The 72,089-nt window shown below is 38.8% G+C and overlaps 2 protein-coding genes across 5 annotated transcripts; both read left to right on the forward strand.

The window, feature by feature from the left end:
- Positions 1–10,002: 10,002 nt before the first annotated feature.
- On the forward strand, positions 10,003–10,717 carry LOC123037108. Its single transcript, XM_044456605.1, has 4 exons — positions 10,003–10,060; positions 10,182–10,350; positions 10,409–10,474; positions 10,527–10,717. The coding sequence occupies exons 1-4, from the start codon at positions 10,003–10,005 to the stop codon at positions 10,537–10,539; spliced, it is 306 nt and encodes a 101-aa protein (XP_044312540.1). The 3' UTR covers positions 10,540–10,717.
- Positions 10,718–17,207: 6,490 nt separating this feature from the next.
- LOC108040574 lies at positions 17,208–55,727 on the forward strand. 4 transcript variants are annotated; one of them, XM_044456573.1, is made up of 6 exons: positions 17,208–17,379; positions 17,501–17,669; positions 17,728–17,793; positions 17,846–18,042; positions 54,511–54,773; positions 54,842–54,872. In XM_044456573.1, the coding sequence occupies exons 1-4, from the start codon at positions 17,322–17,324 to the stop codon at positions 17,856–17,858; spliced, it is 306 nt and encodes a 101-aa protein (XP_044312508.1). In that variant the 5' UTR covers positions 17,208–17,321; the 3' UTR covers positions 17,859–18,042; positions 54,511–54,773; positions 54,842–54,872. The 4 variants fall into 4 exon arrangements, 2 of the variants coding, with proteins under 2 accessions (XP_044312508.1, XP_016973570.2); XR_001769429.2 differs by lacking the exons at positions 17,208–17,379; positions 17,501–17,669; positions 17,728–17,793; positions 17,846–18,042 and adding exons at positions 55,054–55,306; positions 55,362–55,727 and having other exon boundaries at positions 53,954–54,773; positions 54,842–54,987; XR_001769078.2 differs by lacking the exons at positions 54,511–54,773; positions 54,842–54,872 and having other exon boundaries at positions 17,208–17,420; positions 17,728–18,117.
- Positions 55,728–72,089: the final 16,362 nt, after the last annotated feature.

The raw sequence follows: 72,089 nt of genomic DNA on the forward strand, positions 1-72,089 counted from the left end.
AAGACAAGAAATATCACGTCGGGGTCACCATGAAAAATTAATACTATTTTGTATTAATTGAAACGCGACTTGATTGGAGAAGCGACGAATTTTTATTTGAGAATATTAGCGACGACGAAAAGGAGTGTGGTGATGATCAGATTCGATTTAACACTGGCTTTTAATTTCAATATAAAAATGCTTAAGCCTAACTTAACGAAGGGGGCGAGAGACGGGGCGAATTCGCGAGAGCGATTAGATCTTTATTGCGCTCCCGCTCCCGCCTTACACTATTCAACAAATTTTAAAGCACGCAAAGTGCGCGAACAGTTCGTAATGAATTTTATTTGTACTTGAACGATCGTTTTTTCATGTACAAATTTTTATTTCGCCGAAATAGATAGTTTTGTAAGAATTTTAGCGTCCAGAAACGTAATTTTTTATTAAGCGTTCCCGTATGCACAAAAAAAAAATTTTAAAAACGTTCGTTAAAGTACAGTACTTTAAACTAATGAAATATTTTTATTTTTTCGGTTTCGGTTGACCCGTTCGTCCTGAGGAATTATCACCGCAAGGCTCTTAAAAAAGGCGTTTAAGGAAAACAGCCACACCTTAAAAAATATTAAATATTTTTTCAAAAATTTTTGCATAAACATTGTCAACAATCTAAACTTTTAGGAAATAAAATCATTTATTTAATAAAAACAATAGTTAAATACATAACAAAAAATCCAAACTTTCCTATTTTTTTCGACAAAAAAGGTATATACCCCCTTTTAACTTAAAACCAGCGGACACCACTCGATTTTAAACGCTCGATCACCTCTATCCCTGAACTACAAGATCCTGCTCTACAACTTAACTCTTAGACCCATGTGGACATATGCCTCCCAGCGCGAGCAGCAGCAACATAAAGATCATACAGCACAATCAAAAATCTTGAGAACTATCATTGGGGTAGCTTGGTATGTTTACAACGATAAAATCCACAGAGACCTTGGCATCCTCGCAGTAAACGACGAAGAGTATTTTCAGTGAGATAAAGCTGGAGTTTCACAAGGAAGCGCACTTGGGCCTACCCCATTTAACCTTTGTACTGCTAACATCCCTACGAACGAGATACGAACAACGTCCAATCTCAGCAACAAGCCAACTGATCATCTAGCTTTATCAAACTAAACGAGCTGAAGTGTAAACACTTTACGTTTACTCTTAATAGACAATTATGGCCTCCGATTTCTTTGAACGGTACGCAGATCCCCCAAGCCAACGAAGTAAACGTACCTCGGCTTTCACCTCAACAGGCGATTAGCCTGGCACATCGAATGGCGTTGGTTTCCAGCAGAACCCGCCTCAGTTATCTATTTGCTCTAATTGTGGTATTTCTCGTGGTAGTTTTTAAGTTTCTTCTTAAATTGTTAATCTCAAATAAATAAACCTTCTCTTTTGGCAGTCAAAAGTTGCCGGTCATCATCCAGATACGAGTTAGCATGGTAAGGTTTAGGCGGTGGTACCGGTACAGTAACACCTTCCATGGAGAATGTAGCGATGGCCACATATGTGGTATTTCCAGAGCAGAAAATAATAACAATATTCCATATATTGCAAAAAGTTGACGTTCTTGATTTCTTTGAATACCAATAACATTCTTGATGTGTCTTATATTTTCAATGTGTCTCTAGGTTCAGGTCCACTTTGGTACTGTTAATGGTTACCTATTTTGCCATGGTTGTTGTTAATTTTACCCTCTCTTCCTTCTGTTCCACCATTTGATCGCTGTAAGTCACTCCATCTACTTTCACGGAACCATACATGTAGTCCACAGCAACAGATCCATAAATTGTCCGCAGGTGTTGTTAATCGTCGTATTCTTTGCGTTTAAAATAAATATGTGGCGGTCCTGCGAAATGTAGGGGATACGTTTTTCAATATTTTGAGTAGACATACTTCTTTGGTCTCTCAGATAAACATTTCTCAAAATCTATCATATTACAGTGCTTATTGAATAAACGTATTTTATTAGTGCATATCGCTACAAAATTACGAATAATAAATACAATTTTTTTATTTATGGGTACCGTCACGGCATTCAGTTGATTCAAACACCGGAAATCTTATACGAAATATTATTATATTAAATCATTAATCTTTGTCTGCATTGTTAAAAGCTCATTTATATGTTCGGTAGATATCATTTCAAGATTTTGGTCGGTTACGAATTTCTCAATTCCATTTACTCATATTTCTAATAAAATAAATTTCGGAATAATTTGAAAGTTTGCTAGTAAAAGTGACTGCTATGTTATTTAAATATTCAGCATGCGAATTTCGTTATCTTGAGTAAATTCTTTAAATACATTATTCATATAAATTTTTATGAATAAAAATCATCTTGCTCTCTATTTATGTGCTTTGTTATATTGTGAATCTGCTTAGAGTCTCTTGACAAAAGTTTCTTCTACTGCTTCCTCCGTAAGAAACATTGTGTCATTTCTATGCACGTTTATTTTGTTCTCTACACGTAAAACGTGTCCTGACACTCATAATCCTTAAGATTAATGATATGATTAAATACCATTGACCCTACAATGACTCTCGCTCTTAATAATTTCAACTTTGCGATTGCTTCTCCTCTTTCTAATCTTCGAAAATCCAAAGTCTGTCCGTGGGTCGAAAAGCACCTATAGTTTTATGTAATTAGTTATTGGACTTGTGTATTTTTGCTTCCTCTTTGTCCTACACGTAACGCCCATGTCTTGTTCGATTATCTGTGTTGTAAGCCTACGCGTTATTCCTTCTTTTTCCCTTTCTAAAAACTACGTCTCCTTCCTGCAACTCCCCCTCATTTGACCGTTCTATTTTATTTTGCCTTATCTAGCTGCTCTTTAACTTTTTTATAAATCTTCTCTCGATACCCAAAGCTTTTTCAAGTATTCTTGTTCCGCATCGAAGGTCATTTCTCTCTCAAAAATGTGCGTTCTTTCCGAGAGTACAAATGGTTTTAATTTAGTAGCTTCATGAATATAATCGTTATACTTAAGAAAGACCTCGTCCAAAATTTCCCCATGGTCACATTCCAATTGTTAAACCTTTCTAATCTTCATAACTATTCTGTAAATTTCTTTAAGTGTAGAATGTAATCTTTCTACCGTTGAGTTACTAGACGATTGCTGAAAAAGCGTCAACTCATTTCCATACTGTTTGCAAAAATCCTTAAATTAACTTGATGCTTACTCAGCCCCTTGGCCACAAATTATTTTCTTAGGTATACCATTGTGGCTTGAGATTTTTTCATTGATTTTACAATATTTATGCCATCCCTAGTTGGTATTGTGTACATCGGTCATAACGTGGTTTTTGTTAATTGTATTCAGTATGTAATGGGTTTAATGGGAGTCTCTGCCTTCTGAAATACTATTTTTGGTAGGCTACATTCATATCAAGCGTAAGATTAGCCCACAAAATAATCCAGCGGGCAACAAAAAAAACATAAATCTCGTCCAAAAAATCAATGAAGAACCAGAAAATCCAATAACAACAGATTTGGTCTCTTGGCGTAGGCTGGGGAAAACAAACCTGCGCAAGATACTTTATAGAAACCCAAGCCCCTCCTCAAAGCCTCCCTGCCTGCTCAACAAATTTTGTTCACTGATCAGGAATTCCAACTTCCATGTTGTTCCGCTCACTAAAAGGAATATTCATGAAACAAAGGTGCAAACAAAATATGAAGAACCCTTCAAAGCCTTGCCGAAATACCTAGACAAGGCAAGAAAAATTATTACACTTATTAACTGACGTTGCCAGCACAGAAATTAGAAATGCCCTGATAGAAAAGTTCTACCGTCAAGAATGTTATTAACATTCTCAAGCAAAACAAAAAGCACCCGATCTACAACCTGCAATATTTATTGCACCGTATAATAACAGTGGAGGAGCCGCATAAACGTAATGGTAATGGAGTATAAACACACGAGGACATACTGCACACTTCGGGCGGTCTGCGTAGCATGCCCACAATTCTGTACACTGCTCTGCCAACAAAGAACAGATTATGCAAAAATGTGGAAACTGCTGAAGAAATTATACGGAGAACTATATGGGCTGTGTTGTCTACAAAGAGCTAGAGAATCGCATGCGACAAGTGACAGCTGTGACATACTGTGACAAGTAACCGAATCCTTTCAATTACTGCTGTCTACTGCCCGCCTCGCTTTACCTAGTCGCAGGAGACTACAATGCCAAGCATAGGCAATGGGGATCACGTCTTGTGACTTCCAAAGGAAGTCAATTGTACAATGCAATTATCAACTTAAGAAACAAATTGGACTATGTTTCGCCCAGATGTCCCACATACTGGCCAGCAGACCCCCGATAGTTCCTTGATATTATTGATTTTGCGGTGAAAAACATATCCGCAATCTAATAAGTGCCAAAGCGCTTTCAGAACTATCCGCTCGCCTGTGCTAATAACACTTGCTCAAAGCCCTCAAATAATCGAATTGACGTCGCACAGAACTAACTGCCTTAAATAAAAAAATTAGACATACTCGATGTAGAATACACCGAATAATCTCGCCAACCAGTAAAAAGAATCCCCTACGGAGCGCTCACCCAAATTTGAGCGCTCCAATCGAAACGATTACCCCGATAAGAAGCTCTTTAGGATGCTGGGCCCGAAGCGACGGAGAAAGAGCTGAAACACTTGCTTCACATCTTCAAAGTATTTTCCAGACAAATCATGCTAAAAATTCTTTTGCCCTGCCACCAATTCAGCCCGAAACTACATCTTTCCCAACCTCGTTTCGCCCGATCGAAATCAAAAAAGTCATTACGGAACTAAAACCACAAAAGGCTCCCAGTGGTGACTTACCAACCCCAAAAATGCAAATCGAACTTCCAAACTGTGCTATGGACCTCCGTTTGTAAACTCTTCAATTGATTATTAATCTCGGCAACTTCCCAAAGTGTAACCAATCTATCATCATAATGATACCGAAGCCCAGAAAAGTCCACACAATTCCGTCATCGTGCAGACCAATAAGCCAAACCTACTGTCTTGTTTGTTTAAAATATTTGAAAAATTTCTTCTAACGCGGATTATACCATTTCTTGAAGCAAACAATGTTATCTTGGCACACCAGTTTGGCTTCCGAAGAAATCATTGAACCATCGTGCAAGTTAACAGAATAACATCAGAAATTGTTTGATTGACAGAATATTGTAGCGCTATATTCCACAAGCCTTCGACAGAGTCTGGTCTCATGCAAAAAATCAAAATGCATTTACCGATCTACACCCCTTGTGGATCCCCGAGTCTTATCTCTTCAATAAAGTATTTTCAGTGAGATGCAGAACAACAACATCGGACGAATACATGATTGAAGCTGGAGTTCTCAATGAAGCGCACTTGACCCTACCCTGTTTGTCCTATATACTACGAATATCCCTACGAACGAGATTCTAACAGACACAACGCCACATCAGAGCATGGTGGCTACCTCGGCATCCACCTCGACAGGCGATTAACCTGACGTAGATACACCGAATGCATGAAGCTACACTTAAACGACCTTGGCATCCTCGCAGTAAACGACGAAGGGTTTTTTAGGTGAGATGAAGCTGGAGTTTCACAAGAAAGCGCACTTGGCCCTACCCCATTTGTCCTATATACTGCTAACATCCCTACGAACGTGATACGAACAATGTCCAATCTGAGCAACAAGCCAACTGATCATCTAGCTTTATCAAACTAAATGAGCTGAATTGTAAACACTTTACGTTTACTCTTAATAAACAAGCATGCCCTCCGCTTTCTTTGAACGGTACCCAGATCCTCCAAGTCAACAAAGTAAACGTACCTCGGCGTCCACCTCAACAGGCGATTAGCCTGGCATAGACACATCGAATGGCTTTGGTTTCCAGCAGAACCCGCCTGAGTTATTTATTTGTTCTAATTGTGGTATTTCCCGTGGTAGTTTTTAAGTTTCTTGTTAATTTGTAAATCTCAAATAAAAAATCCTTCTCTTTTGGCAGTCAAAAGTTGCCGGTCATCATCCAGATACGAGTTAGCATGGCAAGGTTTAGGCGGTGGTACCAGTACAGTAACACCTTCCATGGAGAATGTAGCGATGGCCACATATGTGGTATTTCCAGAGCAGAAAATAATAACAATATTCCATATATGGCAAAAATTTTACGTTATTGATGTGTCTTATATTTTCGAAGTGAAGGGTCTCTAAGTTCAGGTCCACTTTGGTACTGTTAATGGTTACCTATTTTTCCATGGTTGTTGTTAATTTTACCCTCTCTTCCTTCTGTTCCACCATTTGATCGCTGTAAGTAACTCCATCTACTTTCACGGAACCATTCATGTAGTTCACCGCAACAGATCGCTAACTTTTAAACGGTATTGAAACAGACGGACAGACGGACATGGCTATATCGACTCCCCTATTGATCCCGATCATGAATATATATACTTTATGGGGTTGGAAACGTCTCCTTCACTGCGGTACAAACTTCTGACCAAATTTATAATACCCTCTGCAAGGATATAACAAATAAAATTTTGTGTAATTATATATACAACAAGAAAAGAAAGCTAACTTCAGGCAGAGTCAAAGTTGATATACTCTTACAGATTATTCTGTAAATTATATTCTCCAAAATTATTCATATGATGCATTCTTAATACTCATAAAAAACCCCAAGATTCCTAACATTAAAAACACCAAAGTTATGGCAATTCCAATCGTTTAGTTATATGGCAGCTGTATTATATAGTCGGCCGATCCTTATGAAATTTGGTAGGTCGGATTTATTAGTCAAAAATAAAACCCATAAAGATCCCAATTTCCTTACTTTACAAACACCAAAGTTTTGGCATTTCCGATCAATCAGTTATATGGCGGCTATAGGATGTAGTCGGCGAACCCGGCCGTTCCGACTTATATACTGCGTGCAAAGGAACGAAGGGTGTGTGCAAAGTTTCAATTCTATATCTTTAAAACTGAGAGACTAGTTCTGGTAAAAACAGACAGACAGACGGACAGCCGGACATGCTTATATCAACTAAGGACGGGAATATTATTAATGCATCCACCTTATAGTTCGGACATTGCCCCAAGCGATTACCATCTGTTTTTGGCCATGCAAAATTTTTTGATGGACAAAAATTGAGTTCAAGGGAGGATTGTGAAAATCGAATCGCCGAAATATCAAACAAGAAAAATAGGAGCTTTTAACATTTTTTTTCTAATGAATCTTTAAGATATAGACGTCCAGATCGGCAAGCCCGTATCAAGCCCTGATAAAGGTATGCATAAAAAAATACTATTTTGAAAGATTCATGTCATTATACTGCACGAAATATCCTGAAAAACATCAGATTTTAACCGATTTCCCCCTATTGTTCCTATGGGAGCTATAGGATATAGACGTCTGATCGGTACTTTTACCCTGATAAAGGTAAGCATAAAAAAAAAAGATTTGGAATGATTCATGTCAATAGCTTATATACTGCGCGAAAAATCCTGAAAAAATCAGTTTTTGACCACCCTATTGGTCATATGGGAGCTATAGGTTCGATCGGCACGCGCTTTTACCCTGATCAAGGTATGCATAAAAAAAAGATTTGGAAAGATTTATGTCAATAGCCCTTACACTGCGCGAAATATCTTCAATTTTTGCGAGGTATATCCGATTGTTCCTATGGGAGCTATAGGATATAAACGTCCGATGGGGAACACACAGGTTTTACGACATTCGGAAAATGGATTTAATATATTTATACTACTTTAGTGATGTATATTCTATGAGAATTATTGAAAATTTAACACTGTTTTGTATTAACCAAAAAAGAAACGCGAACTTGATTTGTAATAGTGATTTACTCATCGAAATAGTGACGACGAAAGGGAGTGCGGTGATAATCAGCTTCGATTTAACAGTGACCTTTTAATTTCTCATTACTTCTCTTAGACCTATGCCTAGCTATTGGCGATAGACGGGGCGAATTCCCAAGAGCAAATAAAAGCTTTATTGGAGCCTCCCGTTCTTGTTTTACAACTAGAAAATTTAAATTAACGCGCCAAATGCGCAAATACCGCCCCCCCTGAAGGAACAACATCCTTCAGCAAACACAGGCAAGGGGCCAGCCGATGGACAGCTCGCCGGTATACATCTTCCTGCGCCCGCACGTCCACCACCCGAACCTTCTCATTGGCGCCGGCGTGGACCGCTACCACTCGCCCGATCCTTCACTGCTGGCGTGGAAGGTTGTTCTCGTCGACGACAACCATTCTTCCCACGTCGATTTTTGGCTCCTCGTTGTGCCTCTTTGTCCTCTGCTGCAGGCTTAAGCATCTTGCATTCTGATAGGAAAGAAGGGGGTTAGAAGTTAGTTTTTTGAAATAGACAATACATCAAAAGATGTTTGATCAGGGGAAAGTCAAGAAACGAAAATTTGTTTCTTTAGTGGAACCACTGAAAGGGATTTTGGTGAAGCAGAAATTGTTTCTCCAAAACCAACTTGAGCCGGTTGTCCGGACTCAGAAGTCCTTTGTGGTGGTGAAGCTACATTTTGAGAGATAGGTGGATCCACTAATTGTGAAACCACTACGGAAAAATCGGAATTCTTAGAAGTCCCTGGTTACATGCATTCTGTGACGCATTGTTCGGATAATGAATCTTTTTTAGCTGCTGATCCTAGCAACATTTGAGGATTGGCTGCAGTCAGCGTCTGATCCGCCGGAATGCTCTGTTGTTCTTTTGCTTTCGGTTGCGGGGTGTTCCCCTTTTTCTGCTTCCCACCAGCTGCCCTTTTGCGCTTAGGGGACTCTTCTAATAGATTACGACTATTAAACTGCGAATCCAGCGCAGAGAGGAGATCATCAGCTCGGCGAAAACTATCTCTAGAAACTCTGAAAAAGCTAATCAGCCCCATCAGGCGGCCTTTAGTTTGGCGCATGAACGATTTCATTTCGTTCGCAACCTCAACACAAGCATCACAACAGAATTGCAATTTAGGCCCTTTTGAAAGGTCATCACTTGTCCGGCCAGTAAAACCGGCCATGGTGTGCACCATGTTTTCACACAAACAGCAAGTCATTTTAGATTGGTCAGCCCTGATTACGAGGCTGCATTTTTTGCAGAAGCTGACTAAATTATTGTTACTCATTTTACCTATTGAAACCACTGTACCAAGAAAACGAATTAAAATTTATAAGCGAGCAGTTATTAGTACCGCAAGAGCGCAGAAACTGCACGCTTAGAGCTTTCAAAACAAAGAGAGCGAGAGAGCGGGAGCGTAATTTAGTTACAGTGCATGCAAAAGAAACACTAAAAACAGCACTACGACTTACGACGATCAACGCACAAAAGAGAAACGACGGGGTTACAAGAAAAGAAAACACAGAACAAAATTACGAAATTAAAACAATCATTGATTATTATTATTATTTGCACAAAGATTCAAAGTTTACTCGCGAGGCGAACGAAATTTAAATGTGAATTTAAAGATCTGAATGAAAATGAAAATTGATTTAATACAACCCACCGATGCACACTGGTCTATCTAGTATGGCAGAGGCGGCCAAAAATACTTCCAGTTGGGATATTGAGCTGAAAATTTTTGTACTGCTATATAGACCCAATAAGATAAATAAAATAAAAAAAAAATTTTAAAAACCATAATTGACTTAAGCATATAGAAACAAATTGTGCTAACCAGTCAGAATTTAGTTGAATAACCTTTGCTTTTATTCTATGGCATTTATTCCACATTTCAGCAAATTTTTTGAATAAGTAGTCAAGTAGTTTCTTAGAAACATTTTCAATAATTTCGTAACCACCAGATTGAAATCGATGTTTTAGGTCGGGATATACTTTTGTTATGGAACTGCATATTGTTCTCCCTGGGACGGCCCCGGCTAGCTCCGGAATCCTCAGGGCGGAGTTCCCCCAATGTCCCTACAGCCCCAAAACATTAAATATCGATTACTATCGACGTCTCACACTACAAATATGTTCCAAGGCCGGAGCCACTGCCAGGCCAGACTACGACCGGTTCATCTCCCCGCTGGTAATTGCCTTAGGCCCACATCATCTTCATCTCCATTCTAAGTACATTTATTTATAAATATATACATAAGATTGCCAAATATAAACGTTAAGTATATCCTCTCCTCTTTATACCATTACAGGTCAGGGCAAAACCACTACCCGGCCTGGACTGCACCAGCTGCAAGGCCTTCTTAAAATCGGAAATTTGGCCCCGCAGAAAATTTTAAGCCAAGTAGCTGTCATTAATCAAACACCTCTTTTCTCTCCTAATTACCCTGCTGGAGCTCCAAGAGGACACAAGAGGGACAGGTAAATATAAATAAATAAATTGTATTGAGTTCTGCTAAGCCCGCTTTCGCAATTTCAGACCCCGAGTTAGCACAAGGCCAGACTCAAGCTCGCGGAATCACGAAGACGTGCAGAAACGGACGAGGCGAGTACACAAATTTACAAATACAAAAATTAATCTTAAAATCTAATCACAGGCGCGGCGAGTAAGCCGGCAGCGGGTCGCCGAAGGACGACTTGGGATCCTTAAAAAGGGCGGTCCGGTAACCGGTATTACGCCCTGCCTTGGCCACTGCAGACCGTGACGTCGGAGATGCTGCGTGGTATGGGAGTCGCGTCGTGTTCGAGACGTTGTGCTGCTCGGGTTCTACGTCCCCAAAAAAGAATTCACCGAGGTAATGTAGAATTCTTGTAGTTAAGGGCAACTGCCTGCGGCGGTGTAGGTTGGTGGTGATGGCTGTGGCTGTGGCTGCTGCCTGCGGCTGTCGCTGCTGCCTGCGGCTGTCGCTGCTGCCTGCGGCTGTCGCTGCTGCCTGCGGCTGTCGCTGCTGCCGGCGGCTGTTGCTGCTGCCGGTGGCTGTTGCTACTGAGCACTATCACGAGGGCTGCTGCCCTTCCTCCGAGAAAATTGTGAAAAAACCGAAGAAAATCACAGAAAACTGCCGGGGCCCTATGTACTAGGGTCCCCTGTGGACCTAAAATAAATAAATTTCCACTTAATTTTCTAACTTTTTCTTGGCCTATTCTAAGCTAAGAAATATCAAAATCCCGTCGACAAGGCTTCGATGTCTGGCAGCAACTAAACCCTATCCCTGACCTACGCAATGTCATGCTCATCACGCCATGTTCCCTTTTCCTCTCCCAAAAGTGGGTCATTGGACGAATCCAAGGCCATCCTAGCCATACCCAGAGCGAACCAGGCTAGTTTAAATAGCGCCACTTCAGTAGGCGTTGCCACCCACCAACTTTTATCGATAGGCCTTTGCCCTCGATTTCGATCTACTCCCGGCCGGTTCCAACTTGAAATGCAACACCACCCAAGGATTTAGAGAGACGCCATCGGATTTCAAGCCACTCGACGAAATCATTGGGAGCATTTGGATCCTTTCCTAGTGGAACCTGGACATTTACGCAGCTTGCAGTTCCATACGGTGCTCAACGCGGGGCCCACGCATGCCGGGAAGTACTGCCTTTGTTTTTCTTGCACTCCTTTACTTTGTGCTACCCTTTTTTTTCAGATTACATCCGGATATCTTTGGCGTGGTAAACTCCGAGGTGGCGTCCTTGCAGGTCTTCCAACTCGTAGGCATTGTTACCAACGGCTTTCACCACTCGAGCCCTAAGGAATTTCCTGGCGAACTTGGCATTAAACGACTTTCCAAAATCACTGAGGACGAAGTTACGGCGGTATACCTCCTGACCTGGCTTGGCCATGAAGTTCCGAGCCCGTTGGTCATATTGCTTGCGGCTTCGGTCATAGGCTGTCTCCAGCTTCTTTCGGACCTTTTCCTGGATAACTCGGAGTTTGTCCGCCGTCTTCATGCCCGCCATCTCGTGGTCACACAAGGACTTTAGCTTCCTCGCTAACCTATAGTTGGCGCCGTTCAGGAACATATGATGTCCGAACACTGTACATCACACACATCGATTTACTCGTTCTGCTGCGTTGCTCTGTGCGGAGTATACCGGAGTCTTTAGGTGTGAGATACCGAAACTCTCCATCGCATCCTGGAAGATCTTCGACGTGAACTGCCGACCATTGTCTGAGTGTATTACCTCCGGGACGCCAAATTTGTAAAATACCTCGTGGATGAGAAAATCGACGACGTTCGAAGATGTAGCTTCCCTCATGGCCTTCAGGAATACAAATTTGGAGAAATGGTCCACCACGATAAAAATCCAGGCATGACCCTTCTTTGACCTCGGATATTTTCCCAAGAAGTCGATATACAGCTTCTGGAATGCCTGGCGCCTTGGACTCCTTGGAGACATCACATCCACGCACAAACTCGCGGACTTGGAGAACCATGCCTGGCCAGTAGAACTGCCGTCGGAGGATTTCCAGAGTCTTTCCCATTCCGCCATGAGCTGCTGTTGGGTCCGTATGCGCACGCTCGATTAGGCTGTGGGTCAGACTCTGTGGGATCCACAGTTTCCACTCGGAACCTTCCACCTCATCGTCCAGATTTGCCGAAGAGACTCTCTTGAAGATGAGGACATCTGTCGGATTCACTACGAGCTCCTCCACACACCGTGAAAGGGTGTCTGCCACAACGTTCTCACTTCCTTTTCGGTGCTCGATGTTGAAGTGGAACCCTTGAAGCTGCAGCGACCACCTCGCCAAACGTCCCGACAGATCCTTCATGGACATGAGCCACTTCAAGCTGGCATGATCTGTGATGCAGGTGAATGGCATCCCTTCGACATATGGCCGGAACTTTCGAATGGCCATGAGCGCAGCGAGACACTCTTTCTCGGTCACGGTGTAATTTACCTGATGTTTATTCATCTTGGCCGAGAAAAAGGCAATTGGCTGCTCTTGTCCGTCGTCGTCTCGCTGGAAAAGCACCGAGCCGACTCCGACGTGTGACGCATCGCACTGGATAAAGAAGCGTCTCTTGAAGTCCGCATGCAATAGGACTGGTGCAGTTGTTAACGCCATCTTCAAAGCTTCTACCGCAAGCTGAGCCTCTGGACTCAATGAAAACTGTGAGTTTCCAGTTTTCTTTAGCGATTCAGTGAGCGGGGCGGCCAACGTCGCAAAGTTCTTTATGAACCGGCGGTACCATCCAGCAGTCCCAAGAAACGCTCTCACCTCCTTCATCGTCCTAGGCTCTGGCATCCTCCTGATCGCTGCCATTCGTCCTGGATCCATTCGCAGACGACCTCCACCAACGATAAAGCCCAAGTAGGTCAATGATTTGAAGCAAAACTTTGACTTACTCATACCTATCGTTAACCCCGCTGCTTTCAGGCATTCTGCGACTCTCCGAAGGTACCTGAAATGGGTCCGGATATCTGGAGCCAGTATCAGCAGATCATCTAGGTAAACAAATACGTTGGAACGGATCTCAGCTGGGATCACTCGGTCCATGAGTCTCACCAACCGCTGCGCCGCGTTGCGAAGTCCGAAGGGCATCACCCGGAACTGGTAGAGAGGCCGACCAGGAACCGTAAAGGCCGTCAGTTCCTTGCTTTTCGGGTCCAACTCGATCTGCCAGAATGCGAACTTCAAATACACGCTGGAAATGTAAAATGTTTGGTTCTGATTCTGGACAGGATTCCGTCGATACTCGGCAGCGGTTAAGAGTCTTTAATGGTCAAATCGTTCAATTTGCGCGCGTCTAAGCAGAACCGATCTTTCCCAGGCCTCGACACTACCGTCGTCCGGTTGCTCCACGGGCTCATGCTCTCCTCGATGACTCCGAGCGCCAGCATCTTGTCCACCTCATCCTCGACTACCTTCTGCTTGGCTGGAGACACGGGATACGGCCGATCCTTGAAGAACTTGGCTCCCTCAATTAGCTGGATTGTGTGCCTTTCCAAATTGGTCGTTCCCAGACCATCCTTCTCGAATGTGAGAAACACCTCCTGGATCTCCGCGAGCTGTCGTGCGTCGGCCTCGGATAAGGTCCTAGATTCGGGATCCGGTTTCTCCTCGTCGTCATCTTCCTGTTCGGCGTAGTGCTCCATATCCCTAGCGTGGATTTCGTCTGCCTTGACGCTTTCCGGGTCGCTGGGGCCTATCACCGCTGGAGCCAAGTCAAACGCCTGCCAGAAGTCCACTCCGAAATAGGCTTCCTGCTCCAGGTATGGACATACATAGAACAGGATCCGCTTTATCTGTCCTCTGTACTCCACAGGTAGCTCGACGCGTCCTATAATCGAGCGGTCCTCTCCAGACGCCGTTCGGACCACGGATAGGTACTTCTGGATTGGCACATCCATCGCCTCGACGAGCTCTCTTCCACCTTTGCCCAGCAGGCTGACACTAGCTCCCGTGTCCAATAATAAAGTCAGCTGTTGGGTCAGGATCCGGACTTCAGCGAATGGTCAAGGGTCTCCCGTTCCACTGCGCTTCACAGCGGCAACCACTTCTCGCCTCCTCGCTCGTCTCTTCCGGAATCGATCCCTGGCCTTCTGGACTTTCCGAGACACCAACCCGCTCAATTGATGGTTGGAGAAAATCCGATTCCTGGCCTCCAAGTACCTGCGCATCCTTTCCTCATAAGGTAAGTATTTTAAATTGTTCTTATTACTACTCGTACATACTGAACCTTTTTTTAGTCCTAGATCAATTACTTCTTCGCGGGACTCTTGTCTGGACGCATCCTTCCCGCCCTCGGATCGCCCAGCCGACCGTTTTCCGCGCAACCCGGACATATCGGAGACACGGTGTCTGGCCTTCCGCATCGGTAGCAGAACAAGCGCCGTTCTGTTGCCGCACAGTCACGGAACCCGTGGTCTACGGCTCCGCAATTCCAGCAGCCCGCTCGGAACGGATTTCGGGCCTTCGCTTGTAACGCCTCCACTTGCCACTGAGAATCCTCTGCAGTATCTGGACCAGCTGCCTCGCTAACCCTGGCCTTCTCTGCCGGAGGATAACGCATCGGGTGCGCATAGGCCGCGCGTCCTCGTCGTCCAAAATTACGCTCCACCTCGCTGCACTCTTCCCTCAACTCGTCCACAGTCATCACATCCATTGCGTAAACGAATCTTGCGATACCCTTTAATTATTTTTACCATCTGTCGCTCTAACAGTGGTTTTTTTAGGCGAGAAGCCTCCTCGGCTTCTCCCGGCTGCTGCTCCCTCTGCAGAAGCTGATGCATCCGGTCGTGCTCCGTCTGGTGGCCTCGGAACCTGTCCATCAGCGCGGCGCGCAGCTGTGGCCATCTCTCCACCCTGCAGTGACGCACGTGGACCCAATACCACTCGCGTGCCCGTCCTGTTAGCAGCACATGGAAATGGCGGAGCACTTCCTGCCAAGGGCACTGGTACTGCCGCTGCAGGAACTCGAGCCGAAACAGGAAATCCTCCACCGAGTTTCGCTCGTCCTCGCTATCAAAAGAAACGCCCCACCGCTCGATGCGAACCTGTTGGCTGCCGCCACCTAGCCCTGTATTGGCATATAAACGCGGCTCCTCGCGGAAATCGGAAGCCCTGCGGTCCTCGAAGTGCCAATTTCGAGGCTCGTTGCGTCGCCCTCGTTCGCCATCCAGAGGATATCCTGGACTGCTGCTCTCCACCGGAAACGACTCCAAGGGCCTTCTAGGCGGCTTTGGTGGAACCTTAGGTGGCGGTGGCCGGGAGCCAATCGTACTTGCTGATGGTGCCGTCTTTGGAATTGCCCCTTTCTGGACCAGACTTGGAGCCTGTGGTGCCGCCGTGTCCGTCCAACCCGGATGCTGCTGCTGATCGGTATGGTTCCCCTGTGGAAGCTGCGGCCGCTGAGCAGCAGGTCTTAACACCTCGTTCATCAGCTTCATCATTTCCAGGAAGCCACCTCTGATTTCATCCCTTAAGGACTGGCTGACGCCGGACTCCTGAGCCTTTCGATGGGTCTCTGCAGCCTGGGCCAATGCCACGTTTACGGCCGATTTCGCCGCGTTGTCCAGAAACGCCTCCGAGCTCACTTGCTCCAGAACTTGATGTTGCGTGGGATCTGTTCCCATCTGAAGTTCCCTGCGCAGCTCCTGATGAAGACGACCCAACGGAGTCCTTGGCAGTCCCATCGATATCCGTGGCTGTTCGGCCCCGGCAACCTCATCTAAATCGGTGGACCACAATTTCTCCTCTTTCTCGGCCGGAAGAACCTTCGATCGGAGATCGTAATTAGAAGGCATCGTATCGCACAACCAACAAAACAAAAAATATACCTATCTCCCTCAGAATTCCTCGATCCTACCCTAAACAAATCACCAAAAGAAATAAAGACTTAAGAATAATAATAAATATTAAAATAAGGACTAGCAAATAATAAATAAACAGATAAATATATAAACATGTAATAACGGATAATAATTACAGAATCAAAATTTTAAATAAATAAATAAATGTTTTAAATAAATAAATAAATGTATAATTTTAGTAAACCAATAGACAATTTTTTTTTAGTAAATAAATAAATATTTGGAAAAATAAATAAATAATGTACGAAAATAAATAGAATAAATAAATAGAGTAAATAAATACTATATCTATGATTCTTCCGTTTTGATTTGATTCCTTTGAGATTTTATTTTTTTTGACCTGGGGAGATGGAACCGGTCACCAGCCGGTGGACTCCGTGCCGGAAACTTTTCTGCGCTTACATTTTTTTCTATTTTCCGCCATATGCCCTTCCGCACGCCGCTCGTCAACTGGACTGGCTATCAACTATGTTGATAGCCGCCAGTTAAGGACATCGGCTGCTCGTTGAATCCTTTTTGATTTGTTTTCGCGCGTATGTTTTGATTCTCAGATCGTGATGATCGTGCAGCGCGTGTCCATCACGGGTCACGATCACCCATTTAAGTTCAAAACCGAGATGAAAAATCAAACACACCCACGAAACCAAAACAAAGGATCAACTTCTACTCTCACAACAAAAATATCACCAAAACAAATTACTTTACATCAAATAAATAAATAAATAACTAAACCCTACCTAATTTATCACAGTTTTTTATCACAGATTTTATCACAGATTTAGATAGCTTGGGCGCCATAATGTTATGGAACTGCATATTGTTTCCCCTGGGACGGCCCCGGCTAGCTCCGGAATCCTCAGGGCGGAGTTCCCCCAATGTCCCTACAGCCCCACAACATTAAATATCGATTACTATCGACGTCTCACACTACAAATACTAACATCTCTAACAACAAAAAAAAGGTAAACAAGACAAAATAAACAAACCGGGACAAATATGACGGAAAAGTGGCATTGGATGTGGCTGCCACAGCGCACCCACCCTTCCTGTGGTGCCCTAGCGTCGCGAGGGAGGCACCACCCATGTTCCAAGGCCGGAGCCACTGCCAGGCCAGACTACGACCGGTTAATCTCCCCGCTGGTAATTGCCTTAGGCCCACATCATCTTCATCTCCATTCTAAGTACATTTATTTATAAATATATACATAAGATTGCCAAATATAAACGTTAAGTATATCCTCTCCTCTTTATACCATTACAGGTCAGGGCAAAACCACTACCCGGCCTGGACTGCACCAGCTGCAAGGCCTTCTTAAAATCGGAAATTTGGCCCCGCAGAAAATTTTAAGCCAAGTAGCTGTCATTAATCAAACACCTCTTTTCTCTCCTAATTACCCTGCTGGAGCTCCAAGAGGACACAAGAGGGACAGGTAAATATAAATAAATAAATTGTATTGAGTTCTGCTAAGCCCGCTTTCGCAATTTCAGACCCCGAGTTAGCACAAGGCCAGACTCAAGCTCGCGGAATCACGAAGACGTGCAGAAACGGACGAGGCGAGTACACAAATTTACAAATACAAAAATTAATCTTAAAATCTAATCACAGGCGCGGCGAGTAAGCCGGCAGCGGGTCGCCGAAGGACGACTTGGGATCCTTAAAAAGGGCGGTCCGGTAACCGGTATTACGCCCTGCCTTGGCCACTGCAGACCGTGACGTCGGAGATGCTGCGTGGTATGGGAGTCGCGTCGTGTTCGAGACGTTGTGCTGCTCGGGTTCTACGTGCCCGAAACGGACTCACCGAGGTAATGTAGAATTCTTGTAGTTAAGGGCAACTGCCTGCGGCGGTGTAGGTTGGTGGTGATGGCTGTGGCTGTGGCTGCTGCCTGCGGCTGTGGCTGCTGCCTGCGGCTGTCGCTGCTGCCTGCGGCTGTCGCTGCTGCCTGCGGCTGTCGCTGCTGCCGGCGGCTGTTGCTGCTGCCGGTGGCTGTTGCTACTGAGCACTATCACGAGGGCTGCTGCCCTTCCTCCGAGAAAATTGTGAAAAACCCGAAGAAAATCACAGAAAACTGCCGGGGCCCTATGTACTAGGGTCCCCTGTGGACCTAAAATAAATAAATTTCCACTTCATTTTCTAACTTTACTCGCACTCTCACTTTTTCTTGGCCTATTCTAAGCTAAGAAATATCAAAATCCCGTCGACATGGCTTCGATGTCTGGCAGCAACTAAACCCTATCCCTGACCTACGCAATGTCATGCTCATCACGCCATGTTCCCTTTTCCTCTCCCAAAAGTGGGTCATTGGACGAATCCAAGGCCATCCTAGCCATACCCAGAGCGAACCGGGCTAGTTTAAATAGCTAGTTAGCCAAGGGCATGAGCAGAAGGGGGCGCCACTTCAGTAGGCGTTGCCACCCACCAACTTTTATCGATAGGCCTTTGCCCTCGATTTCGATCTACTCCCGGCCGGTTCCAACTTGAAATGCAACACTTTTTTAACTTTTTAAGCAACTGAACCTATTTCTGAGCACCACATTTCAAAAATATTTAAGGGTGATGGTGTGCACTGATATAAATTGCCTATATATTAAAAAAAAAACAGTTTAAAAAAAAATTTAAAAAAATCAATTTAAAAATTCACAATTGAGCAATAGCGATGTTTTTCGATTTTACATTGATGTTTGCCTGTTAAAACATCGGAAAGGCGATGTTTTCTGGATCTCTATTGAGCAATTGAGATTTCAAAGCACAAACGAATATGACGAACACAACAAAACACAAAATATGCACGAACACAAAAGAGCGTATAAATCAGAAAGTTGCAGCTCAAATTTATAACAAAGACTAAGAAAACATTCACTAGTATTTATAAATTAGTTTCATTAAAGGGTGAGACGGGATTCACAACTTTTTCTTTATCTGAAATCTATGTATGCAGAAAAATACACCACTCGACAGGTCACTGATAAAACACTAATTTTAAAACAAAAACACAACACATAATGACATAAAAATTACTCAGTATAGTACATACATTTATTTTCAATATTCATTTTATATGCCGACGATTGGACGTGATTTAGTAGTAGAAATAAATTTTTTAGTGGAAGTTAGTTTTCAAGCTGCATTCGCAGTAACGTGCGCGTGTTTTTTTTGTCTCACTTCTCTCTCTATTCGTAGCGCGTGCGAATTAGAGAGACCAAAAATAAAATTACCGTACGATTTATTGCTCTGTTAAGCCTAGTATCCAGATCGACAAATGATTACGCTAGCGTAAAAACTTTAATCTTTCCAGTGTGACCAAAATTTTGAGAGTTCCTCAGATTTATGCGTGCTACGGTCGTACTGTCAATCAGCTGGGTTTATTGACAACCAGTTAAAATTCAAATATCGTATTTGCGGGAAAGAACCTTTAAAAGATATTATCAAATACCTTGGAAAGACAAGTCTGCCGCTGTACAAAGAAATTAAAAAACAATACGATTTAAATTTAACAGTTGTTTTTTTTTAATTTACTGATAATTATTTGCTAATTTAAAGTTCATAGCTGCACTTTTATTGTGTTTTTTCGTACATTCTGGACCTAAAAAACATTTTGATCTGACAGGAGGCACCCCAGATAGTATAAATGTTATTTTGTCCTCACATGTAAACACCTGCAATCGACTTTTGTGAGTTTTTTGAGTTTTTCCCTCCATTTCTTATAATGTTCAGTGAGAAGCGCACGCCAAAAGATTAAATTTTTTAATCTTTTCGCTAGGGTTCACACAAAGTTTATTTTCGCAGACTGGCAACGCTATGGAATTTTCTGGTATTTTTTTCGTCGATCAGGGGACCGACGTGAAAAAAAGGCCCGACGAAAAGTGAACGCCAGCTGTTTGCCTCTCGCTCTCTCTCATGACTGGCGTACGGTTTTCGTCGAACTGGATACTAGGCTTTAAGAAATATTTTTAAGACAAAAAATACCCAATTTTTAATTTTGGTTTTTTTATTTTTGGCCTATGAAATCAACCACTGTGCGATAGGATTAAACGAAAACAAAATATAAAATCGGAACGCAGAAAAAAAACACGACCGTTCACTTTGAAAGTCACAGACGATGTCTCCTGACATCGGTCATATTTCCCTCATTTAAACCAACAAGCATTTCAAAAAAAAAATGTTTATTTAAAATATTTTTCTAACGCTTCGATAGCTGTTTCTAACTTGCTTTAACTTTTTGAATTTTCACATTTTTTACTATCGGACTTGTCAGCTTCTGATAATTTAAAAATGGACATCATTTGCTTAAAATTATTATTTTTAAATAGTCATGATCGACTACTCCAATTTTTACTAGAGCTTTATGATTAACTACACACTATTTTTTTAAGCTTATTCATTCCGTTTACTAAAGGGAATATTCATGAAACAAATGGGCAAACAAAATATAAAGAACACTAAAAGGCCGTGTCCAAATACCTGGACGAGGCAAAGATATTATTACACGTATTAACTGAAAAGCAGAAAGGGTCTGCATGTGGTAACGAGGAGAATCGAGCCTGGCGTTACCAGCACCGAAATAACAAATGCCCTGATAGAAAAGGGTTCTACCGCCAAGAATGTTATTAACATTGTCACCCAAAACAAAAAGCCCCCGATCTAAAACCTGCAATATATATTGCACCGTAGAATAACAGTGGAGGAGCCGCATAAACGTAATGTCTTTAGGGCACTAAATCCCAAAAAGGCTCCCGGTGGGGACTTACTAACCCTAAAAATGCCAATCGAACTTTGCTGTTCATTAATCTCGCCTACTTCACAATTCCGTCATCGTACTCACAATTAGCCTACTGCCGTGATTGTCTAAATTATTTGAAAAATATCTTTTTGATTTGAGCGTCACTTTATTTAATTTTTCAATATTTAATTTTTGTCTCGTTTACTTTTTATATCTTCAGATATAAATTTATTAAAGACCGTGATTTTGGTTGGGAAGTTTTTCGATGTTCTGTCTTTGAATTATTAACAATAATTTTTTGCAACTTTTAAAACTACAAGTACCTCAGATTTTTAAAGCTACTGGGCTTACTTCTGAGTCTCTTACCACTGGGCCTTCACTTAAAGAGTACAAGTTGTAACACCGCTGCCTTATAGAGTTTAGCGATTTACATAATGACACATGGCATGCACCAAGCTAATAATATGTATACTTTATTTTTATTGTAACATCCAGTTAAATGACGAAAGTCAAATTTTCTCAATTCTAGCTTGTGATCTTTCCGTATGGTTAATTAATGGCGCGTCGAGCATACAGCCTAGTATCCAGATCGACAAACGATTACGCTAGCGTAAAAACTTTAATCTTTCCAGTGTGACCAAAAGTTTGAGAGTTCATCAGATTTAAGCGTGCTACGGTCGTACTGTCAATCAGCTGGGTTTGTTGACAAGCAGTTAAAATTCAAATATCCTATTTGCGGGAAAGAGCCTTTAAAAGATATTATCAAATACCTTGGCAAGACAAGTCTGTCGGTGTACAAAGAAATTAAAAAACAATACAATTTAAATTTAACAGTTGTTTTTTTAATTTAATGATAATTATTTGCTAATTTAAAGTTCATAGCTGCACTTTTATTGTGTTTTTTCGTACATTCGGGACCTAAAAAACATTTTGCTCTGACAAGAGGCACCCCAGATAGTATTAATTGTATTTTGTCCTCAATTTTAAACTCCTGCAATTGACTTTTGCGAGTTTTTTGAGTTTTTCCCTCCATATCTTATAATGTTCAGTGAGAAGCGCACGCCAAAAGATTAAATTTTTTAATCTTTTCGCTAGGGTTCACCCAAAGTTCATTTCCGCAGACTGGCAACGCTATGGAATTTTCTGGTATTTTTTTCGTCGATCAGGAGACCGACGTGAAAAAAAGGCCCGACGAAAAGTGAACGCCAGCTGTTTGCCTCTCGCTCTCTCTCATGACTGGCGTACGGTTTTCGTCGATCAGGATACTAGGCTTAATTTAGTGAGGGAGCTTTTAAACATTTCTGGAAAATTTTTTGTTACTTTGGATATGACTTCTTTTTTTCTGGAGTAACATTCTGTACTTTGTGGTGTTTGATAATTATCTAATGGTTTGTTAACGTTTCTGATTTTATTGGTATCGGTTGTGTTTAAAATGCGGACAAAAGTTGTATTGGAATTGTCTATAATGCTTGCTACAATTATACCATCTGCTATATATGTACCCTGCAATTCCGAAATTCATCACTACAAAAATTCATCACTGTTTAATCAGCAGCGGACTGCGACGCCGGCAGAGCCAAAGGCAAAGTCGGCAGAGCCGAGTGCGACGCAGGCAGAGCCGAAACTCTCAGTCCCCGATCGTAGGCAACGCAGAAAAATTTCCATCTCCCTCTCTTACTCCGTCTCTCTCCCCATAAAATGAGCTGAGAGGTGGAGGACAATGTATTAAAATCAGATCGACCTTTATAAACCCTTGATTTATTAGCTTAATTTTTGTATTGTAGTCGTTGATTCTTATTAATTATATTATTTTATGGAAATACTTTTTAAAAATAAAATTATTATGATAGTTTTGAAAGGTATTGATTCCTTTTTTAAGTGAATTTAAGTTATGTGATTATTTTTCATAGTCGGACATGCTTTTATATACCCTGCTTTGACGCGAAGCGAAACATGTAAAGACAAATTAGGCAAAGGAAAGAACAGTAGGATTAACGGCGCCCTTGTTTTCAACTGAAGTTGTTTTCGCGGTTTTTACGTGCACTTGCCTTTGAGAGAACGGAGAGAACAGATCAAAGCTGAGATTTTTTGTGAAATTTTATAACTAAATTTATCAGAAATTTAGGTAAGTGTTATTTTATTAATTATTTTGAACTGTACCTACATATACTGTTAATATATTTATTCATTATTTAAGGCGAAGCTTATAATAAAACTGTTGGGCCAGCATAAACTAAGCTGGACTTGGCCGGCGGCAAAACAAGAAACGCAGTAAGTTTTTATATATTTTATAATAATTTTTATATTTAAGATATACTTGGTCAGGAAGAGCCAATACATAAAGCACGAAGTCAAAAAAAGAGCACCGAAACCGAAACACCCTCAACACCTCCGAGACAACTGAAAACGTACATATGTATATTGAATTAAGTTAAATTAATTAGTTATATGTAATGAAATAAATGAAATAATAATGGAACAATGTAATAAAATAAAAATAAATTTATATGAAAATTTACTGAATGAATTTTACTGATGAAAAAAAAGCAATGAAAAAGCGATGAAAATGCGATGAAAATGCGACGAAAATGAGATGAAAAAGCGATGAATTACTGATAAAAGAGTGATGAATTACTGATGAAAATGTGATGAATTCATCACTCTTTAATCAGTAATTCATCACTCGCATTTTAATCACTCGTTCATCGCATGTTCATCAGTAAACGCTGTTCAAAGAGTGATGAATTACTGATTAAAGAGTGATGAAAAACTGAAAATAGAGTGATGAATTACTGATTAAAGAGTGATGAATTTTTCACTGATTAACTCATGCCAATGTTAAATTCATCACTAATTTGTATGAAGTTTCATCGCCGATTAATCAGTAGTGATTAATTTTTGGTGATGAAAAAGCGATTAAAAGGTGATGAACGGTACTGCAGGGTATATTTTATGAGTATTTCTTTGTGGGAAGTATTTATGTAAATTTGTCTAACTACTTCTGATCGAGCAGGGATTTTTAAATTATTGTCTATTGAATGTATAATTGGAATGTTGATCTCTTGATCGAAGTTTTCAGGTCTAACTATTAACCAATCATCATCTGTTTGAAAGTCAAACTGGCTATTAAATGTTTTCAGAAATTCCATTCCTCAGATACCATCACAGGGTATTGGAAAGTCATTATTTACTATTTAAAAGTTAAAGCCTAGTATCCAGATCGACGAAAACCGTACGCCAGTCATGAGAGAGAGCGAGAGGCAAACAGCTGGCGTTCACTTTTCGTCGGACCTTTTTTTCACGTCGGTCCCCTGATCGACGAAAAAAATACCAGAAAATTCCATAGCGTTGCCAGTCTGCGGAAACGTGAACCCTAGCGAAAAGATTAAAAAATTTAATCTTTTGGCGTGCGCTTCTCACTGAACATTATAAGAAATGGAGGGAAAAACTCAAAAAACTCACAAAAGTCGATTGCAGGTGTTTACATGTGAGGACAAAATAACATTAATACTATCTGGGGTGCCTCTTGTCAGAGCAAAATGTTTTTAGGTCCAGATCGACAAACGATTACGCTAGCGTAAAAACTTTAATCTTTCCAGTGTGACCAAAAGTTTGAGAGTTCATCAGATTTAAGAGTTATACGGTCGTACTTTCAATCAGCTGGGTTTGTTGACAAGCAGTTAAAATTCAAATATCGTATTTGCGGGAAAGAGCCTTTAAATGATATTATCAAACACCTTGGCAAGACAAGTCTGCCGCTGTACAAAAAAATTAAAAAACAATACAATTTAAATTTAACAGTTGTTTATTTTTAATTTACTGATAAATTTTTGCTAATTTAAAGTTCATAGCTGCACTTTTATTGTGTTTTTTTGTACATTCTGGACATAAAAAACATTTTGCTCTGACAAGAGGCACCCCAGATAGTATTAATGTTATTTTGTCCTCACATGTAAACACCTGCAATCGACTTTTGTGAGTTTTTTGAGTTTTTCCCTCCATTTCTTATAATGTTCAGTGAGAAGCGCACGCCAAAAGATTAAATTTTTTAATCTTTTCGCTAGGGTTCACCCAAAGTTCATTTCCGCAGACTGGCAACGCTATGGCATTTTCTGGTATTTTTTTCGTCGATCAGGAGACCGACGTGAAAAAAAGGCCCGACGAAAAGTGAACGCCAGCTGTTTGCCTCTCGCTCTCTCTCATGAATGGCGTACGGTTTTCGTCGATCAGGATACTAGGCTTAAGATTTGATGGGTTCTTTAAGCCTAGTATCCAGATCGACAAACGAGTATGCTAGCGTAAAAACTTTAATCTTTCCAGTGTGACCAAAATTTCGAGAGTTCATCGGATTTAAGCGTGCTACGGTCGTACTGACAATCAGCTGGGTTTGTTGACAAGCAGTTAAAATTCAAATATCGTATTTGCGGGAAAGAGCCTTTAAAAGATATTATCAAATACCTTGGCAAGACAAGTCTGCCGCTGTACAAAGAAGTTAAAAAACAATACAATTTAAATTTAACAGTTGTTTTTTTTTAATTTTATGATAATTATTTGCTAATTTAAAAAGCTGCACTTTTATTGTGTTTTTTCGTACATTCTGGACCTAAAAAACATTTTGCTCTGACAAGAGGCACCCCAGATAGTATTAATTTTATTTTGTCCTCACATGTAAACACCTGCAATCGACTTTTGTGAGTTTTTTGAGTTTTTCCCTCCATTTCTTATAATGTTCAGCGAGAAGCGCACGCCAAAAGATTAAATTTTGTAATCTTTCCGCTAGGGTTCACCCAAAGTTCATTTCCGCAGACTGGCAACGCTATGCAATTTTCTGGTATTTTTTTCGTCGATCAGGAGACCGAAGTGAAAAAAAGGCCCGACGAAAAGTGAACGCCAGCTGTTTGCCTCTCGCTCTCTCTCATGACTGGCTTACGGTTTACGTCGAAGTGGATACTAGGCTTTATCAAAGAAACGATAAATATCATTGTAATTCCTTAGTGTTGGAAAATGAGTGCGTGTATTTGAAAAGGCGGGACAATTAAAAATAAGGTGAGATGCATCTTCTGGTACGTTGCATGTGTCGCATCGATTATTGTTAATGACTTTCATTTTAGCTAGTGAGCATTTGTCAAAGCCGTGACCGCTTAATAGACGGTTGATTTGCTTAATTTCTAACCGATTAAGGTTACATTTTTTATCCTTAAACCAAGGCTTTGAAGTTACATATGGAAAAAGGCGAGTGAAACTTTTATCCCTTCCGCTGCAGTATAAATTATATTCATTTTCCCATTCCATGTGAATTTGATTGTATATATAAGTAATAGCGTCCTTCAAAGGGCAGCGAGCACAGAAGAAAACACCATTGTTCTTGGCCTTTTTAGCGGCAATGTCAGCTAATTCGTTATCTTCTATATTGAAGTGGCTTGGAATAAAATGCATTTCTATTGAAAATAAAAATCTAGCGTTTTCAATTTTTTTTATGATTTGCTTAGCGATGTAGTTATCTGGATGAGATTTTTTCAACGATAAAACCCCATTGAGACTATCAGTTAAAATAGCAATTTTAAAGTATTGGTTATCTATGGCAAAATCGATGGCTTTATCTATGTCGATTAATTCAGCTATAAGTGATGATAATTTTTTTATAAATAATTCAAAATTTTTGGATAATAGATAATTAATTTTTTCCTGGATAAGAGTATTTATTAGGGTAGGATTTGCTGATTTTTTATTTAAACAAGAGCCTTTGAAAAAGTCTGTGTCAGTTGTAATCTTGCGCGTTGAAATTAGCTTGTGTTTTTAGCAATAAAAGAGTTAGACAAAAGAGATGCTACAGGTAAACCGTATGCAAAAGTTTTGGCTAACTCTTTAGCAGTTATAAATGTTTGTCTGAACTCCGGGGGGAGTTCAGATGCTAAATTATAAATTATATTTATAGGAGTTGATTTTATTAAACCAAGAGCTCGTCGCAAATAAAAATTTATATGCACTTTTATCTTTTTAGAAACAACAGTAGAAATATTAGCAAATGATGAACATGAATACTCTAATTTAGAGCGTACAAAGGCTTTATAAAATAAAAGCGATTTATTAGGGTGAACACCAAAATGACAACCACTGAGCATTTGCAGAAATATATTAGTTTTATTGGCTTTAGAAATAATCTGATCAATATGATTGACTGAGGAATTATTAGCATTAATAATTCTACCTAAATAGTTGACTTTTTCTACTTCTGATATTGCAATATTATCACAGACTATGTTTGCAGGCTGTCTTCTTTTATTGAAATGTAAGATTGATGATTTATTGGAATTAAAAGTAAGATTGTTGATATTGCACAAGTTATTGAAAGCATTTATCTTAAGTTCTAAAATATCTCTAGCTATACAGTTTTCGTCATTGATGGAATGGAAATCTATAGTATAAATATTAAAAAGAATGGGATTTAGACAACTACCTTGACATACACCATTGTTTACAACTATTTCTTGGTTATTACTTACTAAAACTCTTTTTTCTAGAAATTTTATTATCAACCCTATATATGCACTATCAAAATTATAGCTTGTTAGCTTTTGACAGAGCAAAGGAATATTTACTGCGTCAAAAGCTTTACTTATGTATATCCAATACAGCGGCTATAACTTGCATTCCTTTTGCTTTAAGATTTGCTATATTATTTATTACGTCATTAATACACTGGGAAGTCGAATGATTTTTTCTAAAAGCGTAAGATCTATGAGGTAACAGGTGATTAAAATTAATAAAAGATTTAAACTGCACTTTAATCATACCTTCTAAGCACTTAAATAAAATACTAAGAAGGCAAATCGGTCTAATGTTTGACACAATAGAGGCGTCTAAATTTTTTTTCGGTACTGGAACCACTTTTATTTTGCGCCAACTATCAGGGATAGTCCCGCTAATAAAAATTTCATTTGAAAGGGATAATAAATTTTCCAATTGATTATTGGGAAGGCTCAGAATCATTTTGTAAGAAATGTTGTTCAATCCTTTAGCTGAATTTGGGTTTCTAGTTTTAAGAAAAGTTATAAAATCATCTAAATTAAAGTTAAGTCTAAAATTAGGAAGATCCCAACTCGTTGGAATCGTGGTTTGAGCGCAATTTGTGGTATTTGGAATATTTGCTATTTGATGCAAAAATTCCTTATGTTTTGCTTCGTTCCAAGAGCTTTTAACCGGCTTAATTTGTTTATACATTTCAAGGTTTTTTATCTTTTGCCACATATCTTTTGGTGATGTTGGATTAGACAAATCGTCAGATAGAGCGTACATATTCAATTTTTTTACTTTAAAAATATAATTGTTTAATGTTTTGTTGGCTTTGTTGTACTCAATTGCGTCAGAAAATAATTTTGTTTTATAATACTTTTGGCGACTAGCGTTTCTTAATCTAAACAATCCATCACAGGTTTCATCCCAATATTTCTTAGGAGTGTATTTATTGTTTTGCGAAATATGTAAGGTGTTTTTAGAAACAATGTTCTTAGTTGTACTATACAGGTTGTCAAGAGTTGAGATATGAATTTTCGAGAAATCTGAGAGTACCTTCTCATGTAAAATTTTATGCTCAGTAATGGAGTTATTATTAAAAATTTCAATTATTACTGGGAAATGATTACTATTAGTTATTTTTGTGTTGATTGTGGACTAATTAAAATTGTAGTTGATTCTATTTACTAAAGCAATATCAATAGCGGATGAATAGTTGGGATTTGTTGAAAAAGTTGGCGAGCCATTATTAATACAGGAAAATTCCGAATTTACTAAAGACCTTTCTAAAAAGATTCCTTTACAATTATTAGATTCATTACCCCAAACTATTGATTTAGCATTAAGATCACCTCCTATTAAAGAAGTACCGTTTAATGATGAAACAAAAGTTAGAATATTATTAAAGCTAAGCTCAAACGTATTAAGGTCCACATTGGGAGCAGAATATACACTGAAAACATTTACGTTACGACTTAGATTTAGAGTTCTAATACCAATTAATTCAATATTAGTGCTAAAATTTATTATTTCAAAACGTATATTTTTTCTTATGTATATTCCAACTCCTCCATACCCGTCATTTCGTTCTCTACAGACGAAATTGTAATTTAAAAGGCTACACATTGAATTATCTTTGACCCAAATTTCAGATAAAATTGCAATATCAATATCATTATTAACCAGAAAATTTTCTAGCAATTGTTTATTATTTTGTATATTATATTGTAGAATTTTCATTTTCAAGAAATAATAGTTGAAGAATTATTAGTTTTTGTTATAGAGAAAATTAAATAAGGAAAAAAAAAGGCTTTAATAAAAAATAAAAAATTTTAAATTATTTATTAATTTTAATTAAATCAATTCTGCAATTTGTTTGCGCAATTTTAGTATTTAATTCTTCAAGGAATTTTCTTGAATTAACATTGTTAACTTCGTTGTTTAAGTTTGATAAAAATTTGGAAATTTCAGCATGTAAATTATTTAGACCAGACTCAGCAGTTTCGAGAGCAGACTCGAACTGTGACGGTCTATTATTTTCAATTGGTGTAAAACGTTCAGATGAAATATATTCGTTTTCTTTCAGAGCACTTTTCCAGGCTGCCATAGTGTTCTGTGCGTTTAAATTTTCAGCTTTGTGGTTTTTCATAATTCTAACTATTTTGTTAAAAGGTTTATAAGAGTGGATTGTTTCTGCTGTTGATTTTGTGTTGTTATGCATTGGCGAGCTCTCATTACTTACTTTTTGCCAGAAGGGCTGAGGAAATGCAGTATGATCAAATGAATAAACTGTTTCAAATCTACCAAAAAAAAAATGGATACCTAGCTTTAACTTCCATTCTAGATAAATTTTCTACTGTCATACATTTTTGAATTGCAAATTCACGCTGTCTTGTTGGACAAGAACGCGAAGTCGAAACATGGTTTCCCTTACAATTAACACAGACAGTATTACTACTATTACAAATAACAGTGGAGGGATGCACTAAGGAACACTTATAACATTTTTGCTCGTTTTGTTTGCAATGTTTTGCAAAGTGGTTAAATCTAAAACATCTATAACATTGATTAAAAGGAACAATATGCGAAACAGGAACTTTTGTATATAGGAGAGTTATTTCAGAGGGAATTTGATTGCCTCTAAATAATAATTTAATTTTGCTGGTAGGTACTAAAATCTCTTTATTATTTTTATCTCTGGTGTTAATTCTAATCAGCTCTTCAATAGGCACTGAAGAAATAATCGACTTCTTAATCATTTCAGTTGTAAAAGAGGTTGGAATTTGATATATAATTCCAGTTTTATAAATAAAGTGCTTAAAAATTTTCGGTTCATATCCGTATTTGTCAAGATCGGAATTAACTAATAAATTCGCCTCTTTTGCCGATTTAAATTCAATTTTGCAACGCCCAAAGCCTATCTTTTGCACTGCGATGATTTAAATACCAATCATTTTATTTTTGACTAAAATCCCGCTTAGCTCCAATGGGTTAATCGGCACTCTACTATGTTCTCCACTTGTTCTCTTCTTGTCCACATATACCATAAACGGTCCCTTATGATCACCGTCATATTCCAATTTCATTGCATGCTCTACTTGCTTGTTTTCCATCTGAATTCCAGATACCGTTGGGTTAGGGGTTATTGGCCTGACTTCCATTGGTTCTTCTACCATCTCTTCGTCGTTTCCTCTATTTCTTGTCCTTCTTTCAAATTTAGGTTTTTTGGCTTTACAAGCCACTGCATCCGAGGCCAGGAATTTCTCCTTGGCCACGGAGGACATGGTGTTTTTTTTTAATTAGGCTCCTCGTATTGAGGCATTTTTTTTTCAGCACTCCAGAAAAAATAAGAATAAGATCAAATTTTTTTAAGACTTTTATTCAACACTTTTAAATAATTTAAATCACGCCGATCCACAAGACATCTATTCACCACGAGGGGACAATCGATTCTGGGAAACAAAATTTTATGTTGACTTTCCATAAATGTTGAACCTTTTGGTTTAAGAGTATCCTCACCTATTCCAGACATGGTTATTGTTGTTGTTATGTCTATGTCATCGTACTTGTCAGAATTTATTTTTAATAGACTTAAATCGGCGCCTGTATCTATTAAAAGAGTTACGGATTTTTTTGCATGATAATTTTTTATTTGTTTATATTATTGAGACAATTTGGATTTCTGTGGCTGTGCTTTTATAATTACCTTAACTTTTCCGATTATACGTCGACAGTTCTTACTTGGGCATTTGAATACCCTCTGGTATTATTGTTGTTGTTGTTATTGGTTTAAATACGGTTATTACCTCTGTAAATTCCACGACCTCTTATATTATTATTATAGGTGTGGTTATTTTATCTTTGGTTGTAACCATTATTTTGGTAATACCCATTGTTTTACCGAAATTATTACCGAATAACCATTGTTTTAATATTATTATGCTTTGTTTATGGTTCAATTTATGTGTATTTTTTATAGAAAATTAATATGAGTCCCTTGTGTTTCGTGGAATGAAACTAACGACCTGACGGCTGCTGACAAAAACTAATTAGGCCAGTTTATAGCAATAAATGTCGTTCTTAATCGCTAATTAACAACTTTTCCCGGTTCGTCCCCTTTTTCTCGCAATTCCGCAAAATTCAGCGACGTTCCAATTTCGCCATAGCGATCTCTTCAGTATTTGGCTTAGCAATAATCGCAAAATATCTTTTGTGTCAGATTGCATTTATAAAAAAATTAGCCATTACCACGTCGAAGATGATAAAAAATTAGAAATCAATAAAAAAAAGTAATTTCGAATCATTTATATAAAAAAGTCTACCACAATGCAACTATATGGTCGAACGATTTAAGTCAAAGTATACTGAATGGATGTCATCTAAAATATCAATTACAATAAATGATAGCTATAAGACACCACAAAAACCGGGACGCCGTACCTTGTCTTATGCAAACGCAGAACCACGATTGAAAAGGAAATTGGCATCTGAGCTTGCGAATGAAAAAGAGCACAACACAACTCTTATTATGCATGCTGCAGCAGTTTCTGCTAAGAAAGAACGTAATACAAACGTGGCCTTGACCCTTAAAGTAATTACAAAACCTGCTGAATACCCAACAGAATTCTACAATTAAGTAATACAAGCTAAAATGGGTGTCGCCCGTTGGGTATAGAAGTTACAGAAACTACTGCTCAAGTGTCACTGCAAAACCTATTGAATCATTGAATGATTTCTAAAGCCAAACTGCCATCATTCTACTAAGGAATATTCTTTCGAATATTTGTAAGAAAGTAGGCAGCAAACTTATTGGTCGGTAGGACGCAATAAGGTTTTCCGGTTTACCTGGCTTGGATATTATTGATATCACCGCACACTTCCAATGAGTGGGAAAGTGGTGGATACGTAACATGGAGTTGAAAATGAGAACTAGAAATAGTATACCCTTCCTAGGTAACGCCTTGGCAATTCGGCTGTCGATGCCGTCGAAACCTGGAGCTTTAGTGCGTTGCAGCTTGCGAATTTGAAGACAGACCTTTTCCGGACTCACATGAGGGATAGGTTCAATTGTCAAGGAGAGTGCATTTAGGAATGCACCATGTGTTGTCGGCACGCTTTATTGGAATTCGGCGAGGGGCCTGTCGTTTTATATTCCTTGTTGCTCTGCAGAAGTTGAATTCATACGGCTTTGTGGGATCAGCATTGCGGAGCATATCGTCAAAGTATTCTCTCTTCGTTCTAAGCAATAGTTTCTTAAGATTCTCCTCAGCACGAAGATATTCTCTTTTGTCAGCAGGGTCTCGAGAACGCATAAATCTACGACGCAATGTTCTTTTAAACCTCACCAGATCCAGGACCTCAGGTTTTAAAAGAGCATGATGTGGATCAGATGGGTTGTTTGGTCTTTGTCCGCAGGTTGATGACTCAGCAGCGATGTGAATATTTCGCACAAACATTTCAGTACCATCGTCGATGTGATCAGGAGTGTTCAGGTGCATATTCAGGTTAACTAAACCGTTAATCGCTTTCTGAAAGTTTGGTATATTTGCATTCTGGGGCAGGATGCACTTCTTGCGGGAAGCTTACAAGCGGAAACTCTGTACTGGATTATTAATGGAATGTGGTCCGAACTCAGTTCAAGAATTTCAGAGATGGTTAGAAAATCAGAACGAATTCCTTTGTAGATGTCAAAGTCTATGGCTGATGGCATGCGTTGAATGTATGGGTAATGTGTAGGCCCTCCAGTAGCAAGTACCTGCATATGGGATGTGAGAATAATATCCGCTGGAGTTCTGCCCCTGTTTGAAGAAATACGTGATCCCCAGAGACTATGATGGGCATTCCAGTCCCCTGCAATTATAAAAGTTGGCCCAAGCTCTCTTATAAGTTCTTCATAGTGATTAGCTGTGAGCTGAGAATTTGGGAGACAATATATAGACGCCATGACTATTCCCTCTTGGTCAGTTTTGACTTTGACGGCAACACACTGAGCCGTATGGTGTTCCACACATAGGAATTGGTAGTATTTAAGGCACGATTTGATGATAATTGCGGATCCTCCGCGATGGCGATCAGCAGGATGGTTTGATAGATTAACGTCATATCCCCTTAGCTGATAGTATGATCTAAAGCAGAAGTGAGTTTCGCTGACCAACATAGGAAAGGCATAGTGAAGACCAGCGACTGCTTGTGCAGATCCTGGCGCTATTTGGGGTAAGAAGTATGTTATAAGGGACATCATTGACATCATCATCTTGTCAAACCAAGCAACGAGGTCAGACAGTTTTTCTTCAGATCGTAAATACATTTGTTCTTGTCGTTTCCACTGCTGAACGTTTTGGAATTGCTGGAGACTTCGTTGATGTTGCTGCTGGAAGGGCTGTTGCTGCTGAAAGGACTGTTGCTGCTGTTCGCGGGTCCCTGGGTATTGTTGTTGGTCAAGGGCTTCAGTCTGTATGGTTTGTGGCTGTAATAGAGGGTGATTCTTTAGTTTATGCTGGTACGGCGTCCTACTGCTGGTTTCCAGTGGAGGGAATTGGCACTGGTGCAAGTTCGCAGGTTGCTGCAACTGGGGTCGGCCACCCTGTTGAGTTTGCTGTCGAAAATGACCATTGGTGACATTTGCGTATGACAAAGCTCCCACGACATCCGATCGAACAGTACTCCTTTTTGTGGGGGATTTTTGGAGTAGAGCGTTACCCTGGGATAGACGATTTTTTCGAAGTCTTACTCTGCTGGTAGACGAAACAGCCTTTATAATTTGCTGTGTGATTTTCACCACAATTTACACATTTAACAGGGTGAATATCCCGTTCGCAAGTCTCTATGGCATGTTTCTGACCACATCTCACACAGTTATGATGGTTGAAATCCTGGCAACAATGGCATTGTACGACTTCATCCTTTTTGTAGGGTAATTCCACTTGAACACGCTGGCGACTTAGAATCTTGACTTCATGAATTTCCTTGTTGGTTGAAGATGGCTCTAGTTCAACAAACACTAGGTTGACGTACTTTGTTTTGTCAAAACGCCTTTTTGGTTTATTAATAAAACGAACAGTATGGCCAAGCAAGGTTAGGCTTTCTTTAATGTGTTCATCCGGAGAAGAGTGATGAACACCTCCAATAACTACTCGATAAGATCTGTCCTCTTTAAGCTGTCAGGAGTGGAACGGGACCTTTTTTTAAATCAAGGATTAAGTGATAGCTCTATAAGTGTCTGAATCTGCGGCAAGAATTAACACGGAATTGTTAGAAAGGCATTTTACGGAGTATTTAGACGGATGAACGATTTTATCTGTGGAACGGATAAGCCCGCTTAGATTCTCGCAGTTATATATCACAATTGGCGGTGGCTTGTGATTGGGATGGTGTTTGGTAAGGTTGTCTATGCTATTATTGGAGATATTATTATTGGAAGTATTGTTAATACTGTTATTGCCTTCATTGTTGGATTGACTGTTGCTGCGTTCGACGTTGTTGTTGTTGCTGCAGCTACCATGGCCTAAACCAGTGCTGGTACTGGCCTGATCAGGGTTGTTCCTCAACTGTCGGCTCTTATATTTTCTTCGTTTGTGTCCATGTCCGAAAGCTGAACAAATCGGTTGGCGGATTCAGACGTTTTGGGACTATTCGATTTTCTCTGTATTTTATTGGCAATCTTCATCGTCACCAGCTATGGCTTCCAGCTCGGGTTCAATGTCTCGGGTTGGTAAAGGTGGGGCGGTGATGGAGCTGGTTTTATAAATGCTGCTAAATTGTTGTAATGAGGAATTTAGAGCATTAGTCATAGTCTTTTGTGTCTTAGCCACCTTAGAATGAATGTCAAATTGGGATTCGGAGTCCGACAATGCACTATGGTCCAGAAGTCTATTTTTTTGGCATAAATACGAAATTGTTATATTAATGTTTTGTATTTTTGATTTAAAATTCTTAAAGTTAATACATTAAACATAATCAAAACTAAAAAAATAAGCCTTAAAAGCTTCACTGAAGCTTTTTATGAGCTTTCCAAACCACACAATCGAAACAACTGGCTGGGAATATGAAATTGGCGGCAAATTGCTCTGTTTACTTTTTTGCGTGAAAATAAATATTCTTTGTCTGAACAAACTGATAGTAATGGAAATTGTAAATCAAGGAATGTATTTTTTAATGAATATAGTCTGTTTCTGTGTAGACTTAGAGTTTGTGTTTTGTTTAATGTTCAATTTATGTGTATTTTTTATAGGAAATTAACATGAGTCCCTTGTGTTTCGTGCAATAAAACTAACGACCTGACGGCTGCTGACAAAAACTAATTACGACAGTTTATACTAAAATATGTCGTTCTTTATCGCTAACTAACAACTTTTCCCCGTTCGTCTCCTTTTTCTCGCAATTCCACAATATTCAGCGACGTTCGAATTTCGCCATAGCGATCTCTTCGATATTTGGCTCAGCAATAATCGCAAAATATCTTTTGTGTCAGATTGCATTTCTAAAAAAATTAGCCATTACCACGTCGAAGATGATACAAAATTAGAAATCAATAAAAAAAACAAGTACTTTTGAATCATTTCTAAAAAATAGTCTACCACAATGCAACTATATGGTCGAACGATTTAAGTCAAAGCATACTGAATGGATGTCATCTAAAATATCAATTACAATAAATGATAACTATAAGACACCAAAAAAACCGGGACGCCGTACCTTGTCTTATGCAAACGCAGAACCACGATTGAAAAGGAAATTGGCATCTGAGCTTGCGAATGAAAAAGAGCACAACACAACTCTTATTATGCATGCTGCAGCAGTGTCTGCTAAGAAAGAAGGTATAACAAACGTGGCCTTGACCCTTGAAGAAATTACAACACCTGCTGAATACCCAACAGAATTGAGAAAGCATCTTCAAATCCAACAAGAAAGGAAAGCTAACTTCGGACGGAGCCGAAGTTGATATACCCTTGCAGAATATTCTGTAAATTATATTCTTTAAAATTATTCATTTGATGCATTCTTAATACTCATAAAAAGACCCAATTTCCTAATTTTATGGCATTTCCAATCGTTCAGTTATATGGAAGCTATAAGATATAGTCGGCCGATCATTATGAAATTTGGTATGTCGGATTGATTGGCAAAAATAAAACCCATACAAAATCCCAACTTCTTTTAAAGTTATGGCACTTCCGATCAATCAGTTATATGGCGGCTATAGGATATAGTCGTCCGATCCTTATGAAATTTGGTAGGTCGGATTAATAAAGCTCACGGAAAATCCCAACTCCCTAACTTTAAAAACACCAAAGTTATGGCTTTTCCGATCGTTCAGTTATATGGCAGCTATATGATATAGTCGCCCGATCCAGCTCGTTCCGACTTATATACTACCTGCAATAGAAAGACAACTTTTGAAAAAGTTTCAAGCCGATAGCTTTAAAACTGAGGGACTAGTTTGCGTAGAAACGGACGGACGGACAGACGGACGGACAGACGGACAGACGGACGGACAGACGGACAGACGGACGGACAGACGGACGGACAGACGGACGGACAGACGGACATGGCTAGATCGACTCTCCTGGTGATGCTGATCAAGAATATATATACTTTATAGGGTCGGAAATGTCTCCTTCACTGCGTTGCAAACTTTTGACTGAAATTATAATACCCTCTGCAAGGGTATAAAAACCCCACTCACACCAAATGAAGCCCTACCCTACGTTCTGGAAAATTCATATCGTCTTTGACTTTCAAAGTGAACGGTCGTGTTTTTTTTTTGCGCTTCGAATTTTGTATTTTGTTTTCGTTTATTCTAATCGGTGGGTTTTATCAAAACAATTTTAATTTTCTTCCGGTTATTCAAACATAAATTTAAACTCCGTTCGCTTCTCGAGTGCACTTTGTATTAATACTAATAAATGGTTTTATTTTTCGTAATTCTTATCTGTGTTTTCTTTTCTTATATCCCCGCCGTTTCTCTTTTGTGCATGCACTTTAACTTATTTACGCTCCCGCTCTCTTCCTCTATTTGCTTTGAAAGTTCAAAGCGTGCAGTTTCTGCGCTCTTGCGGTACTTATAACTGCTCGCTTATAATTTTCAATTAGCTTTTTTTGGTACAATAAATAAAATGAATAATAACAAGAAAGGAAAGCTAACTTCGGGCGGAGCCGAAGTTGATATACCCTTGCAGAATACTCTGTAAATTATATTCTCCAAAATTATTTTTATGATGCATTCTTAATACTCATAAAAATTCCAACTTCCTAACTTTAAAAACACCAAAGTTATGGCATTTCCAATCGTTCAGTTGTATGGCAGCTATAGGATATAGTCGGCCTAACTTTAAAAACACCAAAGTTATGGCATTTCCAATCGTTCAGTTATACTGGCCGGACAAGTGATGACCTTTCAAAGGGGCCCAATTTGCAGTTTTGTTGTGACGCTTGTGTCGAGGTTGCGAACGAGATGAAATCGTTCATGCGCCAAACTAAAGGCGGCCTGATGGGGCTGATTAGCTGTTTGGGTGTTGCTAGAGATAGTTTTCGCCGAGCTGATGATCTCCTCTCTGCGCTGGACTCGCAGTTTAATAGTCTTAAGCTATTAGCAGAGTCCCCTAAGCGCAAAAAGGCCGCTGGTGGTAAGGAGCAAAAGGGGAACACCCCGCAACCGAAATCAAAAGAACAACAGAGCATTCCGGCGGATCAGCAGCTGATTTCAGCAAACCCTCAAATGTTGCTAAGATCAGCAGCTAAAAAAGATTCGATATCCGAACAATCCGTTACAGAATGCATGCAACCAGGGACTTCTAAGAATTACGATTTGTCCGTAGTGGTTTCACAATTAGTGGATCCACCTATCTCTCAGAATGTAGCATCACCACCACAAGGGACTACTGAGTCCGGACAACCGGCTCAAGTTGGTTTTGCAGAAACAATGTCTGCTCCACCAAAATCAATTTCAGTGGTTCCACTGAAGAAACAAATTTTCGTTTCCCGGCTTTCCCCTGATCAAACATCTTCTGATGTATTGTCTTATATACAAGACAAAACTAAAGCCGATTGTAATAGTGTAAAGTTGGAAAAGTTTAAGTTTTCTTATGCTAGAGACATTTCATCTTTCAAGATAACTGTCCCTAACGAGCTTTTTGAAGCCATATGCTCTGGCGACTTTTGGCCGGATAATATATGATAAGATAAAGAAGAAGGGGCCAGACCAGTGTACCAATTTCAAAAAACTTACTTCTAACCTCCTTCTTTCTTATCAGAATGCAAGAGGTTTGCGTAGCAAACTCACTAAATTGTAGTCCGATAGCCTTTCCTTTGCATCTCATATTATTGAAACCTGGTTAAAGCCGGAGGTCTTTAGCTCCGAAGTTTTTCCAGGTAAGTTCACAATAGGTATGACCGTCCCTCTAGACGGGGAGCTGGAGTCTTAATTGGAGTTGATTCAAACCTCCCGTCTGAGGAGTTATTTTTTGATGAATTCAATACCATTGAATTTATTTGTGTAAAGTTATCGCTTCCTGGTAACTTTATATACATAACTCCGTTGTCTGAACTTCCTGATTATTTAAATCACATATGCGTTATTAAATCCGTTGCAAATAAGCTTTCCGATAGGGATCAGTTGGTAGTTCTAGGTGATTCCAGGTATATGGAGTTACTTGGTCCACTGAGGATGGATCGAATGTCTTACTTCCTATAGCACAGCATGATTTTATTGGCGGCCTGCTTGACATATCTCTATCTCAAGTAAACCATGTTCGAAATTCATTAGGTCGCCTACTTGATTTGTGTTTTGTATCAAATCCTGAAGGTGTGTTTCTGTCCAGAGTAGCACCACTCACGCAACCTGAAGATCCATATCACCCAACAATCGAACTTTCATGTGATACGGGTAGAGTTATAGAAGAAAAATCAGAAAAATCCAAACGAATGCATTGTTTTCGCAAGGCAGACTTTCTGAGGCTAAATAATTTTATTTCTGGCTTTAATTGGTCTGATCTTTACTTATGCATTAATATGTCCGATGCAGTTAATGTTTTTTACACTGCAATAAACTCATTTTTTAATTCCTGTGTTCCGTGGTACTATCCGTCAACTTCCAATAAATCACCTTGGTTTAGCAAAGAGTTGACACACTTAAGAAATGACTTTTTAGGAAATATAAAAATACCGGTTCTCAATCTGTTTTTACTAGATATTTAAGTGCTCGGTCAAGACTTACCGTGCTTAATGCTCAGTGTTATAATAGTTACTTAAATAGTTTTTAGGTCCAGTTCTCTCAGGACCCGAAACAGTTTTATAATTTTGTTAACACCAAGCGTAAATCGAATTCTTTTCCTTCCTCGCTGTCGTTCGAAAACATGACAACAGATCAGGCAATAGCCGATTTATTTGCCCAATTTTTTCAAACGACTTACTCGACTTTAGATTATTCATCACAGCCTTATTCTTAAACCATGTCCAAGTCAAATCTCATTTTCTGTCCCACTTTAACAGAAAGCTCTCTTCTTTTGGATCTTCTTCGTATTAAGCCTGGTTATTCGCCAGGGCCCGATGGTATTCCTGGGTGCGTCCTTAGGTATTGCGCTAAGGCCCTGTGCAAACCTCTTCACAAGTTGTTTACCTTATCTGTAGAAACGTCCCAATTCCCAAATATTTGGAAGGAATCATTTGTTATTCCTCTTTTCAAAAAAGGTAACAAGTTAGAAGCCAGTAACTACAGGGGTATTTCTAAGTTGTCAGCTATTCCTAAGCTTTTTGAAAAAATTATTACTCCTCATTTGCAGCACCTTTGCAGATCAATCATTTCTCCGTGTCAACACGGATTTATTAAACGTAGATCCACAATCACAAACCTTCTAGACTTCACTACATTTGTGATAAAAGGCTTCAATAGTAGTTTTCAAACATACGTCATTTACACTTAGTTTAGTAAAGCATTTGACTCTGTAAATCACTTACTTCTTATTAAAAAACTTGACCTGTTAGGTTTTCCAGTTGATCTGCTTAAATCCATTTCAAGTTATCTGAATGGCAGGTCACAAAGGGTCCTTTTTAAAAATTCAATTTCTGAAATTCTCCGTGTTACCTCCGGTGTCCCACAAGGGAGCCATCTGGTTCCGTTACTTTTTACATTATTTATTAACGATCTTCCCTCAATTATAAGTCATTCTCGCGTACTTATGTACGCAAATGATGTTAAGTTGTGCCTGCAGTATAAGGACATTTCCTGCCATTTAGACTTGCAATCCGATCTAGATAATTTTCAAAACTGGTGCCGAGATAATTTACTAAATTGAAACGCATCCAAGTGCAAGCTGATGACTTTTTATCGGGTCAATCCGATATACGCGACTTACACATTAGGTGGCAGCTCTTTGGATAGAATAACTCTTGTAAACGATCTTGGCGTTCTCTTGGACCCTAAACTAAAATTTTCTAATCACATTTCGTCCATGATTAATAAAGCCAGAGGAGTGCTTGGATTTATTAAAAGGTGGTCAAAAGAATTCGATGATCCTTATTTGACTAAAACTTTATTTATTTCGCTAGTCCGTCCGATTCTGGAGTATGGGTCTCCAGTCTGGAGTCCACAATACGGAATACATATTGGTCGTATTGAATCTGTACAAAAAAACTTCCTTCTTTTTGCTTTACGGCGCCTAAACTTGGATGCAAATCTTATCTTACCTTCTTATTCTAGTAGAATTCTTTTGATTAATTTACCATCCCTAGCCAACCGTAGAACGATGCTTGGTACTATCTTTATTTATAACCTTATACATGGTGATATTGACTGCCCCGACTTGTTAAGTCGGCTAAACTTTTCTGTGCCAAGTAGATTAACTAGAAATTATATTCCCCGTAATTTTAAATCATTGTAGATCTAACTATGCCTTGCATGAGCCTTTCAGAGTATTATGTTCTGACTATAATAGACTTTTTCCTGTAATATCAAATCTTGACTCTCTGCCGCTCCTAAAACGATTAATACTTGCTTCATTGGCACAAGATTGATCTAACTATTACTTTTTTCCCCGGACCTTTACCTTTATTTTCCTATCTCGCGTCTATCTTATCGCGAATCGTGCCGTACGATACACGGCTGCGCCCCTCGGTCGGTTGGGCGGGTAAGTAGGCCGTGGGACTCCGCGCGAAAAAAAAAAACAGCAATATGTTAACAGTAGGGTTTTGAATATAAATCATCACAGTGACAGCTATCCGAGCTACAATCAAGTAATATATGTTACAGAAACTACTGCTCAAGTGTCACTGCAAAACCTATTGAATCATTCTGCAGAGCGAATAATTGAAATGCAAATTGATGTTTTCAAGCAATCTCCGTATGATAGGAGGTAATCTTAAACCGTTTTATTTATCATTCAGGCTAATAACATAATAGATATCTTTGAAATGCATATGACAGTCATTGACGAAAAAGTACTAAATGTACTAACTCACAATAAATCAACTCAATGTTGTCCAATTTGTGGTGTTACCCCAACAAAAGTAATGGAAATCAAAGATTTCTATTCAAAAATCTTTACGCCCAAGCTTGAAGCTTTAAAATTAGGGGTAAGTCCTCTACATGCTTGGATTCGGTTTCTAGAATTTGTCCTGAATATATCATACAAAATGGAAATACAAAAATGGCATGTAAAAGGTGATGATAAGATTAAAAAGTGCGCGGAAAAAATATATTCAAGAAAAAAGCAGGAATGATATGGGTCTTCGAGTAAGCGTACCAAAGCAGAATGGGAGCTGAAACAGCAATGACAGCAAGAAGAGCTTGTGCAAATAGTGAACAACTATCATTCATAACCGGCTTTGGCAAAACACTTTTAAATAATTTTCACATTATATTAATAGCAATTTTATGTAACTATTATATAAACTCTAAAAAATTCCGAACTTTTTGTGAAAAAACGTTTTGCCCATATATGCATAAATACCCGTGGTACCCAATGTCACCAACGATTTACAAAGTACTAGTCCACGATTTTCAAATAAATAATTCGACGTTAGTACCGCTATGATGATTAGGTGAAAATGCTTCAGAGGCGCGCAGTAAAATCTACAAAAAAGACCGACTCTCACCCGCAAGGAAAAATAGTCGAATCAATACAATCACTGACAATTTCCACAGTGAAGCAGAAAAAAACCACAGTTCAAAATTTTGTTTACATTATTATCTTTTTATAAAAACACAATGTGCAAGGTTTTGAGTCTGTAACTCTATTTTTAGAATGTATGCAAAAAAAAACCACTTCTAGACAAAAGTAGATTGTGTTAATTGCTTCTTTGCTGGCTTCTTGTAACTTTCGTACATTTTCGATTTCTTTCCCTTTTGCGTGATTTTTGCCTTTACTACATCAGATGTTTCTCTGATAATAGTTTCTTGAAATTTTTGTATTATCACGTATAAAGTAGTTTTATAAAGTTGATCCTACTATTTTGATTTAATTACCTCGACGGCTAATTCTTCAAATAGTTTTTTTGTTATGAATCTTTGAAGATTTAATTTTTGGCCGTTGAAATCCGGGATGGCATTTGATATATGTTTTTTCTTTTTTTTTGGGCAACGATTTTATCTGTCATTTTGATGTGCTTTTGTTCTTTTACGCCTGCGCTTGATTCAGAACCTGTTAAGTCCTGATCTGATAATTCAGATTGAATAAGGACTGCGGGGCCATTTCGGAGATATCAGAATCTTCTGTCTCTACTGGATCGACAGGTGGTGAATCTAGTTTCTACTGTCAAGGGTGCGTTTAGGATAGTTGGTACCGAAATAGTTAAATTGTACCTTTCCTTATAGTTATTAAATTTTATCATAGTCTGATAAAAAATGTTGATACTTGAGACCAACGACTTTTATCTAATCGATCTTTCTGGTCATGTATTAGAATACGCGCTTTGTTAAAACGAGATACTAATATGAGATCCTGAAAACACCGCGTCAATTCTGCCTAATCGCCACTCATTGGACGGAAGGTTGTCTTCCTTGGCTACCACCATGTCCCCGGCACGGAGATTTCTTGTAGGGGTTCGCCACTTATTCCGCTTATGGAGTTCCTTGAGGTACTCCTCCTTCCATCGCAGACGAAATTGTTGATGACGAGCCTTCAGGTGTTACCAGCGGTTTATAATAGATGTGGTGTCCCCCATTATTTTGGGTTCGACCATGGCGAGGACGGGGCCTCCAACAAAAAAGTGCCCAGGCGTAAGTGCCAACAGGTCAGTGGGGTGTACGGACATCGGCGCGAGCGGACGCGAATTCAGGCATGCTTCGATCCTAGCTAGAAGCGTGGACAGCTCTTCGAACGGATATTTTCGCGTCGCCGTAGACTTGTAAAACAGGGTCTTGAAACTCTTGACACCTGCTTCCCACAAGCCTCCCATGTGTGCTCCCGGAGGAATGAACTGCCAGAGCAGCTGCTGGTGACTATAGGCACCTGTCACAGCTTCTTTGAGAGCTTGGGAAAACTCGCGGGAGAGTAGGGCAGCCGCACCCACAAAGGGTGAACTCGAACTTGTCCTCTTCGGGACACGAAACCAGCGAAGGCGGCGAGAAACTTCTCAGTCGTAAGGTCGGAAGTAGGCTCTAAATGGATGGCCTTAGTGGCGAAGCACACGAACACCAACACATACCCTTTCGTAATGAGACAGGCTCGTCCCGTGTATTTTTTGATGTCGGAGGGACCGGCATAGTCCACACCGGTATAAGTAAAAGGGCGCGAGAAGGAAGTCCGTTCTTTGGGTAAGTCTCCCATGAGTTGCGGTTGCAACTTCTTTTTGTGGATGACGCATACCTTGCATAAATACATGACGGACTTGACCAAATTCCTCACCCTCGGGATCCAGAACTTGGAACGGATCAGACGGATCATCAGCTGATTGCCACCGTGCCACTGGAAGGATGACCGGATACCGTTCATCATACTGGAGAAGTTCGGAGGCCGTGACCCGGCCGCATGCTCTTATGAGGCCTTGGGAATCAAGGAACGGGTTCAGGTTTTGGACAAGGCTGGATGCTGGCACTGGCCGTTTTTGGCTTAAGCAACCAATCTCAAGGCAATGTGCCTGCGTTGCGTGACGGAAATCAGGAGACGCTCGGCCGACGCAATTTCAGGAGCGAGCGGGCTGCGCTGGATCAAATAGTTTGGCAATTTGGAATAGGACTTGACGCTTCGTGAACGTTGAACCCAAGATCAATTCGGGCGGAATGAAGAAAAACTCGTCAGACGTCGCCACCGCACGCCGAGTGTTTTAGTCGTGCTCTCTCCGTCGATTTCAAGGAAGTCTGCGCGAACCAGATGGTCACTCTGGATGTTGGCCAAAATGGCCTTGCTATTGGATGTCCATTTTCAAAGAGGGAATCCTGCTGAACCTGGGGCCCAGCCGCTTGCACTTCGGTTTTAGAGTCTGCCCCCGCGAGTACGTCGTCGACATACATGTACTGTCGGATAATCCGACTCGCCTGCGGATACCTCGACTCTTCGTCTTCGGGGAGCTGTTGTAGGACACGGATCGCTAGAAGCGGGGCACAATTGACCCGTCACCTTCGGGGTCTTCAACTCGTAGTCGCGGATTTCCCCATCGGAATTGCGGAATAGAATACGCTGCTTGGGTTCTACCCAAATTTCCCGATACATCTCCTCAATGTCGGCGTTGAAAACGAACCTAAACTATCGCCACTTTAGGATTTGAATCGTGAGGTCGGATTGTAAGACCGGGCCCGCGTAAAGCTGCTCATTCACACTGTTACCGTTTGCGGAAGGGCTAGAGGCGTTGAAAGCCACCCGCACTTTAGTGGTTGTGCTCTCGGGCTTAAGAACAGTGTGATGTGGAAGGTAGTACGTGGCGGAGCTGCTCGTCAATGGGACATCGGCCATGTGACCTAAATCGAGTTATTCTTGGATCACAGAGTCATACCGTGCCTTCAGGGGAGGATCTCTTTTTAGGCGCTGCTCGTTACGCAGGAATTGAGCCAGAGCAAAGGATCGTGAAGAAGGGAGCTCGGAACCACTATGCTCGGGATCGCGCAAGGGGCGCATCACAACGTATTTGCCACGATTGTCCCTTCTTGTAGTCTGGACAAAATTGTGTTCACAGACGGAATCAGACTCGGGGACTATCTGTGTGGGTACTTCCTCCACCTCCCAGAATTTGGTAAGGAGACGATCCAACGAGTCGTCGAGTCCGCAGGTAACTCGCGTGGAGAATGCGGACACATTGCGGGGGACGCTGGAGATATGGGGCCTGTCAACACCCATCCAAAAATGCTTTTCTGGCCGAGAAGTGAACCGCAAATGTTAGCCCTGGGGTTCTCGAGGAGGATGGACGGAAGAATGTCGGCTTTTATCAAGACATCGATTTGGGAGCTCTCGAAGAAGGTGGGATCCGCAAGGGGGATGTCAGGAATTCCCTTAAGAAGATCTAGAGGGACTGGATACAAAGGCAGATTCCCGGCCAGCTGCGGAAGAACGTAAGCTGAAGTTTCTAAATGCAGCCTGGGTCTGGAAGGCGATCCAATAGAAAAATAATAGAGTTTCGTGGACTGAGCGGCAACGGTTTGATTAAGACCAGAGAGACTTGGGCCTGGATAGTCTTGAATGGAAGTTTGACGAGGTTGAAAAATCTCTCCGTACTAAAGGTTGCCTCGGAACCAGAGTCGATCAGGGCTCGCGCCTAGAAATTGCATCCTAGATGGCAAATGTTAATGAGGGCTGTGCCCAGTAGGACGGCTCTTGAGCCGGAAGCGAGGCACACTTGCACATCAGAGTGATCCCCTGTGGAGCTCGTGCCTCTTGTAGTAGGCGCGGGTCGACACCTGGCTGGCGCAGACGGACTTGGAGCGGCCGCGAATGGATTACCGATCTCAAGCCTCGACTTGAATAGAGGACATCTCTAAGGCTGTCAGGCAACTTTGGATTGTGCCTTGCAGCTCTTTCAGAGCGATTTTCAAAGCGGTCGGTGAGGCTTCGCCACGCGGAGATAAGCCCTTCGCTTGACCGGATACCGTTCATCATACTGGAGAAGTTCGGAGGCCGTGAGCCGGCCGCATGCTCTTATGAGGCCTTGGGAATCGAGGAACGGGTTCAGGTTTTGGACAAGGCTGGATGCTGGCACTGGCCGTTTTTGGCTTAAGCAACCAATCTCAAGGGCAATGTGCCTGACATCTCTAAGGCTGTCAGGCAACTTTGGATAGTGCCTTGCAGCTCTTTCAGAGCGGCTCTGAACTCTTGGGATACCGACGATTTTTAAAGCGGTCGGTGAGGCTTCGCCACGCGGAGATAAGCCCTTCGCTGGTCAGCGGGGCTTTGAACACAATGGCGTGCGCTTGTTTTGGACAATAGGTGGAACAACTTCTCCACCGGTGTAAGACGCGAGTTGTGGATGTATATCGCGGTAAAAAGATCTCTGAAGGTGGGCCAACGCAGGTAATCACCAGCGAAAACTTCGGTGTCGACTGGTGGCAAACGAGAACGGTCACATTGTTAATTAGTGCGGAGTAGAAAGCACAGTGCCGTAAAAACAAAAAGAATCGGAACAAATATTGGGAAATATATGAAAATGCATTTATTTATCTTGTTAATCCCTTTGTTGACTTCTGTTTTTTTTGTTTATTTTAATTTTTTACCTTAGTTATTGTTGCTAAATAATTTTATTGTATTCATTTTTTTTTTTTGGGCTTGGAAAATATCTTTGATCGCGAAAAAATCAGGAAAAACGCAATAAAAATAAATTAATTAATTACTACCCTTTTGCGGGAAATAATTAAATAATAATTATAATTATGAATCAATAATATTTATAATTAAAAAATAAAAGTTATTATAAATAATTATTTTCGAACGGAGCCGGAACGGTGGAATTAAAGCCTTGGCTTTGGTTTGGGAGAAATGTTCATTGGGTTATTCCGTCGGCAGCGCAGTGCATGCGTGAGGGACTCAGGAGAGAGAGAGGAGGAAAACAAGAGAGAACGCTATAGTCGGGTGCCCCGACTATCAGATACCCGTTACTCAGGTAAAGGGAGTGCGAGGGAGATGGAGATAGAAACTTTGATCGCGCATAACTTTTTAACGAATGGTCCGATTTGAAAAATCGATAGGTATTGATAAACACAATAAAACTGCATTTTTACTTTTCCGAAATATTTAAATTTTTAAAATCGTATATAAGCGATTGTTGGCGTTAAAGGGGGCGTGGCACCATTTTGAAACAAACTTGCGCTGCGTAGGAACTTCTAAAATCTACATGCAAAATGCCAATCTTCTAGCTTTTATAGTTTCCGAGATCTCAGCGTTCATACGGACAGACAGACAGACAGACGGACAGACAGACGGACAGACAGACGGACAGACGGACATGGCTAGATCGACTCGGCTAGTGATCCTGATCAAGAATATATATACTTTATAGGGTCGGAAACGCTTCCTTCTAGCTGTTACATACTTTTGCACGAATACAATATACCCTTTTACTCTACGAGTAACGGGTATAAAAACCAGCAACAATAATAACACAGCCGCTGGGGCGGGTTATGCGGCAATTTGGAAAAAAAAAAACAGTTACGGTCGCACCCGTGTGGATTTGAATTTATTTTATTTTATTTTCTTGTATGTGGAGGCAGAAAATATATTTATGTAGATATTGGCATGCATGCGTTTATGGATATGTGTATGTTCCTGTATGTGGAGGCAGAAAATAGTTTTATGTAGATATAGGCAAGCATGCGTTTATGAATATATATACATACTAGCAGGGTGCCCGCAGCTTCGCTTGCGATGGATAACCCCAATATCCTACTTTTCTTATGTAATAAGTATGTGGACATGGGGCAGACCACGTTTTTGCCATTCAATAGAAGACATAAAACACTGTACTTCACCAAACAATTGGCCTTTAACCAACAGCGCCATTAATGTTTTAACTTTTAAATGAAAGACTCGAGATATCAGGACATGACGATTCTGAGGTTTTTGGCCTGGAAACAACTCATTCGTTATTTCCTCCCATTTAGGGTTACAGGTAAATGTTATTAAAATATCAGGTCGGCCATGATGTTGAACATAAGTCATAGCATCCTGGGTCTTTTCATGCATATATCGAGGAGAGCCTGTAAAAGTGGAAGGTAAAATCACCATCTGACCAAGTTGAGTCATATCTGCATCTCCCCTACCTATAGCGTCTTGAAGATGTACATATGTAACTTTCTGCTCCCAACTTTTTTTGATTTGCTCGAATATAATTAAACCGTTCTGTTTCCATTTTTGCACTCATATCAACCAAAAATTGATGAAACAGAGCTCTATAATAATGCAAGTGATTGACTTCAGTCTCCCTAAGAATTATTCGATAACTGTAAAAGCTTAATGCAGATACAGTCTTCTTTAGATAATTTTTTGTTAACGGATCCCGTTGGGGAATATTTATGGAATATCCATCATATCCGTGGCAAAAAATTAATGGATATTGTAGACAGTCATAAGATCGGTAAAGTTCACTTTGCTATTATGACTCTCAATAAAAATGTCCCGACTTGGAAATTGTTGATCAACTAATACCAAACCCACTTCATTTGTTTGAGGAGCATTATAACGACCTCTATGAGCATTTGCTGGCTTTTTATCAGCGTTAATGACCATTTTGAAGTCTTTGCAATCTTTTGGGTCACCAATAACTATAAACTAATGCCTACAGATATTAAAACCGTATTAAAGCTCATTTTATATTTTTAAGGAAGCGTACGGAAATTCAAGGCAGAGAGAGAGAGAGGGAGATGGAATCATTTGTTGACAATTTGTATGAAAATGCAGAGAGAGATAGCAATATGCAGGCAGAAAACGTATGATGCTTATGGAGACACTTAAATTCGATAAAAGATCGACTTTTTGCTTAGTTTCTTTGTTTAGAAGATAGCTAGAGCTTTGGTGAAACCATCAAATGAATCGTTAAAGCTTAAGGAAAAACTTTACCGAAGGAATTTTTGATACTCAGTTTAGAAGTGCCATTTTTCGACGTTTGAAGATATTTTTGGCTAAATTGTAATTTATTGTTAAGTTTAATTCAGTTTTAAGTTTTTAATTTTAAGTTTTAAAAAGAAATCAAGATCAGCCGCCGCACAATTATTGTACTACACAGAGTCAGAGAGAGAGAGAGAGAGTGAGACAGTGCGAGAGAATGCATTCGGTGTTCAATGCTTGTGTATAATTTGTTGGAATTATTATTCCTACTTTAGGCTAATGTAACTTTTTTTAGAATTGACCTAGAGCTTCAGTAAAACCACCATATGAATCCTTAAAGTATCAGGATTCCCTCGATAAATTTTCATATTGCTAATTGACTTAGATCAGTGTTTTTTTGCCGTTTGGAAAAAATGAGGAAGATTCTTAGATTTTCAAAGATCGATAAAAAATAGTAAACATTAAAATATCGAATATTAAATTAAATAGAATCTTTATTATGTAGAGGACTAAATTTTGGCCAAAAATCGCATCGATTGATTAACGTGTTTAGCGTCCAGATTTTTTTTATAGAAATTGGGGGTTTTTTGCCACTGGAAGAAAATGGGGGCATGTTTGTGGCCAAAATAAATCTTAGCAAATCAGTTTAGTGTTATAAGAATTGAATGGTAAAAAGTTTTAATAGGGTCATTTAATTAGTTTAGGCTGTGCGTTGATTCTTAGTTTTCAATGAACAGTTTTATATATAGAGATAAGTCGTCAAAACCAAAAAAGTTGTTTTAGGATATATTAACAGAAGACCAATCTGCAATGTTACGTTTCAGGAATTCCAATAGAGTGCGCTTCTGTTAAGATAACAGCTGTTAAATCAGATGTTTAAGATGCAAGCCACGTACTTTTGAAATTCGACTTCTAAATTTCATTTTTAAGCCTAGTATCTAGATCGACGAAAACCGAACGCCTGTCATGAGAGAGAGCGAGAGGCAAACAGCTGGCGTTCACTTTTCGTCGGGCCTTTTCGATCTGTCCCCTGATCGACGAAAAAATACCAGAAAATTCCATAGCGTTGAGATTAAAAAATTTAATCTTTTGGCGTGCGCTTCTCACTGAACATTATAAGATATGGAGGAAAAAACTCAAAAAACTCACAAAAGTCGATTGCAGGTGTTTACATGTGAGGACAAAATAACAATAATACTATCTGGGGTGCCTCTTGTCAGAGCAAAATGTTTTTTAGGTCCAGAATGTACGAAAAAACACAATAAAAGTGCAGCTATGAACTTTAAATTAGCAAATAATTATCAGTAAATTAAAAAAAAGAACTGTTAAATTTAAATTGTATTGTTTTTTTATTTCTTTGTACAGCGGCAGACTTGTCTTGCCAAGGTATTTGATAATATCTTTTAAAGGCTCTTTCCCGCAAATACGATATTTGAATTTTAACTGCTTGTCAACAAACCCAGCTGATTGACAGTACGACCGTAGCACGCTTAAATCTGATGAACCCTCAAACTTTTGGTCACACTGGAAAGATTAAAGTTTTTACGCTTGCGTAATCGTTTGTCGATCTGGATACTAGGCTTTAAAGTATTTAAAAAAGCAGTTTATAAGCGTTCCAAAAAATGTTTGTGATATGAATTCGATGAATGGTGAGGTGTACTAAGTGTTTGTGTGTTTAAATGGTTGAAATCTATCGTGCTGCCTTTGTACTTAAGTGTTAAAGTGAGTTGTCTAAAACGTGTTTTTTAATTAGAAAACTAATTTTTAAGTAGAGTAATAAAGTGAGTCTAGCGGAGTCCACTTCTGAAACCTATTGAGATTTGTAGAGTATTAAATTCTTTTTAAAATGTATATGGTTAGAATCGCCACTTATTGCCACTTTTTCCGAAATTTAATTTTTAAGCACATAACCTCAAGTTTTACAACCCTAACAGTAGTTGCATTGAATATAAAAATCCTTTTGATTTTCAATAAAATATTGAACTAGAATCCGAAGAGCATGGCGTTTAATAGCAGGAGCCATTTTTTTTACTTATTAATAAAATTTGTTTAATCCGATTTTTGTGCATTTACATTGAACCTTTGTGGAACGAAGAACATTTTGTTTTGCATTTTGAATTCTATTCAGAAGCAGATATAACAAATATAAGAAAATATAATAAAAATGTAATTATAAGTTATATAATAAAAAAAAAAAAAATTATTCGATTATCTTAAAAAATAACAAAGTTGACTAAATCGATCGTATGGCAGCAATGGGATATATTTGTTCGATCCTATTCTTTTTAACATATATGTTGCCTAAGGATACCAAAAATCAATCGGTAAAGTTTTATCTCGATATCTCTAAAATTGAGCGAGTTATTAATTTTGGCCAACAAAAGTGGTCGTTGGCCCCATAGTGCAATAGAGCGTCGAGGAGATGACTGTATTTGAAGTGACAGAACAGATGAATTTATGTGGAGAGAAAAATAACACAAGACAAAAAAATATCTCGACAGCGGCGGACTGTTCGGCGAACAGGGAAACTCCCGAAATTATTGTAGTTCACACCGAGTGGCTGATATTAGTTATGCCTTTTTATTTTCCACCACACAATTTCACTTTTTGTCGTATTTCTTTTTACTCGGAGTCAGAATTGCACTGCACTATGTACACAAGTTCTCACGCACGTGTATGTGTATGCCTGGATGAACATATGCCTTGACCGTTAACAAGTTGGTTTACAACGGGGAACGAAAAAAAAACGGCAAGGAGTATGGCTACGCACACAAAGCGGAGACAGATAGAAAATTTGTTGGAATTGAAGGAATATAAATTTCTCGGCTGCCGTTGTGTCAGGAAAACTCGGACGGCTGCCGTTGTGTCAGGAAAACTCAATGTTCGAACCACTGCTGAAGACCGGCAGCGAGAGGGAGACGGAAAAGGCTCGTATTTATCTTCTTTGCGGAAGAAATCATCGGGCTGGTTGCCCCCCCCCCGCTTGTAGCTCTGCTGCTGTTGTCCGGGGCCTATGAGCTCAGGCGATACCGGTGCTGGGCCTTGCACAGGTGTAATGGCAGAACACGCTCTCCAGTGGTCCAGGGCAATTGGTAAAAAAATAAAATCTTTATTCAATTAATTTCACTTAGACTTAGGATACAATCATTCTTAGACTTAATTCACGACTGCCCAAGCTTGAGTTGGTTCTCTTCCCTTGTTGCCTCGGGATCGAAGCTTTTAAAGTTTATCTTCGTAATTTTCCGAAGTCTTGGTTTCCGAAGTTATTTCCCGATTAAGATTGCTGTGATCAGCATGGAAAATTTGGAAGCGAACGCGATGCCTAAAAAAGAGGGTTCGCGGTGTTGGGATTCTTACGGATGTTTAGTCTAAAGTTTGGCTCGCCTTTGGCGGCTAGCTAGGGGGAATTTGTTTACGTATGTATCAAGCTTGGCTCGCCGTTTGCGAGGATGGGAATGTTTACAAGATAAGAACCCGTGAGAACTCAGTAGCAAGCTCTGCCAAAATAAATTGTTTACAATATTAATTAGAATCTTTAATTAAAGTTATAGTTAATTCTCCACCTCCTAAGATGAATCGTCCCTATTTATTACAAGTGTGCTGCGAGGGAGCAGATTATATTGTTAGGTTCAGCAAATGTTATTTCAATATTATTTTCGGGTTCATTCTCTGTAATGGTTTCAATTGTATTTTCGGGTTCTGGAATTTCTATTTCTATTTTTGTTTTGGTGCGTTTTTTTGTATTATTTTGTTGTTAATTGTTTGTTGTATTATTTTGTTTAAGATTTTGGATGATTTGTATATGATTAAGGAGGTAATTATTAATATTAACAATATTAGCTCTAGAGGTATTTTTGTATTTCCGATTTTTAAATCGTTTGAGAAGATGTATTCTGTGATCATATAATTATTATATTTATATTGTGTTATGTATTCTAACATCTTTTGCTTTTCATTACTGTATTTTACGTTATTAATGACGATGTTTTTATTAAATAAAATCAGAAATGCGCCGTTTAATTTTGTCTCGTTAACAATGTTTTCTCCGGTGAGGAGAATGGCGCCATCATCTTAATTTTGAAAGTTTTTATTTTTATCCTTAATTTTTGAACAGTTTGCTTTTTTTCCATTTAATAAATTTATAAAACAGGAACTCTCGTTAGAAATTTTACAAAAATTATTGAATATTTCTTTTTTTAAATTTGTTATCTTATAAAATATTCCGTTGCAATACGCTGTCTTATCGTCTATTATTAATTTTCCATTATTTTGGCAATTGATGTATACAAACTACAAATATTATTAATTATTGGTTATTTTATATATGTATATTATAAGTAAATCTTGGTTTTTTACTATTTTGATTGTTGAAATGTCTAGTAAATCTGATAGTACAATTGGTTTATTTTCGTGGCTAAAGATTTCTTTTATTTCTTTTTCATTTAAAATTTTTGTATTAAAAACGTCGACTTTTGCTAAAGTGATAGTATCGATTAAATTTTGAATATCGAGTGTAATTAATTTCATTGTCTTACTTTTGTTTCTTTTTTAAAAATGATTGAGTCAAGGGTTTTGGTGATTAATTGTACTTCCTGAAATATTCGTGAGTTTATTGTAAGTTGTTTGTTATTGTTTTCTGTAAGTTCCTTAATTTTATTTTCAATTCTTATTAAGTCGTCATGGTCGGGTGTACCTGATAGCCACTTCCATACTGTTCCCAATTCGTTAATACCCCTTTTATTTCTAGATGGTAATAGTTGGGAAATGAGGATTTTAATAATGCTTAAATTTTGTGCAATGTCCCAGAATTCAGACTTTTATTACTAATACTATTTCAATTTGAATTATTTCTTTGTAAAAACTTAAGTTAGTAATATGGAATAGGTCCTCAAAGGAGTCGTAATTCATTACATCGTTTTCGTTTTTAAGTAGTAAATACTCGTTGTTAGTGTAGTCAATAATTTCCGAGTGGCAAAAAGTTATTAAAATAGCGATGACAAATGGGATTTCCATCGTCTGTAAAGCCTAGTATCCAGATCGACAAACGATTATGCTAGCGTAAAAACTTTAATCTTTCCAGTGTGACCAAAGTTTCGAGAGTTCATCCGAACTGAGCTTACTACGGTCTTACTGTCAATCAGCTGGGTTTGTTGACAAACAAAAAACCAAACAAAGTTAAATTAAACGAAAATGTAGAGTTCAAAAAACACAAGCTTGATTTTGGTTGTCAGCATGGCGGCGTGTATTGTAGCATTAGAGGAAGAGGACAAAGGACAGCGGCGGAAATATTGGATGAGTTCATTTCTGCAGGAAAGGGCCCTTTAAGGCCGATATGCTTCCGACGTAAGTAATACTGTTCAATAATGTATTAATATTCGTGCACTAAAAAATATTTTCTTATCATTTTAAAGTTTCAAAACTTGTTTTTCGAAAACTTTCATATGCCTCAGAAGACTTTTAACACTCTTTTTGGAATGGTGGAGCAGTACCTTATACCGAAACGGAACACTTGCCCAGATGCTATACCAATAAAGGCCAAGTTGGCCATCGTTTTAGAGTAATTAGATTTTAAATATTTAGTCTTAGATAACAATATATTTATATTTTGTATCCTTTTATTTAGATTTCTTGCCTCTGGAGACCTGCCACGCCGGATCAGTAAGCAACATTTTGGAGTGATTCTCCTCCAGGTGTCTATTGCCATTTGGACTGCTTTGCGGGATGAATTCCCCAAGTGGACGACGGGGAATATGCTGATGTGGGTTAAAGGCTTCAAAGACGAATGGAACTTTTCTAATTGTATTGGAGCAGTCGACGGAAAGCATGTGGCGATAAAAGGCCCGCCAAATAGCGGAAGCCTTTTTTACAATTAAAAGGTAAGTACTTTTTAAAAGCCAATAGAATTTAATAACAAAATCGTTTGTAATGTAGGGCTTTCATTCGATTGTGCCTATGGCAATCTGCAACGCTCACTATCGCTTCAACTACTTTGATATGGGGCTTTTCGTAGCGAGGGAGACATGAATGCCCTCTCCCACAGCGATCTTGGCAAACAGTTGCTCTTAGACCAGCTGCCCTTTCCGGAGGACAATGTTATAAACGGCCATCGAACCCCTTATTACATTGTTGGTGATGATGCGCATCATGAAGCCGTATAGTGGCAAGGATCTGCGACTTGCGACCCTGCCGACGAGGTCGCCCACAAGACTTCAGTAAGGAGGTTCGAAACAACCTTAAAGAATATTTAAACGGAAGTGCTGGATATTCTCAAGTACCTTGGCAAGACGAGTCTGCCGGTGTACAAAGAAATTAAAAAAACAATAAAAGTTATTTTGCTATGTTAAATTTTTTTCTTTTTATTGAATTATTTTCTGGCGTCTTTCTCCTGGGTCATCTTCCTTTCGACTTCGGCAGCACGTTCCGGAGGAAACGTACTTAGAATGGACTCCCAGTAAGCATATACCGGCCTTGGAGGAGTGGGAAGGAGAGCCTTTTGTTGTTGCCGCAGGAAGTTGCCCAGCATGTCGCAAATTTCCGCTTCCAAAAACCCAACTTCAATAGGGTCTTGAGACTCGTCCGAGACTCGAGACTCTCCGAAAACAAAGATTGTGTTATTCAGTTAAAAATATATTATATTAGAATAATGTTACAACATTTTTGGCCAGAACCTACTGCCTCTGCGTGGATAAGTCCGGCAGGAAGCCCATGTAGGGGGCGAAATCCCACTCTGTTATTTTTTTCCTCGAACTGGGGACCTAGTTCAAAAAAAAATTTCACGAAAAGTAAACGCCAGCTGTTTGCCTCTCGCTCTCTCTCATGACTGGCGTACGGTTTTTGTCGATCTGGATACTATGCTTAAGAGATGAATTATTTAATATTATCTTTATGAATAACTCTTTTTTGTTTTCCTGAACGACTTGTTTTTTGAATCTTGGACCTAGTTTGTTTCTTTCTCCGAATCTACTTCTCCTACGTGATAATTTTTTTGTAATTTATTTTTATTTTAATAATCTAAAATTTTAGTTTGTGCTATCTGTAATTTGACTGGTAAGTCGCTATGATTTATTTTATTAAACAAGATCTCGTAAGGTTTATGGTTTGTCACTGAGTGAATTGTAATTTTCGGCTGCTCTTATAATAATTTCAGAATAATCTAGGAGGCGGTACTCGTCTTTAATACAACGAGCTATTTCTGTTAAGGTTGAATGAACTCTTTCAACTTGTCCGTTGGATAGGCTATGTCTAGGGTCTGTATAATGAATTGATATTCCAGAACGTTGTAAAAGGGATTTAAACTGTGCCGATACGAAACTCGGCTCGTTATCTGTCTTAATTGTTTTTACTAGTGGAAACGTTTAAAGTAATTCGTATACTCTTGAGTCAATGTTCTTTTTGTTACTAATTTCTTTTATAACGAGGTATTTAGAGTATGAATCGATGCAAGTTAAAAACGTTAGATTTTGTGCGTAATAAATATCAATATGTAAATGTTAACATTCTATTTTTGAAATAGGAGCTTCTCCGATAAGGATTTGTGTTGGATTTCTGTTGTATTTATTCCTATTATATTATTATATATTATATATTATATTATTATATTATTATATTCTTTTAATTTTTTGTACAAGTTTGGCCAATAGTATAGTCTACTGATTTCTTTATAATTTTTATCTAATCCTCTGTGAGCTCGACAATGGGTTTCCTCTGTTATTATTGCTTTATCTTCATTATTTGTTATACCTTGAACAAACATTTTTGTATATAGAAATTTATTTGTAAAATTATCTTTTAGTGGAATTTGAATTTCGTACAAAACTTCAGGGATGCAGTGGATTCCTGTGCCAATATTCGGTTGCAGAAATTCTTTTAGAATTGTAATTAAGTTTTCTGGTTGGGCATATTCGATGATATGCCTTCTGTTGTCGATGACATTGATTTGTTCGTGTATTGTAAAGTTTCCTTTTGCTATTAGAAGTTGTTGTTTAAATTGATTAAGGGGTTATCCGGGTCTTGGAGCACGAAACAAAGCCTATTTTCGTGAATTTTTTTAAAAGATCTTACGACAATTTCACAAATTTCGCTTATTGTACATTAATGTTTATGGTTTGTCCAACATTGTGTAAAAATTTGAACCAAAAATTTTTAAAATTGAGCCGTTGAGGCAGGCTTGAACTTGACCTCTTAAAAAATTGTGCCCTTGCGGTAGGCAAAATATCTCCGTCAATTTTTATCTGAAATCAAAAAACCAAAATTATTCTGATAGTGTGTGTGTCTCGCTTGTCCTCTACGAGCCATTTTTTTTTTTAATTAAAAATTGAATTTTTTGTAGCGCTTTTCATAAAAAGTGTTCTTTTTTACGTAAATTTTGGTCATATTTTGGCTTATAAAATGAGTTGTAATTAAAAATTTAAAAAATCCCTCCGTTAAGGACAAGAGAATTATGTCTAAAAGAAGTGTGCAAAAGCAGAAGTTGATCGGTGCAATAGTTTTTGAGAAATCGTGACTACCGACTTCAAAAAAGTGGTTTTGAAAAAAACGCGTTTAAAGTGCAGCATCTGCCCGACGCCAGAGCCCGAATGGCCTGTTGTGACGTTCGACGCGCTGGGCTTTAAATTTCTCCCATTCCTACATTTTTGCTTCGATCGACTTGAAATTTTCAGACAACATTCCTGATACTTTGTACTATTATATAAAAAAGTTTGAAAAAAATGAATTTTTTGAAGTGTCAAGACCCGGATAACCCCTTAAGGGGTTTTTTTTTGTTTCGTTCATTATGTTATCAAAGCTGCTTTCGGCTGAATGTTGAATGCCAGAATCGGTGGATTCTTCATTCTCTTCTTCTGTTATATTATATATTTCGATTCTAGAAAGGGCAACCGCTACTACATTAGTAGTACTAGGCTTATATATAATTTTTGGGTTAAAACTTTCTATATAATTAATATAATTATTATAATTAATATAATTATAATTATCCGAAATAGCGTAAGAGAGCGGTTGATGGTCCGTATGTATTTCTAGTCCTGATACTCCGTATAAATAATTTCTTAAGTTTTTTAGTGCCCAAACTATCGTTAGTAGTTAGTTTTTATTGGTAGCGTAATTTCTTTCGGTTTCTTTGAGTGTCTTAGATATAAAGGTAATTGGGTTTCCGTTTTGGGAGAGCACTGCTCCTATAGCTAAATCAGAGGCGTCTGTTGTTAATGTAAATTTTTTTGTGTAATCTGGTTAAACTAGTTCTATGTAGCTAATTAGTTGTTCTTTTAGTTCGTTAATGGCCTGGATTGCAGAATCATCGAGAGTAATTGAAACATTTTTTGACATTCTCTTTGAAATTTTTCCATTGGAGCCTTCTAGAAATCTGGTTAGGGGTTTGGCAATGGACGAGTAATTTTTTACGAATTTTCTATAGTATCCTGTGAGTCCCAGGAAGCTACGCAGCTCTCTGATATTTCGATATGGTTTCTATTTTTTGAGGGTCGGTTTTAATAACGTTTTGTGATACTACATATCCTAGAAATGATGTTTCTATTTTAAAAAATTTGGATTTTTCTAGTGATATTTTCATATTGGGCTCGTGTAGAATGTTAATTATCGAATTGAGGTCATTTAAATGTGTTTTGAGGGAGTGAGAAAAAATAATTATATCGTCCATGTAAACATGGCAGAATTTTCCAATATGTTCTCTAAGTATGTCGTTCATTGCTCTCTGGAATATTCTGGGCGCATTTGTAAGCCCGAATGACATTCTTATGAATTCGTATTTTCCGTTGTTAATGGAAAATGAAGTTTTTTCTACGTCTGATTCTTTCATCAAGATTTGATGGAAACCTAATTCTAAGTCTATCGTACTAAAATATTTAGCCTTTCCTAGGTTAGATAAAATAACTGACGGATTCTGCATGGGGTATCTATCCGGAATTGTGCTGAGGTTTAATTTTCTAAAATCAATGCAGAGTCTGTGTTTTTGGGGGTGCCGTCTTCATTAGTACCTTTCTTTGATAGGCGAATTATAAGGGCTTTTGCTGGGTCTAATGATTTCGCATTCAAGCATACAAACATATGTACTTATTTCCTTATTCACAAACCCATTTACTGATTGTGAATATGGGTACTGTCTTGAATAAATTGGTTTGTCATTAATTGTGTCTACCTCGCATCGAACATCTGTCCGGAATGGAAAATTCGTATTTATTTCTGATTGTACTTTTTTTTATTGTATTTACTATTTTTTCTGTATAGTTGGTTATTATACATTACTCACGAATGTACGAAAAAACACAATAAAAGTGCAGCTATGAACTTTAAATTAGCAAAAATTTATCAGTAAATTAAAAATAAATTTAAATTGTATTGTTTTTTAATTTCTTTGTACAGCGGCAGACTTGTCTTGCCAAGGTATTTGCTAATATCTTTTAAAGGCTCTTTCCCGCAAATACGATATTTGAATTCTAACTGCTTGTCAACAAACCCAGCTGATTGACAGTACGACCGTAGCACGCTTAAATCTGATGAACTCTCGAAATTCTGGTCACACTGGAATTTTTTAATTCTGATGGACGTTGATGCACTACGAGCAGTACAAACAAATGGCCCAACTACACCAAGCACGTGCTTGTTACGCACGGGCCCTATTATCAATTTGGGCAAAAAATGCGAGTTCGCGAGGAAAATACATAAATTAAATAGAGACAAGACACAAGTGAAAATAAAAGGCACAATTAAGAGAAAAGCAAATGAGTTAAAATATTAGTTTTTAATAACGGGATAGAAGTTGAAATGCAAATTAAATGATAAAGGTTGTTATAATTATTACATAGAACGCGAAAGGGCTCGTGCAGTCAAAAATTTGATGTACTTCGTGGAAAATTTAGAGGAATATAATTTCGTGTTAGTCTAACAGAAGCATTGAAAGTTATGCGGTTTACAAGTTCTGCAGAATCAATATCACCTCTTATAAGATTTTGCATAAAAATAGTACCAAGCATTGTTCTACGATTTACAAGTGTAGGTAAATTAAGCAACAGTAACCTACTCTGGTAGGAAGGTAGCCTTACGTTTTGATCCCAGTTCAAACTACGAAGGGCAAATAGAAGAAATTTTTTTTGTACCGACTCAATACGGTCAATGTGCACTTGATATTGTGGACTCCAAAGTCTAAGGGTCATCAAATTCTTTTGACCAACGCTTTATAAATTCAGGAACACTCATGGCTTTGTTAACAGTGGACATTATGTGGCAGTCAAATTTAAGTTTAGGGTCCAGAAGAACACCTAAATCGTTAACTGAATATATACGGTCGAGTGGCGTATTTTCAAGAAAGTAACTGATAAACGTAGGAGTAGGAGTTGCAGTCAAGGTAGTTCAACTTTAAAAGGTTGTACTCACACCATTCATGAAAACAATCAATATCTGACTGTAAGTTAAATCCTGACGCTATTTCATTATATGATAAACAAAGCTTAACATCATCAGCATACATTAGTACCCGAGAATGTGCTATGATAGAGGGAAGATCGTTGATAAACAAAGTAAACAGCAAAGGGCCAAGATGACTTCCCTGAGGCACTCCAGATGTCACGTAGATCAATTTTGAAACAGAATTCTTATAACCCTCTGAGTCCTACCATTCAAGTAACTTGAAATCCAAGTTAATAGATTACCAGGAAACCCAAGCAGATCTAATTTGAATAAGAGAAGAGAGTGGTTGACGGAGTCAAAGGCCTTACTAAAATCTGTATATATAACGTCAGTCTGCATTTTTTTCTGAAATCCATTTATTACAATAGATGACAATTCAAGAAGGTTGGTGGTGGTCGATCTTCGCTTAACAAAACCATGCTGACACGGTGATATAAGCGGGGAACATAAATGTTGCAAATGAGAAGTGATAATACGTTCAAATGCTTTAGGAATTGCCGACAATTTGGAAATACCTCTATAATTCTTGGCATCAGCCTTCGCACCCTTTTTATGAAGTGGAATAATAAAAGAGTCCTTCCAGATAGTAGGAAAAACTGATGATGAAATAGACAAATTAAAAAGTTTAAGAATCTGTTTACAAATGGTTGACGCACAAAACTTGAGCACACATCCAGGAAGTCCATCAGGACCGGGAGAATAAGTCGGCGTTGTTGTTTATAGTTTTTACGCTAGCATCGTTTGTCGATCTGAATACTAGGCTGTACTGTTTTCTAAATTATTAATATCGAGGGTATTGTCGAAATTGCTACCTATATTTTCATTTTCTGAAATGTTTATTTTGTTTTTGTCGAGCTTGACATCTACTGCGTGGTGGGAATCTGAAGGTCCCAAACTATCGTCGACGGCGAGTTCGGAACCTGAGTGTCCCAAACTGTTTGTGACAGAATTGACATTAATGGCTTGTTCGGGGTTTAAGCCTAGTATTCAGATCGACGAAAACTGAACGCCAAACATGAGAGAGAGCGAGGGGCAAACAGCTGGCGTTCACTTTTCGTCAACGCTTTTTTTCACCTCGGTCCTCAGATCGACGAAAAAATACCAGAAATTTGCATAGCGTTGGCAGTCTGCGAAAATGAACTTTGGGTGAACCCTAGCGAAAAGATTAAAAAATTTAATCTTTTGGCGTGCGCTTCTCACTGAACATTATAAGAAATGGAGGGAAAAACTCGCAAAAGTCGAATGCAAGAGTTTACATGTGAGGACAAAATAACATTAATACTATCTGGGGTGCCTCTTGTCAGAGCAAAATGTTTTTTAGGTCAAGAAAAACACAATAAAAGTGCAGCTATGAACTTTAAATTAGCAAATAATTATCATAACATTAAAAAAAAAAATGTTAAATATAAATTGTATTGTTTTTTAATATCTTTGTACAGCGGCAGACTCGTCTTGCCAAGGTATTTGATAATATCTTTTAAAGGCTCTTTCCCGAAAATACGATATTTGAATTTTAACTGCTTGTCAACAAACCCAGCTGATTGACAGTACGACCGTAGCATTCTTAAATCTGATGAACTCTCGAAACGTTGGTCACACTGGAAAGATTAAAGTTTTTACGCTAGCATACTCGTTTGTCGATCTGAATACTAGGCCTTATATACCCCAAACTTTCTATGCTAGCTGTATTTTTATTCATAAAACTTTCATGGTTAAAATATATATATTTTAATTATTGATTATCCATTGACTGTGGATACTCTCTTATAAATGGGTAATTCTATCCCGTTTTGTTAAATGTCTTTTTTTATAAGAGGCTGTAGCTCCTGTGTCTATCAAAATCTTAAATTTTTTATTTATTTTCTTGTCCTGCCGAAAAATGTGTGGCAGGCCTATTGTTCTTCCACTTCCATTGGCTCACTCCTGTTTTGATAAATATTATTCGATTGTGTCCAAACATTATTAGTTGGGTTTGAATTGAACCGAGCGCTGTTATACTGATAGTTATTATGATTTTGATAACTATTACTATTTTGATAGGTATTAAGGTTTTTATAGCTATTAGTAAGTTGATAGTTATTATTATTTTGATAACTATTATTTTGATAGTAATTTGTATTGGTAATTGGCATTGATAATTTTGATTATTATCATTGGTTCTATTCAGGCGCAATTGATTGCCCTGATTATTGTTGTCAAATTTATAATATGAATCATATGAAGTTCGTGGGTTTTCGTTAAAGCGGCGTTGAGGAGTGCTAAAACGATAAGCGAACTGTGCCCTCATCTGGTTGCTTTCCATTTCTTGCACTCTGGCTAATGCGTTTGGCAAGTCTGGAGGGTTAAGGGAAAATAACATGCCGGAAATTGAGCCGTTATAAACACTCTCAAGGCATTTTGCCAATGTCTGAGGTTTGTTTCTGTGGCTATGGGATTTTCTTTCCCGTAAGTCATTATGGTTTTATTTATTAATAAGGTTAATTTTTTATTAACCAAATTATAAAAGTCCATAACTGAGAATTTATTTTGTGTAAGGACGCTTAGTTCCTGTTCAATTATGTGGATAGGTCTTTTGTCGCTAAAGACGAAGTCGAGCCTGCTAAAAAGCGTAAAGGTTTAACACCGTTCCGTGATTTGTTAAGGCATCATTTGCCTTTCCTATTATTTTATTTCTTAAAATGGTTAAAGCTACAAAATACCTGCGGCTTTTACGAACGTATAATCGCATTGCGGTTTCAGCGGCTTCCCGCCAGCCTACATAATTTTCTAAACTTCCGGAAAAACTGGGGAACGGATTTTACTACCCCCAAAGTTTCGTCGCATGTTATGTTATCGTCAATCTGTTCGACTTGATATTCGGTTACTAAATTAGCTCTTGAGTCTAACAGGGTACGTAAATTTTTTATTTCGTCTTTAAAGGGTTACATTGCTAGCAATCAATCGGACAATTAAGTCTGTGGTTAATGTTTGTTCGGGTGTTTGTTTGTTAGCGCTTCGGCTAATTGACGGACCATTTGAATCAGTCATTTTAAAGTTTTGTAATGCGTTTATTAATTCTTCCAGGATTAATCTATCACTTTTAGCAAAATCTTTCAGTGTTTATTTATGAAGATTAGTTTTATATATATTGAATATTGTTTAGATTTGTAGATAATAATTTCTTTCTTATTTAAATATTTTTATAATGCTAATTCTACTCCCACGATTTGTTGTCTTCTGTGTCCTGGTGGTCCCTTCAGTTCAATGATGGTTTTTAGATCCTGGGTCTTCTTAGTCTTCTCTCAGTAATTTTGTTTCGTTCCTTTTCTTGGTACTTCTTGGTTTGATCAAATTGTTTGTGTGTGTCACTTTCTTTAGTTTCTTTTTTTTTTTTTCTTGTAGCTTTTTGTGTATTTTTTATTTTTAATTAATTAATTAAATTTAATTAATTTTTTTATATTGTTTTATTTTATAAAAATAATTTTTTTGATGATTTATATTTCCCTTTATGAATATTAAAAATGTTGATGTAGTTTTGCACTTTTTTATACCCTTGCAGAGGGTATTATAATTTTGGTCAAAAGTGGGCAACGCAGTGAAGGAGACATCTCCGACCCTATAAAGTATATATATTCTTGATCAGGTTCATTTCCTGAGTTGATATAGCCATGTCCGTCTGTCTGTTTCTACGCAAACTAGTCTCTCAGTTTTAAAGCTATCGAATTGAAACTTTGCACACACCTTTCTTTCCTTTGCACGCAGTATATAAAACGGAACGGCCGGGATCGGCCGACTATATCCTATAGCTGCCATATAACGGATTGATCGGAAATGCCATAACTTTGGTGTTTGTAAAGTTAGGAAGTTGGATTTTCTATGGGTTTTATATTTGGCCAATCAATCCGACCTATTGAATTTCATAAGGATCGGAAAACTATATCCTAAAGCCGCCATATAACTGATTGATCGGAAATGCCATAACTTTGGTGTTTGTTAAGTTAGGAAGTTGGGATTTTCTATGGCTTTTATTTTTGGACAATCAATCCAACCTACCAAACTTTATATGGATCGGCCGACTATATCCTATAGCTGCCATATAACTGAACGATTGGAAATGCCATAACTTTGGTGTTTTTAAAGTTAGGAAGTTGGGATTTTTTATGAGTATTAAGAATGCATCATATGAATAATTTTGGAGAATATAATTTACAGAGTATTCTGCAAGGGTATATCAACTTCGGCTCCGCCCGAAGCTAGCTTTCCTTTCTTGTTATATTTTATAATAATAAGCGTTTTGTATTTTTTTATTTATTTATTTCTATTTATTTTTATTGAATGGTTAATATTTCTTTTTAGAAACATTTATTATTTTTTGTAGTTTTGTACTTTTTGCGATTGTTTATTTTCCTGGATAATTTATATTTCCTTTAAGGAATATTTAATATTTTGTTGTAATTTTTCACTTTTATTATTTGGCGTATTCTCGCCCTTTTTTATTTCTTTATTTTTAAGTGTTGCACTTTTAATTTGTGTACTTTAGAATTTAACTTTAGTTGTTTCTTAACACAATACAATTTTCACTTAATGCTCTGGTTTTTGATCCTGTACGTTTTTTTTTTTTTTACATAGAAATCTTTTTTATTTTCGGGTCTATGATTTATTTTTATGGGAACACTCGCGAATATTTTTTATTTCATTTCAATATTTCATTTACAGCGCGGGCCCCACGTCGGGCGCCAATTACAAATACGTTACCGAATCTTTATTAAATTAATTTCACTTGACTTAGAATACAATCATTCTTAGACTTAATTCACGACTGCCCAACCTTGAGTTGGTTCTCTTCCCTTGTTGCCTCGGGATCGAAGCTTTTACAGTTTATCTTGGTAATTTTCCGAAGTCTTGGTTTCCGAAGTTAATTCCCGATTAAGATTGCTGTGATCAGCATGGGTAGCCTTTGGCGGCTAGCTAGGGGGAATTTGTTTACATCTGTCTCAAGTTTTCAACTGTACCATATACATTAAGATATTTACGCAGTAAACCCACTGTATAGCACTGTAAGCATTATACTGTCACCCCTTTCTGGCATATACACTTAGCATTAAGAGATAAAATGTGTACCTAAAGCACACATGAAAAGAAGGGTAGAAAAATATGCAGACGCGGCACTCGGTGGCTGGCGTTTGACAAAAGCGGTTGATTGAAGGAGAATAGTGGTCCCTTCTCACTATGCCTCACGAAGATCCAAACCAATTTACGGTGATCCAGCTAAAAAACTGGCTAGCAGCTCTCGGACGACAAACTTCTGGCGCAAAAACGGAGTGGATATCGCGTTTTTAGGCTTTATCTCCTGAGGCTCGTGGCGAGCTCCAGTTAAAACGACAAGTCGCCGAAGCGATCAGCCGCAAAACGACGAATTGGCAGCAGAGCCACAGGAAGAGATGGATGGAGCTGCGTCGTTGTTGCTACAACAACAGCTGGAAGTTGGAGACACTGGAGAGATCTCTTTCGACCTGGAAGGAATGACGTCACACCCCGTTGATAGTTTCGGCATGGATCAGCTTGCTCTTGTAAATGCCGAAAAAGCAACAGAAAATACGTGATGAATTAGATGAAAGCATGGCCGTACTACATCGAATTCATACCGAGATCGACGGCATCAACAAAAACAAAATTAATCTTGCTCGTCATCAGCAATAGCCTCGGAAATGTCAGCGATTTTCAGAGTGGCGATTACAGCAACGCTTTGATAACATTGGTATTGGCAAGCCAAGTGTTGGAAAAGAGACCGCGGACAGTGATGATCAACGCCACATAGTAAATGTAAACAATCTATTAGAATCTCCAGGAGCATCGCTCGCGTTGTGAAAAGAAGTGACCGTGTATATGACGACAACCTGTGTGCTGGGTCACACAGGTTTAAAACATCGCGCGGCTCTACATTCTGGACGTCAAGTGCATGCGAATGCTCCTAATTTCAAAAGTAAAGGGGGAATGCTCAACGCTGGCTTAACGCAAACGGCACACGCATTCTGGAGCCAACAGCTTTGCGAGCAGTTGATAATGGCATTTTCACAAAAATGTCGAAAGGGAAACAAGAAACGTATTCCAAAATCGTCACTAGAGTCCAAAAGAAAAGTTTTTTTTTGTAATTACGGTATTTTTATTTATCAAATCTTCTCTCTTCGAGACTAACCACAAGTATTCAAATTTTAGCCTAATACATAAATTTAATTAGTTAAAATTAAGTTTTTTAGGAATACGGCCCTAGCTTTGTTGCTGGGTGGGGAAATCTCTTCGCCTGAGCCGAGAATGGCTAGTGTTCCAGGCTAAAGACCGCGCAAGCCTATTTGGATGAGCCTTTGCTTTTGCATTGTCGATTTCGTCTTTAACAGATCCCACATTTAAATTTCTGTGAATGTTTTCATTCCGTATGTACCACGGTGCACCAGTTATAGTTCTCAATATCTTTGATAGAGCTCGCTGTATTACTTCTAGGTTGCTAACGCATGCGTTCGGAGCCATATTTCCAAATTGGCTTGAGAACTGCATTGTACAGAAGTACCTTGTACTCCAATTTTAGCGGAGAACGGGCATTTATTAACCAATGTAGGCTTCTTGCTTTTAATTTAAGATGTCTTCTTTTAGCTTCGATGTGCTTTCGCCAAGTAAGCCGTCTATCAAGGTGGACTCCAAGAATGTTACTTCAGTTGTTTGTGGAATATGAATGTTGTTCAGAGATAGTGGGGTGCAAGTTTGTCTGTTTAGGGTGAAGGTGACGTGTTTACTCTTTTGCCCGTTATCCTTTATGCGCCAATCTGCTAGCCATTTCTCTAGAAGCCCGATATGAGCTGATAACTGTTGCGTTGTTCTTATGGGGCACTTAGATCGACTTAGAATGGCAGTATCATCAGCAAATGTTGAGGTTGATGTAAGACTGGTTGTCGGAAGGTCTGCTGTGTAAATTATATACAGTGTTGGTCCAAGCACGCTAGCTTGAGGTACTTCAGCTTCAATTGGATTGTATTCGGATAGGAAATCTTTACATCACACTGCGAAAATTCTATGCTCAAGATATGACTCCAGTGTTCTGTGGAAGCAAGATTTTAATATTATAAATTAAGCCGTCCAGCCAAACGCGATCGAAGGCCTGGGCGACATCCAGAAAGACTGCGGAACAATACTCTCGATTTTCAAATGTATTTCGTATCTCGGATGTTATTCGGTTTACTTGTTCAATGGTTCCGTGTTTCTCGCGAAAACCAAATTGGTGGTTTGGAATGGCATTATGGGACTGTAGGTGTTTCTTTATACGATACAGGAGCAGCTTTTCAAATATCTTTGATAGGAACGGCAGGAGACTGATTGGCCTATATGATGAAGGCTGGGACTTGTCCTTTCCGGCTATGTGGATCATAGTGATGACATTCTTTTTCCATTGTTGTGGATAATAGCCCAATTTCATCATGCTGTTGAATATTGTGGTGAGAAGATTTACTGCATTTTTTTCCATTTCTTGCACTCTGGCTAATGCGTTTGGCAAGTCTGGAGGGTTAAGGGAAAATAACATGCCGGAAATTGAGCCGTTATAAACACTCTCAAGGCATTTTGCCAATGTCTGAGGTTTGTTTCTGTGGCTATGGGATTTTCTTTCCCGTAAGTCATTATGGTTTTATTTATTAATAAGGTTAATTTTTTATTAACCAAATTATAAAAGTCCATAACTGAGAATTTATTTTGTGTAAGGACGCTTAGTTCCTGTTCAATTATGTGGATAGGTCTTTTGTCGCTAAAGACGAAGTCGAGCCTGGCTAAAATTGCGTCAAGGTTTAACACCGTTCCGTGATTTGTTAAGGCATCATTTGCCTTTCCTATTATTTTATTTCTTAAAATGGTTAAAGCTACAAAATACCTGCGGCTTTTACGAACGTATAATCGCATTGCGGTTTCAGCGGCTTCCCGCCAGCCTACATAATTTTCTAAACTTCCGGAAAACTGGGGAACGGATTTTACTACCCCCAAAGTTTCGTCGCATGTTATGTTATCGTCAATCTGTTCGACTTGATATTCGGTTACTAAATTAGCTCTTGAGTCTAACAGGGTACGTAAATTTTTTATTTCGTCTTGTAAAGGGTTACATTGCTAGCAATCAATCGGACAATTAAGTCTGTGGTTAATGTTTGTTCGGGTGTTTGTTTGTTAGCGCTTCGGCTAATTGACGGACCATTTGAATCAGTCATTTTAAAGTTTTGTAATGCGTTTATTAATTCTTCCAGGATTAATCTATCACTTTTAGCAAAATCTTTCAGTGTTTATTTATGAAGATTAGTTTTATATATATTGAATATTGTTTAGATTTGTAGATAATAATTTCTTTCTTATTTAAATATTTTTATAATGCTAATTCTACTCCCACGATTTGTTGTCTTCTGTGTCCTGGTGGTCCCTTCAGTTCAATGATGGTTTTTAGATCCTGGGTCTTCTTAGTCTTCTCTCAGTAATTTTGTTTCGTTCCTTTTCTTGGTACTTCTTGGTTTGATCAAATTGTTTGTGTGTGTCACTTTCTTTAGTTTCTTTTTTTTTTTTCTTGTAGCTTTTTGTGTATTTTTTATTTTTAATTAATTAATTAAATTTAATTAATTTTTTATATTGTTTTATTTTATAAAAATAATTTTTTTGATGATTTATATTTCCCTTTATGAATATTAAAAATGTTGATGTAGTTTTGCACTTTTTTATACCCTTGCAGAGGGTATTATAATTTTGGTCAAAAGTGGGCAACGCAGTGAAGGAGACATCTCCGACCCTATAAAGTATATTTCCTTTAAGGAATATTTAATATTTTGTTGTAATTTTTCACTTTTATTATTTGGCGTATTCTCGCCCTTTTTTATTTCTTTATTTTTAAGTGTTGCACTTTTAATTTGTGTACTTTAGAATTTAACTTTAGTTGTTTCTTAACACAATACAATTTTCACTTAATGCTCTGGTTTTTGATCCTGTACGTTTTTTTTTTTTTTTACATAGAAATCTTTTTTATTTTCGGGTCTATGATTTATTTTTATGGGAACACTCGCGAATATTTTTTATTTCATTTCAATATTTCATTTACAGCGCGGGCCCCACGTCGGGCGCCAATTACAAATACGTTACCGAATCTTTATTAAATTAATTTCACTTGACTTAGAATACAATCATTCTTAGACTTAATTCACGACTGCCCAACCTTGAGTTGGTTCTCTTCCCTTGTTGCCTCGGGATCGAAGCTTTTACAGTTTATCTTGGTAATTTTCCGAAGTCTTGGTTTCCGAAGTTAATTCCCGATTAAGATTGCTGTGATCAGCATGGGTAGCCTTTGGCGGCTAGCTAGGGGGAATTTGTTTACATCTGTCTCAAGTTTTCAACTGTACCATATACATTAAGATATTTACGCAGTAAACCCACTGTATAGCACTGTAAGCATTATACTGTCACCCCTTTCTGGCATATACACTTAGCATTAAGAGATAAAATGTGTACCTAAAGCACACATGAAAAGAAGGGTAGAAAAATATGCAGACGCGGCACTCGGTGGCTGGCGTTTGACAAAAGCGGTTGATTGAAGGAGAATAGTGGTCCCTTCTCACTATGCCTCACGAAGATCCAAACCAATTTACGGTGATCCAGCTAAAAAACTGGCTAGCAGCTCTCGGACGACAAACTTCTGGCGCAAAAACGGAGTGGATATCGCGTTTTTAGGCTTTATCTCCTGAGGCTCGTGGCGAGCTCCAGTTAAAACGACAAGTCGCCGAAGCGATCAGCCGCAAAACGACGAATTGGCAGCAGAGCCACAGGAAGAGATGGATGGAGCATGTCGTTGTTGCTACAACAACAGCTGGAAGTTGGAGACACTGGAGAGATCTCTTTCGACCTGGAAGGAATGACGTCACACCCCGTTGATAGTTTCGGCATGGATCAGCTTGCTCTTGTAAATGCCGAAAAAGCAACAGAAAATACGTGATGAATTAGATGAAAGCATGGCCGTACTACATCGAATTCATACCGAGATCGACGGCATCAACAAAAACAAAATTAATCTTGCTCGTCATCAGCAATAGCCTCGGAAATGTCAGCGATTTTCAGAGTGGCGATTACAGCAACGCTTTGATAACATTGGTATTGGCAAGCCAAGTGTTGGAAAAGAGACCGCGGACAGTGATGATCAACGCCACATAGTAAATGTAAACAATCTATTAGAATCTCCAGGAGCATCGCTCGCGTTGTGAAAAGAAGTGACCGTGTATATGACGACAACCTGTGTGCTGGGTCACACAGGTTTAAAACATCGCGCGGCTCTACATTCTGGACGTCAAGTGCATGCGAATGCTCCTAATTTCAAAAGTAAAGGGGGAATGCTCAACGCTGGCTTAACGCAAACGGCACACGCATTCTGGAGCCAACAGCTTTGCGAGCAGTTGATAATGGCATTTTCACAAAAATGTCGAAAGGGAAACAAGAAACGTATTCCAAAATCGTCACTAGAGTCCAAAAGAAAAGTTTTTTTTGTAATTACGGTATTTTTATTTATCAAATCTTCTCTCTTCGAGACTAACCACAAGTATTCAAATTTTAGCCTAATACATAAATTTAATTAGTTAAAATTAAGTTTTTTAGGAATACGGCCCTAGCTTTGTTGCTGGGTGGGGAAATCTCTTCGCCTGAGCCGAGAATGGCTAGTGTTCCAGGCTAAAGACCGCGCAAGCCTATTTGGATGAGCCTTTGCTTTTGCATTGTCGATTTCGTCTTTAACAGATCCCACATTTAAATTTCTGTGAATGTTTTCATTCCGTATGTACCACGGTGCACCAGTTATAGTTCTCAATATCTTTGATAGAGCTCGCTGTATTACTTCTAGGTTGCTAACGCATGCGTTTCCCCATAGTTCGGAGCCATATTTCCAAATTGGCTTGAGAACTGCATTGTACAGAAGTACCTTGTACTCCAATTTTAGCGGAGAACGGGCATTTATTAACCAATGTAGGCTTCTTGCTTTTAATTTAAGATGTCTTCTTTTAGCTTCGATGTGCTTTCGCCAAGTAAGCCGTCTATCAAGGTGGACTCCAAGAATGTTACTTCAGTTGTTTGTGGAATATGAATGTTGTTCAGAGATAGTGGGGTGCAAGTTTGTCTGTTTAGGGTGAAGGTGACGTGTTTACTCTTTTGCCCGTTATCCTTTATGCGCCAATCTGCTAGCCATTTCTCTAGAAGCCCGATATGAGC

The sequence above is a fragment of the Drosophila rhopaloa genome, unplaced genomic scaffold (genome assembly GCF_018152115.1).
Source record: "Drosophila rhopaloa isolate 14029-0021.01 unplaced genomic scaffold, ASM1815211v1 contig_133, whole genome shotgun sequence".
NCBI classification, from domain to species: Eukaryota; Metazoa; Arthropoda; class Insecta; order Diptera; family Drosophilidae; genus Drosophila; species Drosophila rhopaloa.

Bases quoted from the DNA above. Each gene is read 5' to 3' on its own strand.
- LOC108040574 (XM_017118081.2), top strand. From the start codon at position 17,322: ATGTTCCAAGGCCGGAGCCACTGCCAGGCCAGACTACGACCGGTTAAT. The intron at 17,380-17,500 runs GTAATTGCCTTA...ATACCATTACAG, and splicing joins ACCGGTTAATCTCCCCGCTG to GTCAGGGCAAAACCACTACC. The intron at 17,670-17,727 runs GTAAATATAAAT...TCGCAATTTCAG, and splicing joins AGAGGACACAAGAGGGACAG to ACCCCGAGTTAGCACAAGGC.
- LOC123037108 (XM_044456605.1), top strand. From the start codon at position 10,003: ATGTTCCAAGGCCGGAGCCACTGCCAGGCCAGACTACGACCGGTTCAT. The intron at 10,061-10,181 runs GTAATTGCCTTA...ATACCATTACAG, and splicing joins ACCGGTTCATCTCCCCGCTG to GTCAGGGCAAAACCACTACC. The intron at 10,351-10,408 runs GTAAATATAAAT...TCGCAATTTCAG, and splicing joins AGAGGACACAAGAGGGACAG to ACCCCGAGTTAGCACAAGGC.